The following is a 72,089-nucleotide window of genomic DNA, read 5'->3' as shown; positions in this document are numbered from 1 at the left end:
AATCACATTTTCTCGTTGCAGCGCAGGAAGCTCCATCTTCTACAATCCGCTCGCGACCACTGATGATGTGTACGTAGATGAAAATGCCTCTGTCAGCCCTGGGAGTTCCCAAAACCAACAGAAAGATCGACCTTGTGTCAGACCCCTGCAAATTCAAACTAGGCACACAGCCACGACCCTACGGCTACCCAGACGGCAAGGCAATTTTAAAAACAATAAACAATAGCAAACTTCCTGGCTGAAAAGCAAAAGTTCAATATATATATATATATCAAAATTACAATATGCAGTTGCCTGCTTTATTTGTCTTTTTTATGGCTTCTAAGGTTGTATCTCTTCTTCGCTGGTACTGTCTGATCGGAAAATAATGTATCACTAGCAGCTGTTGCAGAGTTTAAGTTCGCAGATAACAAAGTTTCTTCTGATGTTGGAGACAAATGTTCAATGTTCGAAGGAGTTTTCTCAGGAGGAGAGTCAGGTTTCAAAGTGTCAGTAATCAAATCGGCATCCCTGAAAGGGATAAATTTCGGGGTGATTTCAGATTCGGAGGCACCAATTCCCTTCTTCACCCAGTCGTCGTAAGGCAGTGGCAACGGAACACGCTTTACGTGAGAAGCGTGAATCCAGTGCTTGCGGCCAGCAACACGTACGGCTGTCCTCGTTGCCAGCAGGACCTGGAAGGGGCCGATGTAGCGAGGCTGAAGATTCTTTGTCCTCGCGAAGTTTCTGACCACCACTTGGTCGCCGGGTTTCAGTTGATGCCCTGGACTCTCCGGAGGCTTTGGTAGTGCATCGAAAACCTGTTGATGAATAAGACTCAATTTAGCAGTCAAGTCGTAAAGGTAGTCTATCAACATAGGATATTCCAGCTGTCTGAACTCCCTTGGTCTTGGCACCCCCCAAATATTGGCAGGACGACCAAATACAATCTCGTAAGGGCTAAGCCCCACTCGAGAATGTACAGTCGCTCTTGTGGATAACAGAGCCAAGGGAAGTGCGTCTGGCCAAGCCAAACCTGTGGATGCTTGTATCTTAGCTATCTTCAGCTTGAGGGTGCCATTATAACCCTCCACTAGACCAGCTGACTGGGGATGGTTCGCACTATGAAATTTTTGTTTCAAACCTAGGCCTGCACATACACTCTGCATAACTTTCCCTATAAACTCACTTCCGTTATCTGACCATACAATCCGTGGCATTCCAAATCTAGGGAAATATTCTTTGAGAAGAATTTTGGCAGTTGATAAGGCGGTATTGTCCTTCAGTGGGTATGCTTCTATCCACCTGGAAAAAGCGCAAACCACCACCAAGACGTATTTCAAATTATTACAGCGTTCCATGTGAATGAAATCTAACTGAATCACTTCAAAGGGACAGGAAGGAGGAGCGAAATGACCAGCTGGAGTTGGAGTTCCCTTGCCAGGGTTATGCATCAAGCACACCATACAATTTTTCACCATTCTCTCTGCACACTTACTGATCCCATCATTCTTCCAGACCGGAGCCAACATCTTACAGATGCCTTTAGAACTTATATGCGCTACTCCGTGCGCCATTGTCACTACTGCAAGCACATACGCATCCGGCAACATCCAACGTTGCTGCTCTGTCAAATCAATCCAACATCCATTCGAGTCCAACTTGCCCAAACCCTCTCTCCATACACGTTTCTCTTCCTCAGTTGCTTCTTTCTGAATCTCCTTCACACTTTCCATTGTATCTTCACACATCCCAGACTCAGCGATCCATCTTGCAGACGTTGCAACATACATTCTACTCATCACATCTCTAGCTGTCTGTTTAGCAATTTCATCAGCAAAAGCATTCCCACGTCCAACATCATCCGTGATTGCTTTATGAGCACTGCACTTTACAATTGCAACTTCAGTTGGCAAGATTAGAGATTCCAACAAGTCGTTAACTAGCTGACCATGTTGAATCTTAGTCCCATGGGACGTAATGAAACCTCTTTCTCTCCACAACCGGCCAAAACTATGGGCCACGCCAAATGCGTACTGACTATCTGTGAACACATTCACTCTCTTTCCCTCAGCTAAAACACATGCTCTCGTTAGAGCTATTAATTCTGCAGCTTGGGCAGAATTCTGACTCACTCTTGCAGTCTCCACAATCGTCTTCAAAGTCGTTACTGCGTAAGCAGCAGTCACATCACCATTCTCCAATTTAAAACATGACCCGTCCACATATAGCGTACCATCCGGATCGGGTAACGGAGTATCTTTCAGGTCAATGCGTCCTTTTGTCTCTTCCTCCGTTTTAAAATAGCAGTCATGTGGCTCAGAATCACTCGACTCTTGATCAGTCGGCAACAGCGTTGCTGGATTCAATACATTACACCTTTTGATCTGAATATGACTCGCTAGTAGTGTCAGTTCGTAACCAGATAATCTCGCACTGGTAAGGTGTTGTGTCTTCGTTCGGTTCATGAGTGTATCCACTGCATGAGGAACCATGACCACTAGCATGTTGTTCATCACCAAACCAGCAGATTGCCGAATGGAAGCCGCAGCTGCCGCTGTAGCCCTCAAACAACTAGGCAACGCTCTAGCTACCGGATCTAATGTTGATGAGAAATACGCACAAGGGCGTTGTTTATCACCAAACTTCTGTGTCAGGACACTCAACGCGCAACCTTCTCTCTCGTGAACGTAGAGCGTGAATGGTTTACTGTAATCAGGTGTACCCAATACAGGAGCTGAACACAAGGCTTTTCGTAATTCGGTAAAGCTCTCTTGACATTCATCAGACCATGGCACCGGACTCGGAACATTTTTCCCAGTCAAAGCTACCAATGGTTTCGCTAAAAGAGAAAAATTTGGAATCCACTGCCTACAGTAGGAGGTAATACCTAAAAAGGCACGTACTTCTCTCTGTGTGCGTGGAACACTCATTTGCGTAATTGCTTTTATTCTTTCTGGGGTCAACTTCCTTCCCTCCTTTGACAAGAGATGACCTAGGTAGGTCACTTCTTGGCAGCAGTATTGCATCTTGGAAGGTGATACTTTGTGATTCAAATCAGACAAATGATGTAACAACGATACTGTAGCTGCTTTGCAAGTTTCCTTGTCATCGGCAGCCACTAAAAGATCATCTACGTACTGTACTAGGGCAGAACCTGGAGGAAGGACAAAAGAATCTAGCTGACTTTTTAATGCTTGACTGTAAATAGATGGACTCTCACAGTAGCCTTGTGGAGCGCGTTTAAATCTGAAGCTTCGACCTCCTAGACAGAAGCCAAAAATATCCCTGCTTTCCTCGGCTATCGGAATGCTGAAAAAGGCATTCTTCAAGTCGATGACTGAGAACCAATTGGCTGTAGCAGGAATCAATGTTAACAAGGCAGTAATGTCTGGAACCACAGGAAACTGCGGAACCACAATCTTATTAACTTCTCTAAGATCTATGACAAACCTATATACTGGAGGTTTCGTAGGATCAGTTCGTTTCAGAATTGGCAATACAGGACTATTACAAACATTTCCTCGAGTTTCTTCAACCACACCTTTCTTAATCAAATCTTGCACAATCAATAAAAGTGCACGTTCTCCTTCACTCGATATTTTATATTGGGGAATTCTAGGAAATTTTACATTTGCTTTCAAAGTTACTACATACGGTGGTATTTCTAAAAGGCCTACATCATTAGGACCAGTCGCCCAAAGAGAATTAGGGAGTGAGCGCAGCTCTGGCGGGAGTGCGTCCATTGACAAGTACATCGGAGAAGTGAGTCTTTTACCCAAAGTAAGCTGTACTCCATCCGGAGAACAGTACAATGTCGCATATAGTCGTTTTAACAAATCTAAACCAAGCAGATTTTCATTACAACCTGTCGTCAAAATCAAGGGTGCTTTCAATTGGCATGGTCCAACAGAAATAGACAAAGGATTAGATATCGGGTTGTAAACAGGGGCGCCTGAAAAACCTACGGAAACATTTGTTGAGCCAGACAAAGGTGCGCCAGGGAGTTTCGCATGAATGATAGAACTTTTTGCGGCACCAGTATCCAACAGAAACGGTTCGACTACACCTGATGTTGCTACTGCGACATAAGGCCCACTCTGATCCACTGGAACTGATACTACTCCCTCTCTCTGTCCATGGCTGTCCTAGTACCCATTTTGCTGGAATCCCTCATCAACTTCACAATAATTCTCAACAAGATATTGCTGAGATCTATTCTGTTGAGCTGACTGTACGTTTCGTTGATCAAAGTGATTAGAGGGACGATCATTCGTTTGCGGAGGCATAGCACCTCGCCCTCGACCTCTAGAATTCTGCGCAAAACCACCACGACCTCTCTGAGCTGCTGCATTATTTTGCGCTAAAATCGGACATTCATTCTTGTAGTGACCCTCTTTCTTACAGTACGCACACTGATTCCACTGATATTGAGGCCTGGTTGAACTATAATCTGTCCTTTGATACGAATTCTGTTGCATATTAGTCTGGTTCGTGCGAGGCGGATACGCCTGCTGTAAAAGAACTTTAGTCTTTAAATCTTTCGTTTTCTTCTCTGATTTCTCCTTTTCCTCTTTATCCCTATTTTCGTAGTACTGCGCAGTCGCAAGTATTTGCGCAGTCGTGGAAACAGCCCACGCACTCTCTGAATCCTTTAATTTATTGCATAATTCAGGTAACAAATTATGCACAAATTTATCGACAAACAATCTCTGTCCTCCTTCAGTGCTCATATCCTGACCACTATGGTCTACAAAAGTCTCTTCGAACCTCGTGAAGAAGTCGGAGACACTTTCGTCTTTCTTTTGCTTGCATGCGGATAATTTATCCCAATTAACACGCAATGCAGGCATCAGAGTCTTCATTAAATCAATTATTCTACCTGGAAGATTAGCAATCAGGGGTTCGGGTTTTGCACCACCCGTTTGCTGACCATCCGCTGCAGTGATAGCTGCCCAATCACCACCTAAGGCTGCTTGATGATCCTCTCTACGAATTTTAGCCCACACTGGTTGTGGAACTACATTGCCAAATAGCATGTCAATGTCTGCCAAATTCATTATACAAGCTTCAACTGTCTGTGTCAATTCCTTGTAATATCCAGCCGGATTCTTACGCGGATCTGGTAAGGCCTGTTTCACTGCTAGTACTTCAGCTCGCTTCCATGGAATGTGTATCCACACTCGTTGGAACTGTGCTGGAGCGGCCGCAATACCAGCAACCGCATCAGCTTGCACAGCTTCGCGCCAAATTGGAGGAACCTCCCTCATAGGATATTGGCGACTTAGCTTCATTTTACCTTTCTCTAAATCTCTCGGTGAACGAAGAGATGGATCATTCCTAAAACTCAAAATAAGTTCCATCGCTTCTTTTATATTATCACCCACTATCATTCCTGCAGCAAACTCTTCTTGCACCTTAATTAAATCCTCCAAGTCTGATTCAACATCATCTTCCTCTATTTCCTCACGTAACAACGAGCACATCTCATCAAAGACGTATCGTTGCGTTGGTTCCTTCCACTGCATAAACGTATCTAATACATCTCTCGTATTATATCTTCTAACTTTCGTAATCCATCTGAGAGCCGTGGAATCTAAAACTCCCCGTTCTTCAGTACTTGGTAGCTGACTACGTCTCTGAACTGAATCAGAAGTAGGAGTCTTAATTAAGGATTTATATAAAGGAGACAGAATATTAGCAACAGAATCAGTTATTTTTCGACGTACAGAAAGTGGAGTTAATACACTTGCAGACGTAGAGAACACAGTAGAGGTAGGAACAGATTGCGAAGCAGTAGGAGTATCGATGAAAATAGTTTGTGAAGTAGTAGGTGTAAGCGAGACAGATACAGGTATAGAAGTCGGCAACCCAGGAAGAGGAGGAGCCGTAGGAACATTCACATTAACCACAGAAGGTACAGGAACTAGATTCTGGGGAACAAGAACACCAGGTTGTCCAGCAACCGGCAATTGAACATTCGGTACAAGTTGAGCCGCAGCACCTTGTGCGTACGGTGGAGGTGAACGTAACAGATAGGACAACAGAGGATCGTTTTCGGGATCCTCCAGTATCTTAGCTGTTTTCGATGGCAAGGCAGGGTAGCACTTGTCAATCGCTAAATTATGCTCTCTAATTGCTACATCTATAGCCTTTTCGCACTCATTATCTTGCAGTTGTTTAGTTGCTTGCTCTAGAGTTAACTCTTCTTGCTCTTTTTGTTCTTTCTTCAACCTTTTCATTTCTCTCTGTTTAGATTCTTTTCGCCAATAACGGAAAGAATCAAACATTGCCGGCCGGGCTTTCTTCTTAAACAATTTCGCTTCTAAATTATCAAGGATCTCGGGTTCAAAACTACCATGTAGTGGCCAACTAAGGACACCATCCTTCTTACAGTAACGGACCCACACCTCGTTATAGGATATAGGACCCACTCCAAATTTGCAATATAGGTCATAAAGGGGAGTCCCAATTGGAGGAACCAAACAAGAATCCTCCAATCGTGAGTCATGGTTGCAACCGAAACAAGACAACATTTTCCGACTTACCATTTTCTGTCTGGAACACAAAACAAACAAAACACGAAAACAGATATGTGCACTTGAACCAAGAACTTAGGCCTACCAAAACCAAACTAATGTATCGATACCCAAACTGAACCAAATAGATTATCGTAACCAGAACAACTAGTGATAATCTTACGAAACCAAACCAAACCAAGAACCGATCAAGGATTTAACAATCCTCACAAAGTAACCAGCTAGCTATCACTAAATACTTAACTGAGGCACTGAAGACGTCACCAAGGAGAAACCCGTCACGTTTCGCTGTACTAAGGCTGCACCTCGGGTCCAAGACAGGGCGACGGTCAAGGCAACGGCCCACTGCAGCCGTCCTGAACGGGAACCCTCGTGGAAGAGAACTTCAGGGCCACTTTTGCGATATGCCGGGATCGATGAAGTGGGGCGCCTCCCTCAGGAATCTTCACACGAAGCTTCTCGAACTCTTCGGGCTTTTGGACCGGTACCGAATGACGTCGCCCCACGTTGGGCGCCAATTGGAGTTCTGGACTTTTTGGTTCCGTCCAGAGGTGTCAGGGAACAACACCCAAAGACCCCGGAGTTCCACCTGCCTTGGTGCGCAAATGAACAGAAACACGGGCTTCTCGATGGTGGCGTCAAAGACCAAAGGTTTATTACTGCAGGGACACAGAAATCACAGAATCTACACACAGGCAGAGACTAGGAGACTGTTCGATTTGTACATTGAGGGTTGCTCCTTATATACTAAAAATTGTGCTTCAGGCAAATATTTCACATGTCAGTACATTCCCAAACCTTTGTGTCTTAAACAATAAATATTTGGCGTTACACAGGAACTGTTGATAATATCTGATGCCAAACATCACGAAGAGGGGTTCCCACTAGTCCATCACAATCCCTTGTCAATATTGCATTCAAGAGCCGGACCGCCTCATCGTAAAGTTTGTTACCTCCCCCTAATAAAGGCCCAGAAGGAAAGGAGCAGAGCCAGGTGCAGAAGATAGAAAAACGGGATAAGAGATGTTTGTGGGTTGTAAATGGGCAAGGCTACCAGCTTCGGCCGCCTAATCATGATCAGGACAATGGACAGGAAAACCAGTTCAGGTGGGCTGGCCTCGGGCAGAGGAGGCAGCCTTTGTCGAGTCATGCAGCTTCAGCGTGATTTGGTTTAAGGTGTACGTGTCATGAAAGAGGTGAATCTCCGGCTAAGGCTACGTGTCCTTAATCAAAGTGGAGTGAATGAAGTGATCAGAGGCTATTGCATATGTGAGGGCAAGGAAACACAAAATGGCTGCCATGATCTAAGATGGATGCCATGGGTAGATCAGAAATGTGTTCATAACAGGAGTGCTCTTGCTCGTATCGTAGCGAAAACACCAGGATATGCTAAATGGATCATTTGCGGTTCGCTGATACCAATATTATGTATTCCCGACAAACTTGAAAACACGGGTTCAAATCGTCACGGAACCTCACACCTCTCTTCTCTCTTTCTGCATATCTGTTGCTTCTTTCTGCACCTCATTTGCTTCTTTCTGTACCCCTCTTGCCTCTTTCTGCACCCTTCTTCCCTCTTTCTGCACCTCTTTTGCCTTTTTCTGTATCCCTATATGTAGGCTGTCTAGTTTTAGGTTTAAACCTATAATAACTGTTAAAACCCCACCAGAAGGGAAATAGCCCTCACCAGTGTAAACATATAAAAACTAAAAAAAACACTGCACAACCTCAAACTAAATGCCATTCAAAGAAAAGAAATGGAGAGTGAAAGAGTAATTTTTATTTCTTCCTGAAGGGGCAAATACAATGTGACTTTGTTATATAAGGTAGTAGAAAGAAAGACTGGGCTAACATTATCCTGCTCCAGTTTTGTTGTTTAGGGATGTCACCAAAATATTGTTTCTTCTTCCTTTTTTCAGTTCCTTGGTCTTTGGTCAAAAGAAACAGGAGTTAGTAGCATGTTTTAGGTGTTGTTTAATTATTTTATAAACTGTAGAGAATCAGGAAATATCAAAATCATATTTGATTTTTTGGCTACGTTGGAGTCTTTCACTGATAGGAAAAAATTAGGTTTCATAAGAATCTTTGCCTATATGTACCATCACATTTACCCACAGAAAATGGGTATACACCCTTGATACATCAGCCGCCTTTTTTGCCAAAACCGCAGGCTTTAAACATTCAATGCAAGGTATAGTGACAGGTATATGTGAAATGAGTGCAGTCGCCAAGCATTTGGGATACTGGTGAAAACATGACACCAGAATTTTGGAAAACAAGGAACGCAGTGTCACTTGGAATGCTGCTGCAAAAAGTTCTTACCTACTTAAACAAAGATTGGAGTGATATTGTTTGTATTTGCAGTGATTCAGCTATGTGCATGAAAAAATTGTGTGAAGACCTGTCAAAATAGATATCTGAGCTCAAATGCTTCCCTGTAAGAGATCCTTGCCACTTGTTTGATGGTATGCTGAAACAATCTTTACAATCTTCTGAGTTAATTAAGAATGCTATTGACCTTTAAGTCCATTCTGGCTGCACTGTTTTGTTATGTGCAGAAACTAAAACACAAATATTTCTCATTTTATGCTTTGTGTGGCATCAAAGAAAGAGTCATCCCAACTGTGTCACTTAGCTGATGGTTCTCAGTCCTGGAGGCCATGATTGCTATATTATTCATGTGGCAACCGTTTACAGAACTTTTGCTGAGTAATGATGCCAAAGGCAAGACATGTGAGGATCTTTGGTCACAAATTAATAGTGATTTGAAAAAAAGTACACTCTACTGCATTCTTAGATTTTTACAGGAAAGCATGACTGCTGTAGTGAACATAAAATAAAACTAGAGTCTGAAAACACTCTTGTCTACCAAGTGTTCAGCATAATTGGTGTAGATGTGAAACATTTCCTTGAGAGAAGGCTGGGTGACACTTTTAGTTACTTTGGCACTGCAACATGTTCCATGTTAGAGTGCTTGCCACTTGGTTAGCAAAGAAACGTAAAGGAGCATTTCAGGAACTTTTATTTTACCATGTATGAGAAATAGCCCTTCACCACTCATGGCATTTTAAGTAAATGAACCCTCACTGTGGTACTCTGCAGAATTTATAGATCCCTTCCGTAAAGGGAAATTTTCTCCAGAGTTTCAAAAGTGCTGCTTCATTTTTCACCGCTTCAATAACTCTGGTGCAGAACCTGTCACAGAGAATCACAATCTTCAGGTGCACCAAAATTGGCATGGAAAGCTATGTCAGTGGTCAGAGTTTGCAAATTGGGTACTGGCTATTTTGGTGTTGTCCGTCCCAAGAGCCAATGTTAAGAGGGCTTTTTCACAGATAAAAGTTTACATGGGAAGGGAAGAGTGAGCGTGCTTGACCAAAGACTCACTGAAGAAGTATTGTATGGTGTACTACAATAAGTTTGATTTGTAAAAATGTATTTGGACCTCATATACACTGTCTATATTCCATGCACTATCAGTGCAGAAAGCAAGCAATAATAAAACTAAAAAGTTCCATAAACACTAGATAAACACTGTTTCTGTTGTCTCTAATGGCGCGAAAATGTGAAACCACTGATAACCCCTTTTTTAAGGTATTGAAATCACTTGAAAACACTGAAAAAACCTAACCATAAATTACCAGTAATAGAAACTGAAAACAGGAAAGCCTACTCATATGTCTTTCTGTACCCCTCTCGCCTCTTTCTGCACTCTTCTTCCCTCTTTCTGCACCTCTTTTGCCTTTTTCTGTATCCGTCATATGTCTTTCTGCACCCTTTTGCCTCTTTCTGCACCACTGTTACTTCTTTCTGCTCTTCTCTTCATTCTTTCTTCACCTCACTTGCCTCTTTCAGCACCTCTGTTAATTTTTTCTGCACTGCTCTTGCCTCTTTCTGCACTTCTCTTGCCTCTTTCTGTACCATTTGTGCCTCTTTCAGCATCTCTGTTGCTACTTTCTGCACTTCTCTTCCTTCTTTCTGCGCCCCATGCCTCCTTATGCACCTCTGTTGCTTCTTTCTGCACTTCTCTTGTTTCTTTCTGCACTTCTCTCTCCTCTTTCTGCACCCCTATTGCCTCTTTCTGCACCCCTCTTGCTTCTTTCTGCACCTCACTTGCCTCTTTCAGCACCTCTGTTTCTTTTCTCTGCAGATCTCTTGCCTCTTTCTACACATTACTTTTGTCTCCTTTCTGAAGATCTCTTGCCCTTATCTGCACCCCACCTTTCTCTACCTGCACCTCTCTTGCCTTTTTCTGCACCCCTGTTCCCTGTTTCTGTAACTTTCCTGCCTCTTTCTGTACCTCTTTTACCTCTTTATGCACTTCTCCTGCTCATTCTGCACACTCTGCGCCTCTTTCAGCACCTCTGTTGGTTCTTTCTGCACTGCTCTTGTTTTTTTCTGACGCCACTTGCTTCTTCCTACACCTCTGTTGCTTCTTTCAGCAATTCTCTTCATTCTTTCTGCACCCCTCCGGCCTCTTTCTGTACCTCTCTTGCCTCTTTGTACACTTCTACTACGTCTTTCTGTACACCTCTTGCCTCTTTTTGCACGTCTGTTGGTTCTTTCTGCACTGTTCATGCTTCTTTCTTCACCTCACTTGCTTCTTTCCTTACTGCACTTCGCTTGCTTCTTTCTAAACCTCTGTTTCTTCTTTTAGCAATTCTCTTATCACTTTACGCACATATTTTGCTTGTTTCTGTACCTCTCTTGCATCTTTCTGCACCTCTGTTGCCTGTTTCTGCACTTCACTTGCTTCTTGCTGTACCTCTCTAGCCTCTTTCAGCACCTCTGTTCATGCTTTTTGCAACCCTCCTGCCTCTTTCTGTAGCCCTATTCCCTAATTGTGCAACTCTCTTGCCTCTTTCTACACATTACTTTTGTCAACTTTCTGAAGATCTCTTGCCCATATCTGCACCCCACCTTTCTCTACCTGCACCTCTCTTGCCTTTTTCTGCACCCCTGTTCCCTGTTTCTGTAACTTTCCTGCCTCTTTCTGTACCTCTTTTACCTCTTTATGCACTTCTCCTGCTCATTCTGCACACTCTGCGCCTCTTTCAGCACCTCTGTTGGTTCTTTCTGCACTGCTCTTGTTTTTTTCTGCACGCCACTTGCTTCTTCCTACACCTCTGTTGCTTCTTTCAGCAATTCTCTTCATTCTTTCTGCACCCCTCCGGCCTCTTTCTGTACCTCTCTTGCCTCTTTGTACACTTCTACTACGTCTTTCTGTACACCTCTTGCCTCTTTTTGCACGTCTGTTGGTTCTTTCTGCACTGTTCATGCTTCTTTCTTCACCTCACTTGCTTCTTTCCTTACTGCACTTCGCTTGCTTCTTTCTAAACCTCTGTTTCTTCTTTTAGCAATTCTCTTATCACTTTACGCACATATTTTGCTTGTTTCTGTACCTCTCTTGCATCTTTCTGCACCTCTGTTGCCTGTTTCTGCACTTCACTTGCTTCTTGCTGTACCTCTCTAGCCTCTTTCAGCACCTCTGTTCATGCTTTTTGCAACCCTCCTGCCTCTTTCTGTAGCCCTATTCCCTAATTGTGCAACTCTCTTGCCTCTTTCTACACCTCTCTTCCTTCTTTCTGCACCACTTTTGCCTCTTTCTGCACCTCTTAGTTAGAGATAGTTGTAATCCCCCAGCCCTAATATGTACTAGGGCCTTACAGAGGAGGTCATGCCAATCACAGGGATACCCCTACCAATAGTGTACCATAGTGTATGTAGGTGTTTTCACTGTATTATAAATGTCTTTCAGCATAACACTGGCTCTGGGCCTGGTTAGTCAGGGCCATTTACCACCAGTACCAGCCAGCAAAAAGTTGGGGGCACAGGATGACTTTGCAACAAGGCCTCCTTTTGCATCTTTGTTGGTTCTTTCTACATATCTCTTGCTTCTTTCTGCACCTTTCTTCGTCTTTCTGGACTTCTGTTGCCCCCTACTTAATTTCTCTTGCTTCTTTCTGCTCCTTTCTACCTCTGTAGGCATAGTTAGAAATTAGCATGTAAAAACCTTAGAAATTCACTGAAAAAAACATATGTTTTAGGGATGTAAAGTTAGGAATTAGCATTAAAAAACCTTTGAAATTCACTGAAAAAACCATAGGTTTCAGGGACGTTATAGTTAGTTGGACATTTCACTCGTACAAAACCAGAGAAATTCGGCCATTATAGTTAGTTGAGCTGACTATAACTCGCGCCCCCGCAATGCACTGCTGATGATGTCACATATTACATCATTCATGACATGGTTAGTGACATCACTGATGACATCACTAATGACATCTCAAATCAAATCACTGATGACATTATCCACATGATAATCTGAAAAAGACTCATATTAGGTTAGACCATTCTTTCCTTAAAAACAGGAGCAGCTCATTGTGTATTAAAACCCACATAATCATTTAAACTGTTGAATGTTTAATTGCATTATTTGTACTTTCCACCAGTCACTATATTATTATAATAAAACACAGTGCACATAAAAGTGTATGCATGTTATGTAAACTACTGGTATCAAAGAATTTTAAATGTTCTTTTCCCACTCTAGTTTATGCACCTAAATGGAAAGTGTTGGACATTAGGGGGTCAGATTTGTTACTCCTACCACTGGATTCATCCTGATGCAAATCATTCAATAGCATGAAAAAGGCACTGACAGCTAATCCTTTATTAACCATCTATCTTCACATAATCTACGAAAACTAGACAATGTAATGTGATTACTTCACCTCATTCAAATACCTACCTTCCTGATGGAAAACAAATTAAAAATATCATATCTATTTTTCACATCTATTGCGTTTGTCACCCTCTCGTTGAATTGGACCGGACCTACCGGACGTACCATTTCCCCCTGCAATTTTGATACTCATTGGTGAACCTCATACCCAAGACACCTTCCAACTCCAAAATCTGGGTATGAAATGACAAATGTTTCTCAGCAGAGACCTTAAATAAATGCCTTCTACCAATACTCAATTAGATCTAATAGAATAACCACATCAATCTAATCTTCACCCACTATACAAAATCATTTGACAATATAGACCTATCAAAAGTAAATACTCCAACAAACCATGGGGCATATTACCAAGCAATAGCGATAATTATCGCTATTGCTTGGTTAGAGACAAAAATTTACCGCTGAGCTGCGGCGCTTTTTACCGCAAATAAACCTTGGTATTACTAAGGTTTACCGCAAATGCGATAAAAATCGCCGCTATGCATGAATATCGCTGAAAAGTCAGCGATATTCATGCATTACCGAGCTAATGCTCTTAGCCATGTTATCCACCTCCCATTGGATAACATGGCTAAGAACTGCTCAGGGCAGGTGTTAGCTTTTGGAGATATTCGCGCTTAGCGCGAATATCTCCAAAAGTTGGTAATAGGAGATAGCGATGTTAGCGACTGTTTTCAGTCGCTAACATCTTGGCACGCCCACTTTGCATGTCATTAGTGATAAATATCACTGACATGCAAAGTGGGGCCCAAGATGGTCGCTATCTCCTACTATCTGTCGCTAACTGGTGTTAGCGACAGCTAGGTAATAGGGAGATAATTTTATCTCCACTTTCTTGGCTTTTAAAGCCAAAAAAGCGGAGATAAACCCCCTTGATAATATGCCCCCATGGTTCATCCAAGTGGTACACAAACGCAAAAAGTAAATCAAACCATCTGAAACCATTAGCAAAACAATAAATCAGACACATTTAAATCTAAACTGAGGAAGGCTAGAAAGATTTTCAAATTATAAACCCACAAAGAGAACCATCTTTCATGATCTGTACTCCCATTCATGGAAACCCTTCTGCACCTTATTTTCAAATTCAATAGAGAAAACTCAAAACTATTAACAGCAAAATTCCCTCTTGCTCTACTTTGAAGTGGAGCAATTTTGTTTCTAACAAACTTGCAAAACTGAGATCTGGCTTCTGCGGTAAATCTTCCCTTCCACTAGTCTTTACCATGAAAATAGCTGACATATGGGACTGATTTAATAAATTCAATTCTGAAAACCTATTAAAAATAATCGGTTGAATATGATGCACCCCATATTTCAGAGTTGCAATCCCAGCTAAGATAATCAAAGAGAACTTCAGTATATTTGCACCCATCCGGGTCACAATATTTAATGTGTCACTAACTCCTGAAATTGGGCAAAATGTCATCTGTACTTATGAAACCAAAAGCCACCCTTAAATCTTAGAAAACCTCAAGCCCATCAGCAACTTCCTATGGCGAGGAAAAGTAATTGAAAAATGCATCACACTCCAGCTAAATAAACACATAAGCAACAATGACCTTCTCCAATATCTAATTGGAATTCAGATAAGGCTACCGCACTGAAACAGCAACATTGAAGATACTATGAGGCATATTTACTAGAAACTGGCTCAACGCATTGTTACATCAAAATAGGTAACACAGTGCACCATCATGCAGATGGGGGGTACCTATGGTACCCCCCTGCATTTGCATGCAGAAAGCGGCAGGCACCGCGCGGTGCCTGCCTCTTACTGCATGCAAATGCAATGTGTGCATTTTTAACATTGCCCCGGGTGCAGCTTGAAGCCGCACCCGCCGCAGTGTTAAAAATAGAGGATGTGACCGCCAGGGTGGTGGTCACATCCTAATTGCACAGGAGGGAACTCCGCATGTCATCCGGAGGTTCCCTCCTGCTCTGGGGTCGCCTAATGAGGCCCTTAGTGCTGCATGAATAGGGGCATTATTACAGGTGACATTAAGCCACTTTAAGTGGCTTAACACTGCCTTGTAAATAAGGCAAAGGACTTAACGCCACCAGAGCATCGGAAAAAGTGACCTTCTGGTGGCGTTAACTCTTTGTAAATATGCCCCCAAGTGTCATGTACTGTTTCTTTAATGAAGGTGAAGTCTTCCTACTCATCCTTTTAGATCCATCAGTAGCATTACAAACAGTGCACCACAATCCCCTACTCAAGACCATGTAACTTAGGATTGGCCTCCTGGGAGCAGAATTAAGCTGGTTCAACTCCTTCCTAAATGGCTGGGCCCAGCTTGTGAAATTGGAAAACTTCACATTGGCTACAGAAAGAATGCCATGCAGAGTTCTGCAAGGTTCCATACTCTTCCCAATCCTATTCAATCTTCATATGAAACTACTGGAATTGCACCTGAACAAAAGAGCTATTCAACGACACCAGAAATCTGATGACACCCAGGTTTACATTAAACTATCTTAGGTGCAACGCATGCACACTTTACATAAGGACCTGAAATCAGTTTTTGTCTGAATGGACTTTCACAAAGTTTCTCAAAATTTCTTACCAATCCTCTGCCAAAATTGACCCAACAATGCTGACAGAACTATCCTTGATCCATCACAGAGCAACTCATTAAAACCCTCGGTTTCACACTGGACTCCTTTCTCAAGTTATCATGACAAATTAACAAAAATGACACAATCTACCAACTTCCACCTCTACCAACTTAAGAATATCAAACACCTACTCTCCTCCTATCAAATAAGACCTGCAGCCCATGTCATTCATTTTAAGAATTGACTCAGGCACACCGTCCTATCGGACAGTCCCTCATCTAAAATGGCCCGTCTTAAAGCCATTTTCAGCTTCACGACAAGACTAATATCAATGGAAAAATTCTGAGATACCTTCACTGACTCCCTCTTGAGCCACGGTTGAAGATCACTAACAAAACTTTAAACCACCACAGGTCCTCCTATTTTATGCAATCTCCTCACACTGTCACGAGGTGTTAGACCATCAAGAAGCAAATCCTCCTTAAAAAAAAATGTTTTATTGATTTTCAAATGCATGAAGATATAGTAATTGACATTGCATAGTGAATTGGTGATACTCCCATTAATCTTGTGTTGGGAGGTGGTTTATTATTAGGTGTAAGTAGGGATTTACCACTCATAACAAGGGGACAATCACAATAAAAAGTCCAGTTACGGTCTCAATAAATTATTCCTATGCTTAACCCTTGGTAGCCGGCTGCGAGCAGGAAGGCTTAACTTAGGAGACAGGTGTGTAAAGCATTTCAAAACACAAATACACTAAATAGGTAATACACAAGATGCATTAATAATCCAACACCAATTTATAATAAAAGGATATATTACTGTGATTAAAATGATACCAAAATAACAAAACTCCAATGTAGGGAACTGGAGATATGAATTTTTAAAGATTAAATACTTTCTACTGCCTAAAAACAAAAGGCACCAACTTGGAGCATCTGGTCATGCCTGACCAGGCCAAAGTCAAAGTTTGAGGCCAGATGTGGTGCAACGTGGGTCGGATACACTGAGCGGGAGGCCTCGTCAATTTTTTACCTTCTCACTTAGTAATTTGTCTGGAGCTTTTTCTCTATAGTTGCGCGAGGCTCCCAGTCAGGCCAGGTTTCGAGTCGATGTTGGTTAAAAGCGAGACCTCGTGAAATTTGGGAAATCCTGAACTCTGGAGCTTTCAGTGGGATTAACCTGATAGCTGTGCTGGGTCGCGGTTCGATGTCGATGGTTTGACTCTCGTCAACGGATCGATCACCTTATAAAACTTTTTACAAAAATGTCTCCAATCTTCTACAAACCTCTGGATTTCCTTCCTGAAGGTTTCCTTTGGGTCTCCAAATGTCCACAATACAAATCCATGGATCTAGAAGCTTGGAGATGGTCCTTGGTATGTTGGGACTATGTTTCCCAGAATGCAGGTGGCCAAATCCTTAATAGTCCCCTGGACATTTTCCAGCTAGATTCTTCTTGGTGGAGATGATGCTGGTGAAGCTCTATTAACCTGTTTTTTTCAGGGAGTCTGCTCCTTTAATTTAATTAATTAAAAAACCTATAAACTGCCCTAATCACCCCCAAAGGGGTATCTCCACTCTAGAGCAGTGCAAGAGCAGAGCCAGCAGACAGTTATACAGCAAAAAGTTCAGTTTTAAGGAGTTTCCTAAAGATCAAAATATCATTTCATCTTTGCAGTGTAAGAGGGAGTTGATTCCATGACAAAGAGGCCATATAGGAAAAGGCTTTGCCTCCTTTACGGATTTCTTAAAAATGAGGAGTGGTGAGGAGACATTTCTTTCCAGAATGTAAGACCCAGCTCAACTGGTAGGGGATACATTTCTTGACTAAGTAACCACAGTTAGGAACCATGTTGATTCTAAGCCAACCTTCCAAAATATATTTCTTCAATAACTCCCAATGTTTATCTCCTACACTAAAACTCTTCCAAACATCTTCAGAGATAGCAGAGAATTCACTAGCAAAAAATTTTCCTAAAGAGGCCACAACTTCCACATCATCCCCTTCATCCTTCACTTTTTCTGGATTGAAAGGTAACCTGGAAAGGCCAGTCAGCAGTTACATTCCTTCTCCCTGGAACATACTCTATAGAAAAAATGTGTACTCTTGTAATCTGGACATGAGCCTACCAATACTTGTAGTGGCAATATGACCGCCACCTGGGGAAGGTTTTGAGACCAACGGTTTATGATCTGTCCTCAAAAGAAACCGACTACCCCACAAGAAATAACGAAAGGGTTCGATACCACAAACACATCCTAAACGTTCTTTCTCAATAACTGAGTTCTTTCTCTCTGTCTAACTAACAGTCCTAGAGGCAAAAGCCACACACTATTCATCTTTTCCACATTTTTCAGATGGGACCCCTCCAAGCCCATACTCACTAGCATCAACTGTAACTATGCACAATTTATTGACCCAAAACTGTTTCAAAGTGGGAGCATGAGCAATCTCATTTTTGAAAAGCTGAAAAGCAGATTCTTTCTTTTCCCCCCAACAAAACTCAACATTTTGTCTAGTAAGCTCCCTCAAAGGCTCCATTTCAGTCGCAAATCCCTTAATAAACTTACTATAATATTCACATAATCCAGTGAAGGATAGGAGTTTTTCCTTGTTATCTGGATGTGGAGCTTTCACAATGGCTACAACAAGAGTTTTTTTAGGAACAACTCCATCTCCAGAAAGAGTGTGCCTTAAATACATGTTCCTTGTGAACATCATCATGTCATCTTGAAAACATTTAACATACCCTTCTAGATCCTTAAAAATATGATGCATGGCACGTTGGAAGATAGACGTCGCAGAGGCTAGCCCAAATGTCATTCTTTTATATTGAAACAGACCCTCAGGTGTGAGAAAGCAGTCAAATGTCTGGAATCTTCAGTTAAAACAACCTGGTGGTAAGCTGAATGTAAGTCAAAGGTGGAGAAAACTTTTGCTTCTTCCAGCATACACACAACTTCATTAATTTCGGCAAGGGATGACAGTCTATGATCAGATTAGCATTAAGTGCTCTCAAATCAACACATAATCTCAAACTTTGGTCAGCCTTGCAAGCCAAAACAATTGGTGAAACCCACTCAGAAGATTCAATTTCCTCAATAAGGTCATCGTCAATCAGATCTTTTAACAAAAGTTTAAGTTTAAGTTAAAGATCCCCTCTGATATTAATCAGTACATTTTTTAATAGTTGTCTGACAGGAACAGTTCCTTCCTTAAGCTTAACCTTGGATAGGAAATTAATTAATTTTCCTAGGTCTCTAGAGAACACTTTTGGGACTGATGCAACAATATTGTTAATGAGGCCACCAGCATTGACTACACCTTTGATAATAATAGATCCTTCATGGTCATCATCCATGACCATCACAGGGTCACAGTTTCTAGGATTTAGAACAATTCCTAGACTTCCTTGATCTCTCCAACCAAGTACATTCACACCCTTTATAGCTACGTATAGTTTTACAAAGGCAACATGTCCCTTGAATTGCATATCCACACCAACATACCCCATCCATCCATCAAACGCTCTAGCAATGATGTCTAATTTTTTAAGATCTTGGAACCCAATTATACCTTTAAACACATCAACAAAATACTCTTTAGTTATTATAGTCCAAGGTGAACCTAAGTCTGCCATCAATTTAAGGGAAACACAAAGAACTTCAACAAAACAATCAGGTTGTTTAAGAGAGGTGTATGAACTACATTGTTCACCACAATCAGTGATGATACCACAATTCCTCTTTCATACTCTGTTTCATCACCTTCTTCATTATTTAAAAAATAAACTCTACCTCTATTATTATTCCCTGAGGAAATATTCCCCGAGGAATAATTTCTGCACACACTGGCAAAATGTCCTCGCCTACCACATTTTTAACAATCTTTTCCTAGAGCAGGACATTTTGGGAAAGAAGCAGTATGATTAGTACTCCCACATCTAAAACAATGACATTCCTTGGTTTTGTTCCTAAACATTCGTTGAGGATTACTAAAGTTCCGTTGAGAATTGCTGACATTCGAGGAATTTGGTACAGGTTCTGTCTTGACAGCACAAACGTCATCAGATTTCTCCTTTGAATTTTTATCTAAAGATTTCATCCATTTGTCGGATTGTTCCATAACCTTTGCATTTAAGGCGTTATATACAATGCAGCAAACCTTGAATTTAATTCTCTGTTGAATGGGTAGCCAATGTAGTTGTTGCAGGAGGGGTAGGGAGGCCCTTCTAGGAGGCATATTCGTAACATGGCTTGCCGCCGTATTCTGTACTACCTGTAGTCTATTCAACAATGATTCATTAGCAGCAACCAAAAGAGCATTGCAATAGTCCAGGCAACTGTTGACCTGTGCCTGTACCAAGGTTTTACATATAGCTAATGGAAGGAGGGGGAATACTCTATGCAAAAGACGCATCATATGGAAGCAGGTTCCAGAGGTAGCCCCAACTTGGTCCTTCATAGACAGGGTCTTACCTAAATACACACGTAAGTTTTTAATCACCGTCTTAGGGAGTGCCCAAATCCGCCAGCCATCAATCTGGGGCCCAGAGCATTACCATAGATCATAATCTCAGTCTTTCTAGCACTTAGCTGGAGGTAGTTATCCATCATCCTTGAAGAAATAGCTTTCATGCCCTCTGAAAAGCGAGATTTTGTGGTTAAGGAACTTTTGTTCAAAGATAAGACCAGTTGGGTATAAAACCAAATTCTCTCACAATCTTTGCAAGGGGGGCCACGTATATGTTGAACAGCGTAGTGCTCCAACAAGAACGATGTGGCACTTCCTTGGTAAGGTCCATAACACGGGACCAGAAGGGGCCTAAATTGATGACATGCATGCAGTCAGTTAGGAGGCTTGTAAATCATTGAAAGGCACATCCACAATTTCCAATCTCCTCCAGTCTTCGTAACAGGATTCAGTGAGACACTGTAGCAAAAGCTGCAGATAGATCCAACAGCACTATCAATACAGCTTAATTGTTTTCCAGAGAGCATCTGATATGTTCTGATACCGCTATCAGTGCATCTAAAACCCGACTTTGAAGGGTCTTAACAACCAGTAGACTCTATGTGTTCTGTAAATGATTTATTGAGAAGCCCTTCCAATAATTTGCTCATTAGAGGGAGAAGGGAAATGGAGTGGTAGTTTGACAGAACCAATGCAGATAGAATGGCCTTTTCGCAAATTGGGATTACCTGAGCTGCCTTCCACTCAAGGGGAAGTTGACCCTCGCTCATCAAGAGATTTAATGTAGTGCAGATAGATGGAGCAAGCTGAGCAGATAGTAATACAGCAATCTTGGCTGGTATGATATCAAGGGGCGACCAAGACTTAGAGATTTCAACATTTCCCCCACTGCATCTACTTGTAAAGGGGCAAAACTTTGTATGGGAAGAGAATTTTTACCGTTTATAAGGGGGAGGGAGGAAGACTGTTTTGGGCTAACATTGGTTCCAGGTAGCTTGGCAAAATTATATTTATTGTGCCATCCAGTGGTTAGCAATATCATTGCATAGTGTTTGAGTGGGAGGAGTGATATCATCAGCTGCAAGGGGATTAGTGAAGTATTTGAGAATTTTGAACATCCCTTCACTTCACTTCACTTCTTGAAGCAAGGTAAAGTCCTTAGGGCTGTAGTTAAACAGTGTGCAGCAGTTGCAGTCATTCAGAGTGCAATCCTTTGGGGTGAAGACCTAGGTTCCAGCAGGGCAGTTCGTCTTCTCCTTGTAGTTTCAGATAGGGATCTCAGTTGCTGGGCAGCTCTCCCATATTTATTTAGTGTTCTTGGGTGACAAGCAGGAGGCACCCCTGACCACTGGGATGCAGGGTGCCACCTTCAGTTATGACCACTTCCTCCAAAGTGTGGCACATTCTTGACCCAAAAGCACTATTCTTCTGAAATGGAGAAACTCTCCCTGGAGGTTAAGATCTGGCTAAGCCTTCCCACTGGCATGGCTATGTTTCCCTAACATTTCTTTTCCCGCCCCTCTGCCAGTCTAATTACTGGGGCTCCTGCCTGACTGGGGTGGCAGGATATGAGGATGAGCCTGTGTCCTGTTCTAACTGTTATTCCCTCTTCGAAGACCAGTTTTGACTGATACACCCCCATCCTGCCTTTTTCTCGGCAGCTGCAGTTCTTCTCCCATCAGAGGCTTGCTTTGTCTCAGCTCAGATCATTTCACACCTCATTGAGGCAGCTAGACTAAGCCTGGAAGCTAAAGCTACCCAATCAGAGAAGGGCTGCTGGAAGGCTGGATTTTGGCTAATCAGAATAGCATTTAACTTATTTTCTGTGATAGTTATAAAAAATCTAACAGTGGATAGTTGTTGAATTTATTAAGACTATCATTTTGATACTTTGAAGTACATTTTTAGTTCACTTCTAACAAGAGTTATACTTTCTTAAAGTATTCTCTTGTTAGCCTATGGTGCCATTGAGCTACATAAATGAAGGCAGCTCCCAATCCAGAGGTAGCAAGGGTAGTTGGTCAGACTACTCATGTGCACATTGCCTCAAGTGGATTTGGCACAGTTAATGTGGAGTCTAGTAAGTGCACCAAACATCTGCAGGGTTTGTAAGGCATCCAGCAGGAAGGCCATTGTGTCCCGTAAATGAAGTTAGATATCATCTACGTATAATGACATAGCAGGAAGCAAGCCTCTACTCTGAACACCCCATCTGTCCTTAGTGTGAAAGCCTTGGCAAGGGGGTCTACTGAGAAAACAATGGGGGAGAGCAAACATTCCTGTCTTGTACTGTGTTCCGCTGTAAATTGGCTAAAACACAGCATCCAATTCCTAACCTGGAAAGGGGGTTCAAAGAAGCAATTCCTCCTTAATGCTAAAGACTCAGAACTTCTCATTCTCCTTAGCTCTAATGCAATTCTTCTCAGGTGCAGCTCCCAAACTCTGGAACTCCTTGTGATGAGACTGAAAACGAAGCCACAACATTCTGTCATTCAGGAAAGTCCTCAATGTTTCCTTTCCAAAACATACCTCACAGTACTCTCTCCTGGGGACTCCCACAGAAAGTCTCCACCTTGGACTCCCACACATCCCTGCTGGACATCCCTGACCACATTCTTGATTACCACTCTTTCAGATGTTTTACTGCCTTGTCCCCCGTGTCTACCCTCTCCTGAAACCTGCTCTCATCCCTCCCCATCTACCTTGCCCTCTGAAATCTCCTCCATGTTTGTGCTCATCTAAAATTGTTTCATTCTCAGTAAATCCCTTTTTAACACCTGCCAAGGTACAATAAATAAATAAATAACCAAGCAGTATTACAAGCTGGATGTCAGAAAAACTCTCTACTACTCAACCAAGATAAGACTGAATTACACTTCTTCTCACCCACACTCTAAAGCAAGTTGAGCGCCACCCTTCTTGAATCTGTGAAGATGGATGGCTTCACCCCACATGCGGACCTACTGTAAATTTCCTTGTTTAACCCTAGACTCTTCATTTACTCTAACCCAATACAGAAATGGCATTGCCAAGACAGAAAATGATTTCCTCTGTTCTCTTGAAAAAGTCAGAGACATCCTATCCAAAGATCAACTGAACACAACAGTGCATGCCCTATTGATCTTTGGACCTCATTTCTGCAACCCTGTCTTAGCCGGTTGCCCTTAATTGCACCTAGTCCCTTAGAAGGCCATTTCACATTCTGTTGCCAGACTGGTGACTTGGGAAAATATGACCACATTTCAGCATTACCATGTGAAGTCTTTTAGCTGCCATTGAAAATAAGGATTATTTTCAAATGATTATTTCTAAGTTACTTACTCATACTGCCCTTACCCTTTGTCCACACTACAAAACATCTGTATTGTTGTACGACATGGCTACAAAACATTGCTGAAGCCTACTTTGCATCTCGAGGGGATGAAGAAACCTCCAAAGATGGAATGACCAAGGATCAAAGTCCCAAAATTTTCAATATTTTTTGCGCATGACAGATCATTCTCAAAGCGATTACATCAGCTGGGATCTCTCTTCCTGGAACTCCAAGAACCCAACACAACCTCCTCTTATTCAGAAAAAGCTTAACACGCATCTATTCTTTCAATAAACCTCTTTCATACTTTCCCTCCTGTCTCGTCTCCCCAGTTTTACATCTCCACACACCTGTTTGAACTCAGCTTTTATACTACCAACATATTTCGACCTCCATTTTTTATGCACAAAGGAGCATATTCTCAAGGATGTATCGCTGAGTTATCAACACTTTATCGCAGCCAAAGTCGTGATAGATGTATCTCTCCATTCACAAGATGGTGCTAACAGCCCATATCACCAGCCTACCTGCGATAGCAGCCGCAAAAAACATCACCACAGATGACTCTGGCAACTAACACTAATGATATGCAGAGTAGGCCTTCCCCTGCAAAACGCTGCGACAATACCACGTCACAACATTCTCAACAACCAGCTAGATCTGCGATAAGATCTCAAAACAGGCGATAAGGCGTGTTAGCAGCAATAATTTAACACCTGCTCTTCCCTGGTGTAAAGTCGGGCTACAAACCTGCACCACAAAACGGAGCCACACCTGAAGAACAACTAATGCCATGGAGCCAATGATCATGCAACTCGGATACCCAAGAGGGCCACAACTCCCACCCCCACTCCCCCAGGACCACACCCATCTTGGCCTAACCCAGGCAGCGCTCACCTCCCCTGGACCAAAATATTGCACATCAACGTCACAAAATCATGAACAAAATCATTCGCCTGATGTCACACTTTTACAACAATTAACATTCATGTGAGTAGAGAAAAGCAGAATCATTCATTTCCCATTGAAAGTCCAAACAAAATATCACAGTCAAATTTATCTCCAAACAACTAATATGGAAGAGTCATGGCGGGGCATCTCTGGACAATCTGTAAGTCACAGCCTGCCAGACAATATCCAAGCTAAGAAGGTGTGTCAGGCACTCATCAAAGGACAGAGAGAGAGAGAAAGAGAGAGAGAGAGAGAAAGAAAGAGAGAGAAAGAGAGAGACCAAGAAAGGAGCGCAAGGCCAATTATGCCCTTGGCTCATTCAAACATGCCAACTGCTGTTTGTGTTTCACAATTAGTGCACCCCAAATCTAAGGCCTGGCATCAATGTCAGCGCAAAGGCCAGATCACATGTAAGAAATGCAAGCAGTAGTCAGACTAAAATTAGGTGTGAAATCTCCTTAATCTCAATACACAAGCCGGAAGGACACCTGAAACGCCGACCATGTTCTTGAATGCAGCTGGCACCCCCTGAGTGAGATACTATACCAGACTCCAATGACTTCCATACCATGAACTGCGCTAATAAAAGACCAACGCGCCACCACCCCATACACACTTGTCCCTGCTCGAGGTACACCTGCATGGGATGCCATTGACACATTGGTTAAAAACAATCCATACGTCCAAACGTTGCACACACATAAGACTCATTGCCCAGAGCTGTGGCATATCGTCCACAGAACTGCTGCCGGTCTGAGGATTGACAGTGCTACGAGACCAACAAACGCAATGGCAGGCAACCCGGGCACATGGACAACCCCTGTCACATGGAAATGTACCGCGCACTAATGCTGCATCTGTTGGGATCACTGCCAATGGTAGTGTTGTGAATCAGTTACCGTCTGAGTAAGTAAATTGGAAGAGGAAGAGTTCAGTCCGCAGCCAGATTGCTGTTTCATTGGCAACCAAAGCTGATATGGAAGTCTATGTAGGGGTCCAGGTGAATGTCGCAGAGTGTTTCGGGGGACAGTGGGAGGTGTTTCTCCAGGGCATGATGCAGAGGGCTCAACCAGGCAGGGACAGGCCATATGGCGGGAATGGATGCTAATACCTCCTTCCTCACACAGTCATTGCCATCCACATCTTACTCTTCTGATACGTCTTCTGTGTCCGGTGTGTCAGGTGTGTGTGGTGATGTTATGGCGGCATCACTGTGGGCCACTGACACATCAGGGGGCGAAGGTGGTAGGGTGCATCACTCCGGGCCAGTGACACATCAGGGGGCAGAGATGTGTGTGTCAAAGTTCCTTCAGCAGGTATCTGGTACTGGATCTGTGGCAGCAATGGCAAGATGAGGAACTGCTTGACTAAGAAGGGCGTGCTATCTACACTGCAGCGCTGCTCGAAACTGCGCTATTTAGGAAATAATTGTTGAGGAAATTGTTTTGGCACAGAAGTGATTTTAAATATACCAGTTTGTATTTGATTTTGTTTTGTTTACTTTTCCCTCGTTTTTATAAGACAATTCCACTTACTTTCACACTGAATGCTTGAAAGCACCGCATTTCGCGGGTCCTTTTCCAATCCTCCTCATTGACGGCCATCTAAGGGGAAGTACGAGACGCTCGGCGGCGCCATCTTTGTTGCCGCGCTAGTGTCTGTCAGGCAGGTATTTAGGGCGGGCAAATCAAGGGCTCTGACTTGACTAAGAAGGGCGTGCTATCTACACTGCAGCGCTGCTCGAAACTGCGCTATTTAGGAAATAATTGTTGAGGAAATTGTTTTGGCACAGAAGTGATTTTAGATATACCAGTTTGTATTTGATTTTGTTTTGTTTACTTTTCCCTCGTTTTTATAAGACAATTCCACTTACTTGCACACTAAATGCTTGAAAGCACCGCATTTCGCGGGTCCTTTTCCAATCCTCCTCATTGACGGCCATCTAAGGGGAAGTACGAGACGCTCGGCGGCGCCATCTTTGTTGCCGCGCTAGTGTCTGTCAGGCAGGTATTTAGGGCGGGCAAATCAAGGGCTCTGACTTGACTAAGAAGGGCGTGCTATCTACACTGCAGCGCTGCTCGAAACTGCGCTATTTAGGAAATAATTGTTGAGGAAATTGTTTTGGCACAGAAGTGATTTTAGATATACCAGTTTGTATTTGATTTTGTTTTGTTTACTTTTCCCTCGTTTTTATAAGACAATTCCACTTACTTTCACACTGAATGCTTGAAAGCACCGCATTTCGCGGGTCCTTTTCCAATCCTCCTCATTGACGGCCATCTAAGGGGAAGTACGAGACGCTCGGCGGCGCCATCTTTGTTGTCGCGCTAGTGTCTGTCAGGCAGGTATTTAGGGCGGCCATGCTGACGCGCAGCGTGAGCACGCCGGAGTCACGCCAGAGTCCAGCCCGTCTGCGCCCGTCCGCGCACGAATGGGTGCAGGGGCTGGGGCTTCTGGCTGCAGGCTTTCGTACACACGGGATGCTTTATACCACCTACAGAGGGGAACCCAGTCACTGGATCCAACCACGCTAGCCTTACTAGAAGAACTCTCCATTCGCCGTTTATGTAGCAGTAAGTCCACCTCCCATTCCCATACCCTGAATCTGGCTAGTCTAAATACCAGATCACTGCAATGCCATAGTCTTGAGATTTTCACCTTACTCCAAGCTGGAGAAATCGATGTCCTAACATTGACTGAGACCTAGCTCGGGGAAAACTCACTACCAGACATTATAGCAGCAGTTCCATCAGGTTATGACATACACAGGCATAATCGCGCAGGGAATGCCCGTGGGGGAGGAGTAGCTATACTCTTTAAGAAAAACCTAGCTGCAACTAAAATCTTGACAGAAACAGTGGACCTGGCCGACATGCTGGCAGTGAAAATTATGTTTGACAATTTGTGTTTAATCATCCTCACTGTCTATCGCCCGCCAAATTCCACCTCGGCCTTTAACGACCTATTTATGGCCAGCATATCGGATATATGCTCACGTTATAAGAACATAGTAGTCACTGGAGATTTTAACCTACACTGGGACAAGGAGAAAAAGGAGCCAGCAGCTAGCTCTTTGGAGACAACAATGTGTTCGCTTGGTTTCAGGCAACTGGTAGACTCTCCTACGCATATAAAGGGCCATATCCTTGACTTGGTCTGGGTGTTGAATCCCAAGATCACCTCAGTAAAAGTTCTCCCTTGTATCTGGTCAGACCACCACCTGATATATTGTGATGTCCCTATTGGCGCAAAACCCCCACTGCCCCCATCAAAAATTAAAAAGACTTGTCAATGGAAAAATGTTGATGCACAAACATTGACTTTGTCGCTCAGGGAATTCACTCAACCCACAGCGCTAGGCGCCAACATAGACCAAGAGTGTAGAGATCTAATGGGTGATCTAACAAGGGCAATTGATCAGATTGCACCAGTGAAGTCCCAGAAAATGAATAGTGGTGAGAAGGGAGCCCCCTGGTTCACACCAGCTCTAAGAGAACATAGGAAAGTTTTGCGAAATGCTGAGAGAAACTGGAGGAGAAAAAAAGACCCTGAATCCTGTGAACAATACAGACAGTTGCTTCGAGCCTATAAAAAACATATACAGGAATCTAAAGCGACATTCTACGAAAATCGCATTAATAAGGCAGATAACGTTCAGAAGGAAACTTTTAAAATCCTCACGGAACTAAGTAAGAGAACTCAACCTATAGAGACCACCCTCAATTGCGACACCTTTCTGAAATACTTCCTAGAAAAGGTTGAGGTTATTTTACAAGAAATAACAAGTACCAGAGTTGCCTCCACTGAACTACATCCTGCTAAAACTCCAGGTGGAATGTACTTGTCTAGCTTTCCCCCGATTGATTCATTGAGCCTAGACACCTTAATGAGGAAAACAAAGTCAGGCTCTCCAGCCGACCCATGTCCCCCTAGTGTGTTTCGCCTAGCCCGCCTCAGCCTAGAAGAACGCATTCTGTCCATGCTAAACAGGTCATTGAACACGGGACAGCTGCCAGCTACCTTTAAAGAGGCCCGAGTGAAGCCCCTAATCAAGAAAGCTGGGGCCGATCCCAAAGTATTAAAAAACTATTGGCCCATCTCCCAGCTTCCATTTCTATCCAAGGTGCTTGATCAGCATGTTTTGAAGTCCCTGGCTGCGTTCCTGGAGTCTAACCATCTGCTCCATGAGATGCAGGCAGGGTTCCGTGCCCACCATAGCACCGAGTTAGTCATGCTCTCGGTGCTGGACGACCTTAGAGGGTTGGCTGACAGAAAGAAACCAAGTGCCCTGATACTCTTAGACCTATCAGCGGCGTTTGATACCGTCAGCCATACCATACTCCTGGATAGGTTGGCCGGGTTTGGTTTTCGGGGCTCTGCTTACCTCTGGCTGGAATCCTTCCTGTCTGGACGAACCCAGAGGATTCAGCTGGGAGAGGAGGTATCAGGAGCAGGAGACCTGACATGTGGGGTACCCCAAGGCTCCGCCTTGCCCCCCTTATTGTTCAATTTATACCTGCAACCACTAATAAGCACCTTGGCTGAGATGGGCTGTCGGGTGTTCAACTATGCAGACGACACCCAGTTGTTGCTGAGCATAGATGACACCGTACGGGCCCAGTCGCTGGCACAGGAGATTCTCAGGTACACAGTCAACTGGATGTCCAGGAACCTCCTGAAGATTAACCCCGAGAAAACGGAGGTGTTATTTGTGACATCCACCTGCTCCCCCTGGTGTGACCTCTACTGGCCCCAGGAACTAGGGCCCACCCCTAAGCCAGCAATCGTGGTCAAAAGTCTTGGCATTAGAATAGACGACGCCCTCTCAATGACCAATCAAATCTCTGCGGTAGTGGGTACCTGTAACGGCATCATAAGACAACTGCGCAAACTTGTTCCACTCCTTTCCCAGTCCATGATCCGCACAATAGTTTCTGCCACCATACTGTCGAGGCCGGACTACGGAAATGCGCTTTACCTGGGCTTACCTAAAGCCTTAACAAAAAGACTGCAGGTAGTCTTAAATGATGTGGCAAGATTAATCTTTAGACTTCCAAGGAGATCACATGCATCCCCGCTGCTGCTGAGTCTTCACTGGCTACCAGTGACGCAAAGGTCGGCTTTTAAGAGCCTCTGCATAGCCCACAAGGCCATCTACGGGCAAGCCCCTTCCTATATTAAGGAAAGACTAGTCATTTACAGGCCCAAGAGAAGCCTAAGGTCCTCCGAGGCTCATTTGCTTGTATGTCCTCGTTTCAGGCTAGCAACAAAAGGAGGGAGAGTAGAATGAGCTGCCGGAAGCTCTTCGCAAGGAAGGAAACCTGTTTCGCTTTAGGAAAGCCCTAATGACAACTCTATTTAGAACAGCGTTGAGCTCAGTATAGATCTAGCTCGCCTCTTGTTGCTGCCCGAGCTGTGATGTCATTGCGGTCAAAAGCACCCTGAGACCTGTCGGTGACTTGGCGCTATATAAGCCGACACAAACATAAACATAAACATAAACGTGGAAAAACCCTGCTACCTCTCGCTGGTGTTCAGCCATGGCAGCCATACTTCCAGCCTGCATCCTGTTCCATGGTCTCCATTGTCCACCACATCTGTGCCACCTCTGTGCTGTCATCGCAGGAGCCTGTCTGACTAGACAGGTCTTGTATCCGAGTAATGGCCCCAGCGATGTCAGCCAAGGATTGTTGGAGAGCATGGAACTCACAGTGGGTGTCCGTTAGGGACTGTATGTGGTCCCTGATGGGACTTAGACACTCACGTATGCATCTGGTTTGGCTGCCATGAGGTCAAACCTCACAGGCAGCTGATCAGCCATCCTCTCCGGGAACGCTAACACACGGCATTGGAAAGCCATGTTTGTATAGGGGGACCGGTGAGCCAGCCGTGTGGTGTGTGCTTCCAGCTGTGTGGCCTGTGCATGGGTTGGGGTGACTTCGATGCAGCTGGGCTGCCCCACTCCTGGAGGTGGGGTCCGGAGGCTGTCTACGATACGTTGGAGGGTGTCATTGCAGATGACCAGGGGGTCCTCTTCTTTGTCACTGAAGAGATGTCTGGTCTTCTCTGCAGGAGGTGTTGATTGCCCTCTGCAATGTAAATGAGAGATGCAGGTAGAGAGCATGACAATGTACATTGTAACTGTTTTGGAGCTGCTGGCTATTTGGTGGGAGACAATGGATATTTCGACTACATAACGGATATGTGGTTGTACTTGTACATTATCATCTCACAGTTTCAGGCAATGCCAGATGTGATTGGCCAGTTTCTATGCACAAGCGGCACCAGTTGTGTCCTCTGTCCTGCGGTGTAAGTGTTGCACTTTGTAACACATTGTCAACAATGTTGATGTGCTGTGATTGCTATGTGTGTGTGCTGCATTGTTAGGTTATGTTAATAACTTTTATAAAGCGCAATGATTACCCGAAGGTGTCCCAGCTCTAACATATCGAGCCTGAGGCAGCAAGGCGGAACTAAGCTTATTCCGCATTAAGCCAGGTCTTTAAAGCCTTCCTAAAATCTAACAGGTCAGTGGAGTTTCTTAGACGAAACAGAAGGTCATTCCAGGCTTTTGCCACGCACACTGCAAAGCTTCTGCCCCACGACAAAGCTTTCCTCCTGGACGGTACGGAAACCAGCTTAGCCACTAGCGAGTGGAGTGTTCTTTTCAGAATGTACCACTGGAACAGCTTGTTCAGGTAGTCTGGGCCTTTGCCATGCAGAGCTTTAAAGACCTTGCAAAGTGATTTGAAACTCGGCTCCTTACTGGGAGCCAGTGCAGCTTCCTTATTTCCTTAGAAATGGGGGAAAATGTGGATATACCGAAGTCTTGCTGCTGCATTTTGCAGAAGCTGAAGTTTATTCAAACTTTTTTGTTGGATATTCAGATACAGGCTGTTGCAGTAGTCCAGCCTCAACAGCACCAGAGCTGTGACCACTGTTTGGCGACTACCTAGAAGTAGGAATAACAATACTTTTCTGACCGTTCTGAGCACATGTGCAGTTGATGATGTTACTGCATTCCCCTGATCCCCAAAGGTGAGTCTCTCATCCACGATTACCTCCATATTCTTCACCTTTTTTGAAGGCAGAGGAAGAAAGCCCATAGAGTCTGGCCACCAACTTGGAGTCCAAAAATTAGTGTCCTTTCCAAACAGTAGGACTTATGTTTTGCCTGAATTAAGTTTCAGACAGTTCTCTGCCATCCATTTCCCAACTGATTGCGTACTGGCTTGGAAACATTGATCTATACCCGTTTACTGCCCTGGTTGTAGAGACACCACAATTTTGGTATCATCTGCATATTAAGTAAGACCAAACCCAAATGCACTAATAATGGGGGCCAAGGATGAAACATAAACATTAAATAGAGTGAGGCTAAGGGAAGACCCCTGTGGGACCCCACAGGGCAGAGAAAAGGGCCTAGATTGATATCAACCTAAAGCAACAGACTCTCCTCTGCTGGATAGAAAGGAATTTAGCAAAGCCCAGGCTTTAGATTGGATCCTGCAGTCTTTCACACAGTCCATCAAGATACCATGATGGACCGTATCAAAGGCCGCAGATAGATCCAGCAGGATCAGAGTCGCCTTCCCACCACTATCAACGGCCTCTCTGATCTCTTCTGTGGCCTTAATGATGGCAGACTCGGTGCTATATCCCCCTCTGAAACCATACTGGGAAGGGTCCAGGGCCTGAGTTTCCACCAAGAACGAGCCAAGATGAGTGTTCAAAATGTTGTGGAAGGCGCGAGATCGGGCGCAAATTATTGGGGTCTCTAGGGTCCAAGCTTGTTTTTTTTAACAGGGGAAGGATAGAAGCGGATTTCCAACAGGTGGGAAAGTACCCTGTCTCACACATTCCCTCAAAAATGGAGGCCAGTGATCGAGCAATGGGGCCAGGTGCCAGTTTGGCCACTTCTACTGGGCAAGGATCATGGGGTGATCCTTATTTAGCAGCCATAAGCAGCTTCTTCAGATTGTCTGGGGATACTGGCCTAAACGTATCTAGTACCACAGTGGGACTTTTTGAGGGCTTAAGTTTCTCGCTTGCCGGATCCAACATAGCACTATTTAGACCACAAAAGGCTGAGAAAATGGCTTCTACCTTGGTCAAGAAGAACTTGGCTATATCCTCACACAGCTTGACTTGATTCCTCTATAGCTGGGCGTGGGGAAGCCAGGCTGGAGACAGTTCTGAATAGTTCTTTAGCCGAATTTTTCGCTTGGTCTATACGTGCTACATAGAACTCTTGTTTGGCTAGGTGGAGCAATTATTTATACTTAAGTAACCCCATTTTGTAGAGTTTTTTATCTGTTTCTTTATTACCCTTTCTCCAACTTCACTCAAGCCGTTTGCATGAGACTTAGTGGTTTTTAAAGTCTTCAGTATACCACGGGGCAGATGGGTGTAGTCTTTCAGGGAAGAAAGATTTTTTCAGGGGTAGTTCATCACAAGCCTTCTCAAGCCATGTTGCATATACTATGGCGGCTTCTTCCACACTCACCCGCAACTGGTTGGCCGTGGAGGTGAGATATGCTTGTAAAGCAGTTGGCTCTATATTCTTCCAGGCTCTAGTTATTATATGGCCTTTCGGGTGAGGCCTGGTTGTGGGTTGAGTCTTAAATGTCAGCTATATCCCCTTAAGTGCTGCCTCGGTGCATTGGCCGACGGCAGCACTACCTCCCCAGTGCTGCGCACGACCATTGAACGTCCATTCAGCACTAGTTCTAATGGACAGCGCAGCACTGGGGAGGAATGTTTAATAGCAGCTATGAGGTTAATCAGAGGGCAGCGTGATCTGACTACACAAGAGGCAGAAGGCCAGTAAACTGAAGGCCAGGATGATTAAAGAACATACCATCCATGGTGTGGCCTGCCAAGTGTGTAGGGCCAGAAACCAGTTGCTTCAAGTCTGCACTATTCATTGTATCTATCAGAGTCCCTGTATCGGGGTCAGTTAGACTCTCAAGATAGAAGTTAAAATCTCCCATGATTGTATATGCGTCAGTGCAAAGGCCTTCTTCCAGAATGTTATCCAATGAGGCTAGAAAGGTATTCCTGAAAGGATAGTGCCTCACATGTTTGAGATGGGACCGACTGAAAAGATGCCCTGATAGAATTGTGATATATCACAGCCACTCCCCCCTTTCCTGTGGGGTCTATTTTGCATATAGCAAAAGAACTCTGGTGGGGTGGCCTTTAATATATCAGGACCAGAGGAGTCGTTCATCCATGCCTTCATAATAAAGGCTAACTTTATTTCCCATTCTTCAATAGGCCCTGCGCATTCTAGGCTGTGCTTTACTAGAGATCTTGCATTAACCAAACAACATTTGATTACTTTGGTATTGTCCCGACCCGGATCCTTGATCCTTCGAGCAAGCAGAAGGCAGATACAGGATTTTAGGAAGGATAGTTTGACAATTAAGACAAACCTGCACCCGTGTTGTAGGTGGGGAGTCGAAAAAAAGGCATATGCACTCTCGACCCCTGCCCGCTCCCCTCAGTTCTAACAGTGTCTTTGAGGTATAAGTGAGAGAGAGGAGCTTCTCTGCCCTACAATTTCCAGGGGTCCTGGCCCGGAGCCTGGTCCAAGTGCGGACGGGCACAGACGGGCTTGCCTTTGGCGCGCCCGCTACGTGCGTGCACCTGCATCAGGCTTTAACTCCTGGTCCGGGAATAGCCTGGTCCACTGACCTATCTACCCCCATGATGGCCGCCCCGCCTGGCTTCACCATCCATGTCCGTGAGAGCCCCAACCCTGCCATAACATAATCGAGATCAGCACAATGCTGGTAGCAGCAGTTTAAAAACGCTGGTAGAAAGCAGTTTAAAAAACGAAGCACATAGAAAAACGATTGAAACAGGTATGTTTTAAAACGAGTAGGAGCTCTAATAAAATTCTATCAGGTTCAATACAGAGACAAATTAAAATTTAAGTTTCTACAGTTTGTACAAAATATCTCTGGTACCTCCCAGCTCAAACCTCAGGACACATAATTGTCAGTGAATCGCCCCTGCAGCTCTAATTTAGCGGCCCCTTATCCCTTTGAGGTGGTGTGCTGAGGTGTGGACGACTTGGGTCATTTGTGCTCTTGGACGTTTTTTGTACTACTGTGCATTGTTTGTCTGCAGATGTGTTGTTGACGTCAGGGGTTGTATGTGCATGTGGATGTGTCGGAGTGTGACCGGCCACTTTGAGGATGTGGTCCACACTGGGCCACCTCAGTGTCGTGTCATGCACCATGTCCTGTATTTTAGCTGCAGCAATGCTTTTGGTCATGCAGTGTCACTTGCATTGTCAGTGTGGCTCACAGAGCCGCAGCTTTGCTGCATTCAGCACAAATGCATGGGTAGGATGTGTGATTGGTGATAGGGAGGGGGGCCCCTTTGTGCACATTGGGGACGGGGGCCTACTTGGTGTTTATATGTGCGCTGCATTGTGCCAAGGGTATCAGGGACATGTTCCACATTCATTGTGGGTGTGCAGTGTGCTACACTTGATTGTGCATGTGTGCCATTGTGCCCATCTCCCTCCGTCCCCACAGTCCCTGATCGTTACTCACCCTTTTGCTGTTGGGTCAGGTCATGTCGAGCTGTTTCTGGGCTCCCGACTCCTTACACCGCCTCCACAATGATGACTGTGGCCACCATTTACTCCAGCTCATCCAGCTCCTCCTGTGACGCAGGACTCCCACCTCCAGGCTCCTTTGCTGCCTTCCTGTTGGCAGCAAGTTTCTGTTTGGTTTGGCTTTGCACAACATGCCAGCGCTTCTTGACCTCCTCCATTGACCTCCTCAACACTTCGACTGCATTCACGTTGTTGATGATGGATTGCCATATTTCTGTTTGTGTTGCCAATGTCGCAGTGGAGGTGACGAACAGTTGTTGGTAGTGTCGTATCACCTCCGTGGCGATGATCCGGTCTTCCTGTGGACTGAACCCTGTCTTCCTCTTCTCCTTGCCCTTCCCTGAACACGGGGTTCCTGGCTGGTCCTCCGTGGGGATTGTGGGGTATCCTCTGCACTCGGTCCGTGTGCATCCATGGTGCTACGCAGTTTGATTTGGTTTTGGTGTGGTTTTTTTTGTTGCTTTTATAGTGAATTTTCCCACATGACGCGTGGGAATTGCAGGCTTGTCGCTGTTTGTTGCTGATTTTTAAATCACGATTTGGACCATTGCAACTTTTCTCGTGTTTTTTTCCCCACATTTCTTTGGCGTTGCGTTGATTTTAACGCGGTCATTTGGCGGGTTGTACTGCTACTATCGCATGGAGCAGCAGGCTTGGGAATTACAACTTTAAAACTGTGTTATTTTGTCACGATAGACTGTGAAGTGCAAAGTTGTGATGTTTATCACACGTTCTAGAGAATATCCCCCTAAATTGTGATTCCCATGCATGGCTCACAGAGCTTTGCATGGGAAAGGCCCTGTGTTAATATGATAACTGACCTCTCAGTACTTACCCCGTTGACATCTCAGATCAGGATAACATTTTCTGATGAACGCACCAGAATTAAAAGATCGAGATGGGGTGGGAGGTCATTCAAACACCTGATACCCAAGCTATGGAGCAGCATGGACCAGGAGCTGGGAATGATTGAGAATGAAATGACCTTTAAAAAAAGACTGAAAACATGGATGTTTCCCTAAGCTTATCTGCTAGAATTTCCCCCTGTTGTGTTTCATACAGCCCTGGGATGCCTACGGGTAGCCATGTGCTCTATAAATCCCTAAACCTAAACCTAAGAGTTAAATGTATGGTTTACTGTCGAATTTAAAGCGCATAAATGCCTCTCTGATCCTAGTTTGCTACTTAAAAACATGAAATAAAGAAATAAAAATGCTTATTGCTGCAGCAATAAACACAGTGGTCGCGATCAGAAAGGTGAAGAAACACTTAATAAGAAAACTCCCTGCCTTCTAGAGACATTTATTTTATGTTTCTGAGAAACAAACCCCCGAAAAACAGAAATAACACTGGGAGGGCGGACATGACATAGTGGCACTCTCGGTGCTACATTTTAGGTGAAAGTGTTCCTTCCACATTGGCAGGAGTAATTTTCTTGAAACATCTTCACCAAATCAGGCTAGAACTTTCAATTTGATGAGCCTCTGCCGTCAGATTGGTTTGGACTCACCACATTAGTGTTAGTTGGGAAAACAATAACATTTGTGACCAGTGGTGGATAGCCCTTGTTCATACATGGATTCCTATTGTAGGCCAACCCCAATTCATTTATCATGTTTTTAAGACATCAGATATCATCCTTCCTTAGTGTGAATGGTTTTCCAACGATGGGTTGAGACCCTTCTGCTTCCAGGTCAGAGGCCTCAAGCACATTGGGGATCTAAGGGTACCTCAACCATTTAAACATTTGTGTCTATGAAACCCTTAAAGTCAACGTACATGGCAAAATTTGCAATATTTGAAATATTTACTGCATCCTTTGTTTCCTGCATCCTTTGTTGTTGGGAAAAAAGTGTTCAATTTCATGTAATGGATTTATAGCTGCAAAAAATACAGCTAAATAATTTTGGACATATTTTGGACAGCTGTGGTTGGCTCAGCTAACAGATAACACCTGCTTTAAGGTCTCGCCTGTGAAAGCACATGAGCTGCATGCTCTCTTGCGAGATATTGGTTACAACAAGAAGCTGGCAGCCCGCCCATTGCTTCACATTTGCTGGCTTTATTGTCACTCTAGTTTGCTGGCTTCTAATTGGCCAGTGCCTGCTGGCTTCACTTACTCTTATTTTAGCTGGAGCATGTACCAAGTACTGATTTCATCAGCTTTATTGCTGTCCTTCCGCTGATCACGCTGTGATTGAGGTTCTATTTTTATATTTTCTTCCCTATCATCCTTGTTGAACCTCTTGCCATTTGTAACTATGTTTTACTATGCCACACTCACATCAAAGAAGCCCTTTTCTCCTTTGAAATGGATCTTTATTGTGACAAGAGATGTTATCTGCTTTTTTTGTGACGCTGATTGCAAGCGCCCAAGACCTGACAGCACTGAGCTCCTGAGGCGAAAAGCCGGGAGTGCCAATTTGTTTTAACTTGTATTTTAAATATTGATTTGAGAGTCACTGTATTCCTGTGTCACTACCTACCTACCTCTTACCTGCACCTTAAATCGTGACCAGCACCGCTATTTCAGCGGGTCCGGTTCCTGGGGTGGGAGCCCATTTCCGGCGCCATCTTGGAGTGGTGTGGGGTCAGTTACAGGCGCCAGTACTCACGTGCGCTCTACTGCGCAGGAGCCAGCTAGGTTCTCCTACTTAAAGCTCCTCCCCCAGCGCAGCGGGATCGCGCAGCGGGGTCGCCTTTCGCTTAGCCTGAGTCGTGCCAGAGTCCTGCCCGTCTGCGCCCGTCAGCGCTAAGGCCGTGCGGGGCGCTGCGGGTAGGTGGACCGTGCCAGGCAAGACATTTCTTTGTGAGTCGTGATGCTCACTTACTCCAGAGAGAGTTTATGGTCTATTAATCAGGCTGTTCAAAGATGTGAGTTTCCACCTGTCTATCCTCTCTGTGGTCCTTATCATTGTCCCTGCAATAGGTGGATGCTTGACCCCCCGGTGTCTATCCACCAGAAGGGCACTTCATCCGCCCCCTGGGCTAATGGCTCTGTGCCCACCCTGCGGGTGCTGAATCTGAATGCCAGATCGGTGGCTAAACATCATCAAGCCATTTATGACCTATTTGAGGATGAGTCCCCTGACGTCTTTGCTATTACAGAAACCTGGCTTCAGGATGCGGACGCGGCCATCATCAACTTGGCCTGTCCCCCTGAGTACTCTATGTACACTTTGAATCGACCCACGAGAGGTGGTGGCATAGCCCTCATAGTCAGATCCTGTTTTACCTGTAAGTGGAGTGGCCTTAACATCGCTGGCTGTGAAAGCGCCTCTTTTAAGATCTTAATCAGCCCTCAGTTTACGCTCTCTGGGATGGTAGTCTACCGTCCTCCTGGTAGCGATGTAGTGTTCAGAAACACATTTCCAGATGCTGTTAGTACACTAGTCATGGGATGTGCTAACTTTTCCATCTTGGGTGATCTGAACCTGCATTTTGATATTCTGACCAACCCGACGGTGAGCAGTATTCTAGCTGACTTAGAGGCTCTTCAGCTCTCCCAGCAGGTATCTCAACCCACCCATGTAGGGGGCCACATTCTGGACCCCTTCTTTACCAACTTGGACGAGGCTAGGGTTATGTCCATCTCCCCTTTAGGGTGGACGGATCATTTTTTGGTGACCATTCGGTACCCTCTGCCTGAGACCCCTGCCACTCCATCGGTCAGAAGGGTCTCCAGGCAGCACTGGAATAAACTTAGGCTGGGCGACCTGCACCGTCTCCTAGCGGAAGAGCCGCTAGGTCCACTGAATAATGTGGAAACGGGCTATGACCAGTTCTGCACTTGGATCTCCAAGGCACTGGACTCTCTGATTCCCATTGTTTCTAGTAAAGTAAGTGTTAGAGAATCGAGTCCCTGGTATGACAGTGCGCTACGTGCCTTGAAGGGTATGTGTAGACGGGCGGAAAGAGCGTGGCAGAAGTCTTAGGAGGCTGATTTGAAAGCTGCATATGTTGCTTCCGTCAAAATAACTTACCATCGTGCCATTTGTAGAGCTCGTGCGGCATTCTATGCCTCGGAATTCCGCAACAGCTCGAACCCGTCCAAGACCATATTCAAGGCCGTTAAAGATCTTTTGGCGAAAAGGACTTCCTCTGTGGCAGTGGGGTCCATTTCCCACTGTGAATCCTTGGCTTCCTTTTTCTTGGAGAAGGTCCAGGCTACCTACCGGGCCTTCCCAAGTACGGGGATTGTCTTGGGAGTCCTAGAGGGGGCTCAAGGCCACTCTACCCTGCACTCTTTTCCCCCACTACTCTTGGAGGGGTTTAATAAATTTGCTTTGCAGATTAAATCTGGCTCTCCGTCGGATCCTGTAAGACCCGCTCTTTTCAGAGAACAGTCCTTTCTGGGGCGCTCTGCAGTGTGTTCCCTAGTTAATCTTTCACTGGACTCAGGTGTGGTTCCAACTAAATGGAAGCAGGCGTGGTTTCTCCAATCATTAAGAAGCCTTTGTTGGACCCCTCGAAACCTGAAAGCTATCGCCCCATTTCATTGCTACCCTGGCCGGCGAAGATTGCGGAGGCTCATGTCAACCTGGCCTTGGCAGAACATCTTGCCCGGACCAATGCCCTGGACCCCACGCAGAATGGCTTTCGTGCTGGGTACAGCACGGAAACGGCCCTTCTTGCGATGGTAGAGCACCTACGAACGGTGCTGGATGCTGGTCAAACGGCGGCGCTAGTATTATTAGACCTCAGCGCCGCCTTTGACACTGTCTCCCACAGCATCCTGATGCACCGGCTAGAGGAGATTGGTGTTGGGGGACAGGCTCTACAGTGGTTCCGCTCCTTCCTCGACAATCGTTCTTTCTGTGTGGCTATCCCTCCCTTCAAGTCCAAATTCCAGCCTCTGGCCATGGGGGTTCCGCAGGGATCCTCGCTGAGCCCCACGTTATTCAATCTGTACGTGAGACCGCTGGCTGAGGTCGCTAGGCAGTGGGGCCTGACTTTGGTCTCATATGTCGATGACACTCAGCTGGCGGTTACTCTCAGCGGGGATGCGGAACAAGATGCCCCCAGGTTTCAGAATGGACTGAAGGCAGTGGCCAACTGGCTGACGGCAAACTGTCTCCAGCTTAATGCCACCAAGACAGAGATTATGATTGTCGGTAAGAGAGTAGAGCTCTGGGGTGACAGGTGGTGGCCTTCAGAACTGGGACCAACTCCGACTCCGGTTTCGGAATTAAGAAACCTGGGAGTCTGGCTGGATGCTGGCCTCACCTTCGTCGGCCATACCAAGAAAACGGCAGCCTGCTGTTTTGGCGTTCTTCGGGGTTTAAGACCCGTTCTTAAATTTTTTGATGCCCCAACTAGGCAGCTGGTGATTCAGGCTACAGTTATTTCTCGCCTGGATTACGCCAGCTCTCTCCTGGTGGGGGCCAATCAGCCAGAAATTACCCGCCTACAGCGGGTACAAAATGCCGCAGCCAGAGCGATAGTCGGCCTGCCTAGATTCTGTCCTGTTTCCAATGTCCTTCGCTCCTTGCATTGGTTACCAGTGAGGAAGAGAATCCATTTTAAGGTCCTTTGTCTGACTTTTAAAATTTTGAAGGGCATAGGTCCCCAGATTTTGTCCAACTTTCTAATAATTATACAAAAAGGGATATGATGTATCCAGGATGAATGCACTTAAACCAAAACAGCGCATTTGCCTTGGCTGTGTACTAGAGTTGTTTAAATTAGCTTACCACACTACCAACCATCTGCATGGGCACAAAACAGTGTCAAAACCAATAGCTCATAGGCGAGACCTATTAGCTTTACCAATGCTTGTTTTTTTGTTTGTTCTGTGTAAAGCACATACATTTAACTAATTACTCCCTGTTAGTGCATGTACTGCAGATAGCACAGCTTGGAAACAGTAACAAGTGAATGCCTTTCTCTGCGTCCGAGCTTTGCGGTCTTTAGCTCATGCATTAACTCAGAGAAATTCTGAGTTAAATAAATGCTCTTGTGACACTGCAAATGAAACAAGCATTGGTAAATGCATTAGGTTTTGCCTAAGTGATTAATAATAAGCTGTTTTTTGTTGTAAGTTGTAGCTTACTGAGTAATTGTACAATATAAGTTACAGAAAGTCTGTTGAAGTGTTATGACTTGTTTATGTACAAAAGGCAATATATGGTGCTCTTAGTAGAGATATAGTGCAGGTAAGTAATAGCGAATTTTTGAAAAATTAAATGAAAGAGGAAAATAATGAAAATAATTGATATAATAACAAAATTCTGTGTTTAGAGGAGTTCTAACAACATTTGGGCCCGATGCCACTGCACCTGTTTCACCATTCAAATTATGCCCCTAGTGCCTGCTAAATAACTGCATTTGTAACTGCCTGTTTAGTAGTAAAATATAGCAATATTTGGTGTTTAGAGGAGATATGACAACTGTTTACTTTGGTACCACTGCACCTGCTGCACCAGTCGAACCATGACCCTATTGCATGTAAAGTAACTGCACTTGTGACTGCCTGTTTAGAAGTAAAATATTGCAATATTTGGTGTTTAGAGAGGTTGTTAGAGCCCCATTGTCACTGCAACTGCTGCACCATTGACATCATGAGCCTAATGCCTGCAAGGTAATTGCAATTGTGACTGCCTATTTAGTAGTTAGTTGTAGCAATATTTGGGGTTTAGAGGAGTTCTGACAACTTTTGGCACCTGCAGCACCTTTAAAATCATGACCCTAGTGGCTGTTAGATAACTGCACTTGTGACTGCCTCGAGTAGTAAATCTTAGCAATATTCTGCATTTAGTGGTGTCTCTAGAGCTTTTAACCTTGGTGCCACAGCACCTGCTGCACCATTCAAATCAAGCTCTTTTAACTGCAAGATAACTGCAATTGTGGCTGCCTATATAGTAGTAACATTTAACGATATTAGTTGTTTCGAGGAGGTCATGTCAAATTTTTGGCCTGGTGTCGCTGCACCTGCTGCACTTTTCAAATCATGACCCTATTGTCTGCAAGTTAACTGCACTTGTTACTTCCTGTTTAGTAGTAACATATAGCAATATTAAGTGTTTATTGGGGTGCCTAATGCTTTTGTTCCAGGTGCTACTGCACCTGCTGCACCATTCAAATAATGACCCTATAGCCTGGTAGAAAAATGCACTTGTGACTGTCTTGCTTAGTAGTACATATTAGCTATAATCTGTGTTTAGTGGGGTCCCTAAAGCTTTTGGCCCCAGGACCACTGCACCTGCTGCACCATCCAAAACAAGTCCCTTTTCACTTAAAGGTAACAGCAATTGTGACTGCCTGTTTAGTAGTCAAATATAGCAATATTATGTGGTTAGAGGAGTTCTGACAACTTTTGGGCCCAGTGCTACTGCATCGGCTGCACCAGTCAGTTCAACACTTGACTCGGAGATCTTTCCATCGGCAGCTGAGACCTAGACATTTTGACTGACGCTGGGTGGAGCTACCTCGCTAGCTAAAAGGGAGATGGGCTATGGATTTCCCTCCTTGACCATCACCTACCCAGTTGGTCTTTGGGCAAACTCTCCTGCGTCTCTCTACTGGACTTTTGTCCCTTCTCCTCTTCACAATACCCCTTACCCCCTCCTCTTCTCCTCTTTCCAGCTATTGACCTTTGCCCTCACCCGTCCTTGCTCATAATTCCCACTCTGTCTATCCACTGGACTTTCTTCTGGTAACATTCCCTCGTCAGTTGAGACCTAGCAATCTGATTGATACCCGATGGAGCTACCTGTTTAGCCATTGGGGTGATGGGCTGTGGATTCCCTTCTCGGACGTCACCTACCCCGTCGGTCTTTGGGCAGACTTCCTTTCGTCTCTCCTACCATCTTTTCCTACATCCTCCCCCTCCACACTTCCCCCCTCCTCTCTATTTGTCTCATCTTTCTTTCCTCTCCCAATGTGTTGCTTAATTTTTGATGTAATTTGTATTTGTTTTCATTCTCTGTGTAGCCTAATGTAAAGTGCTCTGATACATACGGGTCTAGCCAGCACTATATATAACTCATAAATAACATTCCTCTGAACTTCTGATGTACCTTTGATGACGTCACATGGGCTTCAAAACTGTTTGTACTCACCTTGATACACGAGCAACCTTGGCTGATGCCCGTGGAGCTGTCATATGCAGCTAAAGAGGTGTCTTGCCTTGGTTTCACCCCCTCGGCCGTCACCTACCCAGCCAGACATCTGACATTGTTTTCCTCATTTTTCCCGTTGTGTATTCCCTCCCTCCTCCTCCTCCTCCTCCCCCTGTGACTCTTTGATTATGTTATGTAACTATGTAACCTGTAACTCGCTGTAATTCATGTAAAGCACTCTGTAAAACTTTTCAAATGAAAATAAAGAGTAACTGCATTTATGATTGCCCGAACAGGAATACATTTAGCAATATTAGTTGTTTAGTCATGTGTCTGGAGCTTTTGGTACTGGTGCTGCTGCAGTATTAAAATCATGACTCTAGTACTTGTTAAATAACTGCACTATTGTTTAGTTGAAACATATAGCAATATTGGGTGTTTAGAGGAATTCTGACAACTTTTGGGCCCAGTGCCACTGCACCTTCTGCACCCTTCAAATAATGACCCTTTAGCTTGCAAGATAACTGCACTTATGACTGCCTGTTTAGTAGTAAAATATAGCAATATTTGGTGTTTAGTGAAGGAATGACAACATTTGGGCCCCGGTGCCACTGTACCTGCTGTGCCATTTAAATCAAGCCCCTTTCAACAGCAAGGTAACTGCAATTGTAACAGCCTGTATAGTAGTAAAATATAGCAATATTAAGTGTTCAGAGGAGTTTTTACAATTTTTGGACCCCGTGCCACTGCACCTGCTACACCATTCAAATCATGACCCTTTTGTCTGCAAGACAAGTACACTTGTGACTGCCTGTCTAGTATTAAAATATAGCAATTTTAGGTGTTTAGTGGGGTACTGATCCTGGTGTCACTGCACCAGCTGCAACATTTAAATCATGACCCTGTTATCAGCAAGGTAAGTGCACTTATGACTGCCTGTTTAGCTTTAAATTTTAGCAGCAATTTGGGTTTAGTGGGGTCCTTAGAGCTATTGGCCCCGGTGCCACTGCACCCGCTGTACTATTCAAATAAAGTCCCATATAGCTGAAAGTTAACTGCACTTGTGGCTGCCTGTTTAGTGGTAAAATATAGCATAGCTCTTGTATATTAACTGTATTTTTAATGTTCAGTGTTTATTACAACATTTAGAATTTGATCACAATAACCAACTAGGGTAAGTTGAAATAAATCAATCGGAAAATGCCTACAAAGTCCAAAATAAGGTACTGAGGCATGAATAGGAAATACCACAAACATTCCAAGCCTAGAACATCTGCTTTACACAACTAAGTAATAAAAAGCAAGCATTCCAGCATGCAGTTAGAAGCTGTCTGCCTTTTCCGTGGGAAGAGATCTTATCCTGACAGTGAATGGGGCTTAAACAATGTGAACAACTTTAGCTGAAGTATTGTAATTGCATGCAGCCAGGGAAAGTTAACAAAAAAAAATGGTTCCACACAAAAGTGAATGAACACAGTAATTAGGCCTGGGAACTGATGAGAGCCCCATAAGATATATTACATACAAGAGATTTCAAAAGGCCCAGCACAAGTGCTGTGCAGGCTAAACCTAAAAAAAGTCTCTCACCTCTATGCTGAGCCTTAATGGCATGACCCTAGGACTTTTCTTCTACTGTATTTTCCTGATGCACATTTGAAACGTTTGGCTCGATCACTGTACTTTACGTTGCGTATATGTGCGATGAGAAGTAAAAAACACTGTTGGATATTTAATTCAGTCCAAATCAAATAATTTAAATTCAATTCCATGTTTAATTTAATTTATGATTTTATTCACAGCTTTCGAAAACCAACATATACTATAAAACATTTACCGTCCATATCTAAAAAAGTATTTAAAATGTATTCAATTCATTACAATACATTATTGCGCAGTAAAAGCCCTGTCAATCTTACTTTAAATGCTGACCAACAAACATTTTCTGTGCAAAAAAAACTCAGGCTATGCCTTAAAACGGGCATAAAAAAAGAACATGAAATACATTCCTGGGCATCTATGGAGCACAGTGGGCACATTCTTTCTTCTTGACGTAGACCTGGCCAGCATTCGGTGTTACAAAGAATGGCGCTGCCCCTGGTCCTAAAATCAATAAACAATACAAGAAACTTCTCCTTCTAGAAATTATTTTTAAATAATGTTGCATCTGAGTTATGCTCGAGAAAGGATATATCCTCAACATTTTCTGACACTCGCTGAATTCCCACTCTGAAACTCTTCTTCCTTAATGCATATTCAATCATGTTCCTCATTTCTAGTTTGTTCATCATATTATCCCAGTAGATCCTCGAGGTGGCTGGTGCTGTGGAAACATGTGTTTTTAAAAGAGTTTAGGTCATTCCTATGAGTAATTAATTCTTTGAATGGAAGGCCTACTGATGACACTGCAGAGGAATGCTTTAAGGTACACCACATTCTATTTAAGTGGCACTGTAACTGCAAGTGCTTTGGGAGTTTGATAGCTTGAATTAAGATACTTTGCATGAGACATAGGTTTTTCCACAGTTGCATTCCATTTTTCCAAAAATAGGACATAAGGAGGACATTTTTGCATTTTGTTGCAGTTCCTGTGTGTCTTAGTTTCTGCTTCCAAAAGATCATCGTGTCCTCAAAAGCTCACTTCTTGAAAAAATATTGCCACTGACCAGAACTTTCGCTAGATTATTAGCTAATCTCCTGTTAGCAGCCGAGTAACTAGTTTCTAGATGCATAATTTTGGTTAGTTTCATATTAAACTAAGCAGTTTTCGGCTTATTTGTATACTTGAAGTGCGTGTAAAATTCTCTTTCATCTTTGTTTTGACTATTTATCTGGCCCATATCTTGTGTATTGAATAAGCCTTTTATTATACAATGTACAAGATTTCTTATGTGATCACTGCTTGCAAAGACATATTTATAAAATATTATTTTGCAATGAATGCAGAATATCAGATATTGGCTTAAACCACACAAATTGATGATTTGATTCATAAAGTAATTTGCACAAAAACCTTTAACAAATGGCATATATAGTTACAATTCACATACGTAATTTACCCAAAAAATAATTTGCACTCATAAATTGGTTTTTGTGAACACGCTCCCAAGTGTTTCACAGAAAACTGAACAAGAGAAGAGAAGAAAATGTAATCATTAACACTAGAAAGATGTGTCAATAGAAAAATGATGCTCTCAAGAAAAGAGCAATTAGAAAGACCAAGAGACACAGTATATGGGTGCTTCTTGAGGGTCACGGAAATGTCTGCTGAAGTGCATTCGACAGGTAAAGAAAACTACCTCTCCTTTGCTTGTATATGGTTAATTTGAGAACATAGCTTGTCTGGGGCTCGACTTTTGCAATTAGCCTTTAAAAGTGTGATGCTGACAAGCATCTTCCTGATTTCCGAGATGAGTCTTATTGATGAAACAAAATTACCTTTGGCTGTTATAAATCATGACTGGGTGGATTAAAGCAGACCCCTGCATCTGGTTAGTGGTGCATGGTGCAGCAATCGATAGCTCAATTAAGCCAGAAGAGAAGTGGAGGGATTAACTGGAGTCTTAGATCAGTGTTTAATTGAACAAGATGGGATGACTCAGTCGTAAAAGCATTCTTACACATGAAGGTAGACAGTATTGTCAACACAGTATGAGAGGAAAAAAAACATCATCAGATGCTTAACAACCGCGGGTAAACAATGGCTGAATAAAACTATACTGCACTTAGAGCATCTTTGTGCCTTTCTTTGTTTCACCTCTCTTACTGGACCCATTGACACACTTTTGAATTACAGTGAGAGGCATCCAGAGTTTTAAACTCTAGTGCATTATTTGCTGACATGTTGGAGAAGCACTTTCAGTGCTGATATGTGGCTGATGCACCACTTCTGCCCGCACGGAGCACGGTGAGAAGGGGCTCCTGACGAACAAGTGGGCAATATTACAGTAGGAGCGCAGGAAGTATGTAAAGACACACTGCCACCACATGACACTGAATTCTCTTCTTGACAGACACAGTATGTACCAAAACAGGAGGAATATAACAAGAGCTACTTTATACAATTGCTAGTGTCAACCCATGGAGCTTTGAGTAGTGCCGAAGGAGGCTGAGTGTGAGGACACCACTACATAGCTAAGACCCCATTGAGTGTTTAAAGGATGCTCCCTGTTCTGCAGGCAAGGCATCACCTGACCCTCCTCTGAATGACAGGATTGCTATATCGGTCAGCACAACAACACAACAGCAAGGCAAGGGACAGTTAATGGCTAGCCGCCCCTGAATATAAACACTTTAGGGCAGATTTCCAAGCCCCTTGCATCATTTTTGTTCTGGTGTTGCGTCACTTTTTGTGACACAGTGGTGGCATCAAAATGCTGCCCATTTACAACGTGACACGTCTAGGGAGATGCGTCCCGTTGTAAAGCCGTGCGTCACATTATACCTGCGTAAGGTATAATGTATTCAGCGTTCCAAGCAAAAAAGCCTCCTAGAAGTGACGTAGTGAAATCTAAAAGATTTCACTGCGCCATTTCTAGGAAGCCACTGCATCAAAACCTTACGCCTGCTTGGAGCAGGCATAAGGAGTGAGAAAGAACAATGAAGATAGGCCTCCTCATGCATTGTTGGAGTTGCGTCATGGTTGTGACACAACTCCAGCAATGCGTGACTTTTGCGCCAACAGATTTGTCAGAATTTCTGCATCTATTAATCCTTGCGCCATGGTGTCCACGTATAGTAAAGAAGGCGCATCCATGGTGGCGCAAGAGTTTCTCAGGGTGGCACAGAGAAAGTGACGCATCTTTACAGATGCATCACTTTCTTTTAAATCTGCACAAATGTATGCATTCATTGTAGTCGTTAAAAACAAGAGAGTTTCCCTGGTAAACTCGAAAGGACCGGGACTGAGGAAGTAACAACAAAAATATTTTCCTTTTGAAGTTCTGCTATCAATACGTGACAGTTGTCCTCACATTTATATTGAACCCTAGGGAGTCTATTTGGAAAATCTAGCAACAAGTAAATTCATAATGATCATTTATTATTCATTTGGTGGCAACAGTTCTTAAAACCATTTAAATCTTTATGTAAATAATAACAATTAAAACCGCATAATTACAAATTAATACAAATCAATACATATCAGTATAAATCAATACAGATCAATTCAAAATAGATTGCATTAAGGAATTTTTTTACAATCATGGATAGACCTTTCAGTCTAGACAATTTGTACACAACTACTTACATCACTCATAAAATAATACATCATCTGCTGATATCCTTATGTCGACGCATTTCGGTGTATCCGGTAATTTGAGAACACCTTCCTCAGGACAAATACATTTAAACCGAATATTCTTGACTGTGCCAGACAATCATATCTAAAAATAAATACATACAATTAAACATTTATTGTGCTTGTGCTAGATTTACAATTATTACTTATATTCCCTGGTTCAATATACGCAGCTATGTAATTGTGATCCTCTACGTTCTATATTACAAATCAGACCTTACTTTATGAAATATGTTCATTGAACATCTCGAAGATAACACTGATTTCATTGTATTCTTTGAAAATCAACTACCTTTGACCAATTTAAAGATTAACAAATGAGTTTTTAAAACAATACTTTCTAGTGACTAGGATTACCTCACATTTTTGTAAAGAAATGAAACGTCCTTATCAAGTTAAAAAGTTAAAGGTTAGTCATTTTGGGGACTGGGTATCTATTCTTGTTTCAGAACCCCTGCTTACCTATCAGCCGGCCCTTTCTTATTGATCTTTTGTAGCTACATCACATCTAATAATGACTTTATATCAAGATGGTTTAACAAAGTGCTTACCCTATTACACTGAAACGTGCTACCATTCAATCTTTCTGTGTGGGGAATTTATATAATGGTTCCTCCTTTCACAAAACCCACAGTTAGAATGGTAGCACGTGCCAGTGTAATAGGGTAAGCACTTTGGTAAACCATCTTGATATAAAGTCATTATACCTGCCATTTCTATGGGCCACTTGGAATAGGTGCACACCTGGTCTCATTGACAGATTATCCTAGGATTTATCTGCAGGACGCAGAGTCCAGAGTGAGAGAGAAAGTAGGAAGAGTAATTCTGATAGGAACCAAGCCAGGGTTAGGTCATGGTCGGAACTAAGATGCCCTGTCAGGAGAAGTATATATCCTCCCTCCTCAGCTTCTTCATCTTTCTCCAACAAACATCTGATATGACATACCACAGTAGTGATGCGTGCTGGATTTGTTTTATTACATTAGTAGTTTCATATAATAACATTTAGGCTTGAGCAGGAACACCACCATCTTACACGCTCGCGTTTAGGTTTGACATCTTTTTCTTGAACGTTGACACTTGTCAAACTTTTTGCTTGCATGCTTGTATGGAAAATGTTCCATGAAATAACTTTGCTTACATTTACACATTTTCGTAGGCACATTATTAGAGCCTTGAACTTCCCATACGAAATCTAAAGTTCACTGCCCAAAATGATGTTATTTAATATTGTCCACTCTGCAACAACTTTGTCAGGGTAGAATCAATAATAGCAGCCTGACTAGGACTTAGGCATGGCAATATCGGTGATGTGTATTATATAACACTATCACCTCTTTGTTTAGTCAAAGGAGCATTTCGCTGGCACTGTGAGGTCGCCCCATTCTGTATTTCCAGCCCAGCTGATTCCTGATTTCCTCCTGTGAGTAATGATTCACAACTCTCCACCAAGATCAATCAATCAATCATAAAATGGGTCCATCTTGCAAAGAAGGTGAAAAGAGACTCAAAGTTGCTGTTATATATATATATCCATCCCACAGGAACGCCCCAACCGAGTAAAGCCACAAGAAGCTGAATATCACCGTAATTTATTACACCACTTGCCAGCAGACGAACTAGCAGGTGCAGTCCTCAATAAAGTTCATTTAACAGCCAGATGCGTTTCAGGATAACCAACATCCTTTCTTCAGTAGCTAAAAGCAGAGGAGTGAAAGCGCTGTTTTTTCGCGCACATTTATAATATATATATATATGTGTATATATATATATATATTTCTATATATATTTTTATAAATATAAAATATTGTACAACATATAAATATATATTTTCTTTTAAATACCCCTAAAAACCCAAAATTACCCTGTGTACCCCAATAACCATACCCCCTAAAATACTAAAATTACCCTTAGTATCTCAAAACCCATACCCATAAACCCTAAAATTGCCCTTTGCACCCCAAACCCCACCCTGAAACCCAAAATTACCCTTAGCACCTCAAAAACCAAACGCACCGGAACCCAAAATTACCCTTAGCACTCCAAAACCTAAACCCACCCTGAACCCTAAAATTACCATGTGCATCACAAACCCCAAACCCACCCTGAACCCTAAAATGACCCCTACAACCCAAAACCCAAACCCATCCTGAATCCTAAAATTACTCTGGGCACCCCAAAACCCAAACCCTCCATGAACCCTAAAATTACCATCAGCCTTCCAAAACCAAAACCAACCCTGAACCCTAAAATTACGCTGGTCATCCCAAAGCCCAAACCCACCCTGAACCCTAACATTTCCCCTGCACCCCAAAACCCAAACCCACCCTTAACCCTAAAATTAGACTGATTTGCATATGGCCATGTCTGAACTGGGGTGGTTAAGGGAGCTAAAGAATGATGATGAATTAAACCCAGATCAGATGACTGGCTGATGAGGGTTATGAAACTGAAACCGGTCCCAGGATGCTTGTTTCTGGTCTAGGGAAGACATGGCTTGGCAGTTCGGGCTGAACTGTTATCATGAGGCACAGGGTCAGACTGATTTGCAAATGGCCATGTCTATATTGGGGAGGTGGAGTGAGCTAAAGAATGATGATGGATTAAACCCAGATCAGTTGACTGGGGATGAGTGTTTGATTTGCTCAAACGCTCCATCCATCATCCTCTTTGGTATCGCTTTGTTCGCCCTAAGTTGGCAGGGTATGCCTAGTCGTGGGTCCCTTGCTCACTTTGCCACTGGATTCAAGATAGCCTGGCTGATGAGGGTTATGAACCCGAAACCGGTCCCAGGATGCTAGTTTCCGGTCCAGGGAAGACATGGCTTGGCAGTTTGGGCTGGACTGTTCCTATGAGGCACAGGGTCAGACTGATTTGCATATGTCCATTTCTGAACTGGGGTGGTGGAATAAGCTAAAGAATGATGATGGATTAAACCCAGATCAGTTGACTGGGGGTGAGTGTTTGATTTGCTCCGTCCATCATCTCCTTTGGTATCGCTAAAATTGGCTTTGGCACTCAAAAGCTCAAACAAACCCTGAACCCTAAAATTACCCTTAGCACCCAAAATCAAACCAACTCTAAAATCACCCTTGGCACCCCAAAACCCAGAACCACCCAGAACCTGAAAATTACTCTTTGTACCCCAAACCCCAAACACACCCTGAACCCTAAAATTACCCTTAGCACTCCAAACCCCAAATCCACCCTGAACCCTAAAATTACCCCTAAACCCCAAACCCTAAATCCACCCTGAACCCTAAAATTACCCCTAAACCCCAAAACCCAAACCCACCCTGAACCCTAAAATTACCCCTAGCACCCCAAAAACCAAACTCATCCTTAACCCTTAAATTACCCTGGGCACCCCAAAACCCAAACTCACCCTGAACCCTAAAAATATACTTAGTACTCCAAAATCCAACCCCACCCTTAACCCTAAAATTACTCTTAGCACCCAAAAACACCATACCCACTCTGAACCCTAAAATTACCCTCACCACCCCAAAACAGAAACCCATCCTGAACCCTAAAATTACCCTAGGCACCCCAAAACTCATACCCACCCTGGTCCCTAAACTTACTCTTTGCACCCCAAAACCCAAACCACCCCAGAACCATAACATTACCCTGGGCACCCCAAAACCCAAACCCACCCTTAAAATTACCCTTAGCACCACAAAGCCAAAACCCACCCAGAACCCTAAAATTACCCTGGGCACCCCAAAACCCAAACCCACCCTGAACCCTAAAAATAACCTTGGTACCCCAAACCCAAACCAACCCTAAACCCTAAAATTACCATGAGCCTCCCAAAACCCATACCCACCCTGAACCCTAAAATGTGTCTTTGCACCCAACAATCCATATACACCCAAAACCCTAAAATGACACTTGGCACCCCAAACCCCATACCCACCCTGAACCCTAAAATTACTTTTAACACACCAAAACCCAAACTCATCCTGAACCCTAAAAATTCCCTTGCTACCCGAAAACCCATACCACAATAAAATGTAAAATTACCCTTGGCACCCCAAAACCCAAACCTACCCTGAACCCTAAAATTACCCTGGGCACCCCAAAACCCAAACCAACCCTGCAACCCTAAAATGATCCTTTCTTCCCCAAAACCCATACCGACCCAAAAACTTAAAATTACCCTTGGCACCCGAAAAAAAAATCCACCCTAAAATTAACCTTGGCACTCTAAAACCTATATCCCTACACCCCAAAACCCAAACCCACCCTTAACCCTATGCTTACCTTATACTTACATGTAAAACACATATGTCTTTACCATTCATTCCTTTACAATGAAATTCGTTGTAAAGGCATGCGTGGTAAAGGCATATGCATTGTAATGCCATGCCCTGTAATGATTATTGCAGCATACGTTTTTTACACAAGAATCATAATGCTTATTCAATAAATATTGAAATGCCATGTTGTGTCTTTGTTGAGTATCTCTTTGGGTATGCATGAGTTACCAAACAAAAAGGTTCTAGATCTGTTTCCATGATTTCCATGGGGAGTCAGGGTTGTCATGTTCTGAGGTTGCACATTTCTCCTGTTACCTTGTCAGGTTAGGGTACAGATTGTGCACTGTGAGCTAGCACTACTAAGGCTAACATATCCTGATGGTGTGCATAGAATCAGTCTTGCACAGTTTGACGTTTATATTTTCCAACAAATTCACAGTGTTACTGAGAAAGTATAAGCCATACGACAGTGGTAGGAATCGAAAAACAACAGGAATTCTTCTCTTCCTGAAGTCCATCAGAATGTTGTAGTCCCATGCTATAGTGTTGGGATTTGCAGCCTGGTACTTTATGATATGGGACTGTTTAGATGATCAGCACTAATTAAAGGAGTAGCAAAAGTCTACCATCCATTTCCCTTATCCAGAGTACCCTGCAAACGTAAAACTTTGGTTCAAAAACAGCCGGCCATATTATCAAGAAAGGGCGATACATTATCGCCGCTTTTATCGGCAGGAAACTGCTGTTAAAGCGGCGATAATAGGCTTGATAATATGCCTCTGTGAATTCCCATTGAAGCCCAGGTTCTGGTGTTAACCTGGGCTTCTATGAGAATTCACAAGCGCATATTATGAAGCCCATTATCGCCGCTTTAGCGGCAGGTTTTTGCCGATAAAAGCAGCAATAATGTATCGCCCTTTCTTGATAATATGGCCCAGAATTCTTATCGTTTTGGGTTGGAGAGTTCTGGAATTTGTGATGAATAGCAACATTGAACTGTACATTTGTACTGAATTAAACAATTCAAAACAGTGACTATGTGAAGTCAGTGCACTATTAATGTAGTCATCACATAGTTGATATTTTGTCCTATTCCTGTCCTGTGCACTGGGCCCACCCACACATGTAGAGGACTGTTTTTTATCAGGAGGAGTTTGGAAATGTTGGATCAAGGACCTTTTTGCCAGAAATGATGGAGTTATCTGTTCTAGAAAGATGAAGAAATTGTGACTTATTCAACATTTGGAGGGCTTTTTAGTACTCCAACTAATTGGGATTCATTCAAGCTGCATCACACAGGATTGCCATGGGTGACTGCTTTAAAAACTGTCTGGTGTTGGTAGGCATCCTTTTATGTCTTCAATTCATGCCGGGAATGTCACCTGTTACAATGTTCTAGTATTGGTTTCTAGATTGAAGGTTCCATACCTGGCAGTTGTTTCTTGGCTGACTGGCATACATCACAGTTTAGCAGGTTCCCACAATACATCCTATATTTAATCATACCACTATTGTCTGTGGAGTCTATAATTGGCAGCCAGGCGACCTGCAAGGTGATTGATGAATGCAGCAATTAATGTGTTCGCTTTGGATTTGTTACTACTGTTCTGATCATGGATTACCTAGTACTGCTGCCTGCGCAACCAGTTTTGACGGTCTAGACCATAGACCATTTTTTTTTTGTTTGGATTAGCGTTGGTCTCTGTAGGTTTGAAGAGGTCGTTCTTGAATGAGCAATCAGCTCTTAGTGTGAGTGCAGTGCGCTGCCTTTATCTGTTATGTGTGACAATTTCTTGCCCCTTAAGCAAAGCCTCCCTGAGAGCTGAGCATGTTACATTCTTAGTGAGGGACTCTGTAGAGATTAAGCATGGGCGAATTTTGCGATTCTGGCGTTCGCGAATTTGTGTATTTGCGAACTCGCAATCTGCAAAATCCGCTAATTTTTGTGTTCGCAAGGGTATCTGCCAGTTCGCGAGGGTTTTGTACCAGTTCGGAATTGCGAACTTACTTGTCGGCTCGCAACGGTCACAACTATGTTGTTTCTACGTCTGGTTCATCACCACAGGTTCCCAGCACCCTCTGTTTCACCCATGCCACCCTCTGGTACATCAATGCCACCCTCTGGTTCATCACTGTAGATTATGGGGGGGGAAAGCAAGCACACCTGCCCTGCTTCAACTGACATGAATTAATTTGGGGTTCATTTTTTAATGTTTCACTGTTTTAAAATTCCAGTCTGGCACCTGCTTCCTTACCTGTAATTTGCTTTCTGTTGAAGTGCAATTTTTTTTCCAGGACCTTTGTGGCCTACTTGTAGCTATTCTATGAGCCTGCTGTGAGGGTCAGAGCAGGGTCATAGAATTGTTGCAACTAGCAAATGAACTCTGGAGGGGCCCCAGTCAGGAAGCACTACAGGGAATGGTTACTAATGATGAGTTTGAAGTTGAACTTTTGCACCTGCTGAGTGCTTTCAGTTTTGCAAAACTCGTTTTTCTGCAGAACAGCAACTGTAATGCCCCAAACAAACATAGGCAACTGAACTCTGGAGGGGCCCCTCAGGAAGTACTACAGGGAATGGTTACTAATGATGAGTGAACTTTTGCACCTGCTGAGTGCTTGCAGTTTTGCAATTAATAAAAATCATAATTTTCAGAAGGTCTATGCTGCTTGCTAGTGGATTTCTTGTGCAGAATTGCAAATTTTGTAATATCGCGAGTGCGAGATTGTTGCTGCCCGCCGCACCTACATGTTCGCAATTGTGAACTCTCGCGATGCGTCGCCAAACTCCCGCGGGATCCCGCAGCAAGATCCAAAATGGCGCAGTACTTGCAAAATATCGGGAAAAACAACTCGGCAAACGCTGAATGACGGTAAGTGAACGCCGCACGCCGCAATATTGTATCACCAAGAAAAAAAATCCGCTGCGTGCGAATTTGCGGATTTTCGGTAAATTCGCAAGAGTTTGCGGATTGCGAATTTACCGAAAATCCGCAAAATCCGCGAGCAGAACGGATTTTCCGCCCATGCTTAGTAGAGATTCACATATGCCTTAATGGTGTAACATTTCCTGGGCGCTGGCAGACACCAGGCACAAATACTTCAGACATCCCCTATTGAAGCTCCACATTCAAAACATTGTCTAGTGTGTAGTGTGTGGCTCCCTGCTCAAGGATATTGAAATGTATATGCATGGTACATACCTCCCCAATCAGGAGAACAAGGAAAACACAGAGTGGGGTCAAGCCTTAGTAGGGACATATTTCTGTACATTGGAAACTGGAGAAAATGACCAGGTTTTTAAAAAGTGCTAAAAATCAGGCAAACATCATGTTCAGTGCATTGAACCAGCTAACCAGTTAGGGCGAGAGAGATCTGGCATCAAGCCATTTAAACCTCAGGATGAATACATTTAAAAAACATATCATAGTGGCATGTTTCTATATAGCCCAGGGGTCATACATGCAACAAAAAGACAGGTACCCTAAACTGGCATTTTGCTTTCAGTTGCTTTCCAAATTCCCAAAATGCACTGCACCCAGTTTATCGCCTCTGGGCACCCTGAACCAATAGAACATTCTTATATATCTTGTACCCTATACTGTTATAATGTAATCTAAAAATACCATATATTTTAATTCATAATTAGAATGAAATTAAATTACAATTTTATAAAATACCCATCCCTAACCCTTATATTATGAACTATTATCCCTATACACTGCCCACTCACTACCTCTATAGACTACTGTTAGAATTGAGATTCCTGGTTGGCTGAGTTGTGCACCGAGGACAAGCAGGAAGTCTGTTAAGTCTGTTAAGTCTATTAACTCATTCTGCTCGCACTGATTTTTAGCAGCAGAAGTTTGTCCTGCGCTGTAAAATCAGCATTAATGTCACTTCGCATCGTGCCAGAGGGTGCTGCTGCTTTCTGCTGCTTGAGTAGACATTCTATTCGAGCGGCAGCACGAATGGCAGATTTCTCATTTCGAGCAGTCGTGACCTGCCATGACTGCCAACAATGGGAAATCTTGCCAGTAGGAGGTCTAGTGTGTTATTTTTTCATGCAAGCACTCGCCAACTCGCAGTTGGTGAGACACTCGTAAAAAAACACTCCGCTCAGCGGCACTTCGCTGAGTTTTTCGTAACTCTGTACGGAGCAGGAACTGGGCAAAACTCTGCAAACTATGCTGGAAGATCAGAATTCTTCACCCACCTTTATTCAAATTCCCTTTCTACCCCTAAACAAGATGTATTCTTACTATTTACTACTCATCTCTAACCCATTAAAATAAGCCATACTCCATTTTGTATTTAACAACATTATTATCATTAAACTATATTTTATTTTTTAAATCACTTATTATGTAATACTTATTTGCCTTAAGTAACTTAAATTAAATTATTTTTTCTTAATAATTACTCAGATATAAACATTGTAATGCGTTTTAAAAAATAATTCTTTATTTTTTTCACCTAATTACTTACTAAATACTTTTTCTTGACAATTACTTAAATTAGTTCAAATTACTATACAATCTGTGAACAGGTTTTTAAGTGTTCAGAAATGTGGCGCTCAACTTATCACGGTAAGTATTAAGGTGTCGTGGTATAGAATTAGGTGCTTCTTGGCAGAGGAAAACCTTAACCTCTGTAAGAGAAGAGGATCAGGGACCTCTCTCTAATGCAATTGGACAAGAATCCAGAGCACACTTAGTGTATCAAATCAAATCACATCAAGTTTCAATCTTCAAATGGCCAAACCAATGGGATAGATCAAACCAGACATAGGTTTTCAAAAGTTTTATTGTTCAACAGTGTTCTTTCCTCAGAATCACTGTGCCTATCACTCTAGCCTACACGTGTTTCATCACAGCATGTGGCTGTGAATCTTCAGGGCTGATCTAAAAGATCGAGGCAGCTCCAGTTTCCAAGTGCTGTTCCCGCACTTGGAAACTGGAGCTGCACCAAGCTCAACCCACGGGCAACTAACGGCCCGAAATACCGACGCTGTGTAACCTCACACGCTAAACCCATTCTGACGAATACGGAAACCGATTATCCTCGGTACCGTTCTCTTGTTTACTAAAACATCCCGATTAGGACCGGGACGGAATTATCACCGGTCTCCCGATAACGCGCCTCGATCTTTTAGATCAGCCCTGAAGATTCACAGCCACATGCTGTGATGAAACACGTGTAGGCTAGAGTGATAGGCACAGTGATTCTGAGGAAAGAACACTGTTGAACAATAAAACTTTTGAAAACCTATGTCTGGTTTGATCTATCCCATTGGTTTGGCCATTTGAAGATTGAAACTTGATGTGATTTGATTTGATACACTAAGTGTGCTCTGGATTCTTGTCCAGTTCAAATTACTATTACCATGTTGGTACACAAAATATATATGTTCGGAAAACCCACATTGGAAACACCATCACCCAAGTGGGTATATATAGATATATATAAATATATTCCCTCAAAAAAAAGCAAAGGTTAGGGGGACATTATAGTAGGTCAAAATGTCAGTAAACGCATATCATTTTAAATAAGCAACAACACTTAAATTCACTTAGTATAGTAGTTATCTGAAGTAACTGTAACTTGCGTCCTAAAGTAACTGTAAATCGTGACCCTGACATGCAAAGTCGCCCTTGGGGGCCAACTACCCCTCCTGTTAACTCCAGTAGTCCTCCTGGTACCTCCTGTTAGTCCTACACAGTGGGATTCCTGAGAGCTAGTTAGAGGCCTGCACCCTTTCTCCAAGTATCTTAAAAAAAGCTTAGAAATGCACTGAAAAAAACTAAGGTTACAGGGACATTATAGTTAGGAAATGGAATTTTTTTTTTTAGAAATGCACTGAAAAAAACAAAGGTTAGAGGGATGTTACAGTTAGGCGGACTCTTAAAAACAAGAGAAATTCAGCCTCTATAGTTCGTGAACTAACTCTAAATCGCATCCCCGCAGTGCACTGCTTATGACCTCACATATTACATCCCTCATGACATTGTTAGTGACATCACTGATGACATCTCAAATGATATCTCTGATGACATTCCTGATGACATCATCACTCACACCCTGATATAACCTTTCATACACCCACTCCAACTTTCACACTGCCATTCTCAAACCCATTCACACACCCATTACTGTACTTCCACAGCCACTCACTGATTCATAGATCAACACACACATCCACCTACTCACCTATACAGTGACTCATACACCCACTCACTCACTAATATAGCCACTGACATTTCCACTCATACACCCATACAGCCACTCACACACTGAGTCAGTCACCCATGGAGAAACTCACAAACATACTCACTCACTTATACAGTCTATCACACAGCCACTTACTCACCCAAACAGTTACACACAGTCATTCATTCATACAGATACTAACACAACCTCACTCACCTATACAGTCACTGACACAAACACCAACTCACCCATACATTAACTTTCACATTCACACACTCACCCATACAGTCACTCACATACTCCATCAATCACTTATACTGCCTTTCACATACCCAGTTACTCACCCATATACCACTGACACATGCACATACTCACCGACACTGCCATACACACACTCAGTCACACTAACCCGTACAGTGACTGACACACCCACTCACTCATCCATACAGGCTGTCCATCGACAAATGAAATCCATGTATTGGTGAATAGTCAAACAGCGAATCGCATCCAGCACCAGTTAGAACTACCTGGGTGTTTGGTTCAAAGAAAGGGATAAACCAAGTGGCCCACCTCAAACACCTTAGGTCTAAGGGAGCAGGGATCATACATAGCCTGAGATTCTTAAATTGCCAACTTTACAATCCAACAGCTGAGCCAATAATCCACCTCCTATGAGCCAAACTGCGGCCAGCACTGTCCTATGGTCACCTAGCCCTTCCAGGAACAACTGGCTCCGGCCTTATGAACTACCAAACAACAGCATGTAAAAAAATATTTTCCTTCCCCCAGCATGCAAGGAGGACTAGGATGAGGCTGTAGCTTGGCCTGCTAAGCACAGGTATCCACTGTCTATGAAATCTAGTGAAACATTTCATCAACATCCTGCACGCCCAATCCCAATCCCTGAAAGCACAATTAAAATCTAAGGGACCGTTTACGATGGCGGGCGGACAAAGTATGCCCGCCATGTAGGTGCAAAAGGGACCATCCACCATAGGTGCGGCGGTCCCGCAGAACGAATTAGGATGCACCCGCCACAATGGCGGGCGCATCCTGTATGTTTACATTGTGGCGGGTGGCAGCACCCACCACAATGTAAAAATACATGTTTCACATTTGCCTGTACAAGGTGGCAGGCACTGTGCAGTGCCTTCCACCTTGTACATGCAAATGTAGGGCGGTACCATAGGTACCCCCCACATGCAGCTCCCCACCCCCCACCCACCCGGGCGCAACTGGCCCGAAGGCATTTTCTGCCTGTCTTTTTGTGGCAGAAACTCTGCTGCAAAACACAGGCATCCTATACCCACAGCGGTGCCTGCATGGCACCGCCTACATTGCCCCATTGTACCTTGTCCCGCAAGGCAGGCGTAAAAGGCCCGCCTTGCGGGACCACAGTGGACAGTCTTTCCGTCAACGAGGTACCTTTCCCCTTCCCACCCCCATCCTAATTTGGTGGTGGGAATTTTAAGGGTGATGGCAGAAAATCTGCGTCCGCCGGACCAGCGGTCGGAGATTTCCCACCATCGTAATCGCCCCCTATATTTGCTGATGAGCATTCCTCATGGCACTAATGGCTCAACTTAACCACCAGCACACTAAAGATCAAAATAACAAACATGTCTAATCCAAGTATCCCTCTGTCAGTGTAGAAAAGAACAATAAATGAACTAACCACCCAAGTATCATTTGAAAGAGATGGTTCAGTGACTTAATAACAAGGAACATAATATAGAATGGCCAAAATATCGACTCCAAAATATCGAAGTACAGAATATAGAATCGCTATCTACAAACAGGTAAGTACTAAAATATAGAATCCAAAATATAGATAGTTAAAATATGGCTTACTAAAATATCCAATTTTTTAAATGTATTAAAAATAATATAAAAGTAATTAAATATTAAAAGCAATTAAATAAAACATACTTAAAATAATGTTAAAAACTGACAAAATGTAAACATAATAAATGTAATGTAAAAAAAAGATAGAGATTTTGTTGGATAGTGAGAGGGTAAGAATTACTATTCCCACTCCAGTGAGTGCAACAGTAGGGAAGGTGTTGGATAGCGTAGGGGTAAAAATTACTATTCCCACTCCAGTGAGTGCAACAGTAGGGAAAGCGTCGGATAGCGGGAGGGTAAAAATTACTATTCCTACTCCAGTGAGTGCAACAGTAAGGAAAAAGCGTTGGATAGCGTAGGGGTAAAAATTACTATTCCCACTCTAGTGAGTGCAACAGTAAGGAACGCGTTGGATAGTGTAGGGGTAAAAATTACTATTCCCACTCCAGTGAGTGCAACAGTAGGGAAAGCGTTGGATAGCGGGAGGGTAAAAATTATTATTCCCAATCCAGTGAGTGCAACAGTAGGGAAAGCGTTGGATAGCGGGAGGGTAAAAATTACTATTCCCACTCCAGTGAATGCAACAGTAGGGAAAGCGTTGGATAGCGGGAGGGTAAAAATTACTGTTCCCACTCCAGAGAGTGCAACAGTAGGGAAAGTGTTGGATAGCGGGAGGGTAAAAATTACTATTCCCACTCCAGTGAGTGCAACAGTAGGGAAGGCATTGGATAGCGTAGGGCTAAAAATTACTATTCCCACTCCAGTGAGTGCAACAGTAGGGAAAGCGTTGGATAGCAGGAGGGTAAAAATGACTATTCCCACTCCAGAGAGTGCAACAGTAGGGAAAGCGTTGGATAGCGGGAGGGTAAAAATTATTATTCCCACTCCAGTGAGTGCAACAGTAGGGAAAGCGTTGGATAGCGGGAGGGTAGAAATTACTGTTCCCACTACAGAGAGTGCAACAGTAGGGAAAGTGATGGATAGCGGGAGGGTAAAAATTACTATTCCCACTCGACAGAGTGCAACAGTAGGGAAGGCGTTGGATAGCGTAGGGGTAAATAGTACTATTACCACCACAGTGAGTGCAACAGTAGGGAAAGCGTTGGATAGCGTACGGGTAAAAATTACTATTCCCACTCCAGCGAGTGCAACTAAAGGGAAAGCGTTGGATAGCGTAGGGGTAAAAATTACTATTCACACTCCAGAGAGTGCAACAGTAGGGAAAGTAATGATTTAATATTAAAATAAGATTAAATTAATTATCAATACCAATAAAAAAATTCATTAAAAATAATTACCAAATAATAAAAATTAATTACTAGCAAAAATAAATTAATTACCAATTAATAAAAATGTATTACCAATTAATAATTAATTATCAATCAATTATCAATACATATAATAAAAATAAATATTTACTTTGTTACAATTAAATTACTTTCCACCCTATTCCCCAATAAACCCAGAACACGCTCCCAATTATAAATAATACAATTAACATAATGATCAATTAATCAATTAATAACAATTCATTACCAATTAATAAAAAATATTTACCAATGAATTAAAATTTATTACCAATTAATAATGAATAATCAGTCAATTAATTATCAATACGTATACATAAAAATGTTTATTTAATTTACTATAATTAAATTCCTTCCCACCCTATTCCCCTATAAACCTACAACCCGCTACGGAATTAAATTAGCAAAAATTAAATTACATAACATTCATTACTTTGAAAAAATTAAACATACATTACAAAATTAATACATACATTTAACACATATACTACCATACATAACACTAAAAAAAAATCGATATTATGGAAATCGATATTTTCAATTCGATATTATGGAAATCGATATTTCCTACCTCAATTCGATATTCTGACTAACCATATTTTGGTGATTCGATATTCTGGCCTATCTATATTTTGAGCCGATATTCTGTCCTGTCTATATTTTGGATTCTATACTTTGGCCGTTCACCGAAAGAGACATTGAAAGGCTTAGCACAAGTCCCTTCTCACAGCTTTGGACGACTCATACATCAAGGAGAAAGACTAACTATGCTTCAAGTACCCCTCCAACCCCATTCACATCATAAAATCACTGAAATGAGGCTGATAGTTCTTTCAATTCACAATTGCAACCCTCTCTGTGCACGGAGGTAAGGGCATTTATCATGCAGACTGCAGTTACCATCTCGAGTCTTGGCCTCATCTTCTGTGCTGCTGCCCTCACCTTGCCAATGATCAACGTCGCCCTTTAGTTCCATTCTGCAGGAGCAACACCTACAGACGCTGCAGGGAAGCATCAGATCTGTGTTTCACTAATAACACTGCCCAAACCCTCGCAAGGTTAGGGAAATTCACTAATATCACTCAAGCTGCACTGCACACAGCCCAGCTCTACGAACACTGACAAATATCCGAGGATTTCTACCCTTTGGGAGGGCAATCCAAGTACTTATCAGTACCAGACGAGATACATATCCTGATGTTCCAGCTACTAAACCCAACAAGCCTTACCACCGTACATAGATTGTCCAAATGATGCTTATATATCTTGTCTCATTCTTTTAGAGAAGAAAAACCTCTAGATTTTAATGATTTTTTGTAACGGTTTCTAATGATTGACTAGCAATTGGTACTTATGGGTAACGGTGTCATCCTGTTTGCCAACATGTGATGATTGTTTTTCAATCGAACATGAATAAACAAATTAAATTAAATGAAACATACAGGCTGTCACACACCCCCTTACCCACACACACAGTGGCACCCATAGATATATTCAGAGAACCAATCACTCACCCATACAGAGGCTCAGGTACCCACTCACACACCCAAACAGCCACTTAGACACCAACTGACAGACAGATACAGACATTCACACAACCAGTCACTCACCTATACATTCACTGAGACACCTAATCACTCACTTATACAGTTAGTTACACACCCACTGAATCATCCAATCGGGTACTCATACTCCCACTAATTCACCAATACGCCTCGGTATATATTTTTAACTCATAAACCTTTTAAAAACACGCACAGTCACAGAGTAAGTAAGTAAGTAAAATTCTTTATTGTATAATTAGTTAAAACCATTACAATATTCCAATACATAAAATCAATTTCCTCCACCTGTTAAAATAAAGCAAGGAAGAATAAATAAAGACAATTAGTATCACATTTAAAATTTGATTTAAATTTACAAACTGTGTGACTTTTGAAAGGAGGGGCAGGAGCAGCTGAATAATGTTTATAACCTGTATCATTGTTTCGTTAAATTCTCAAAATAGGTTAAAATGTTATTAGTTGACAAATTAATTGCGGGTCCTTTGAGTCCAGACTTTTTAGTATTGCGGAACTACAGGTTCGGATACCTCTTTCATTAAACTGCCTCCTCAGCAAATCACGGCGGTGGCATCCTAACACCGGGCAGATGCATATTAGATGTATGAAGTCCTGTACTGGTGTTCCACATAGGTTGCAATCTTTTGAGTCAAGGTGACTTCCAATTAGGTTGATCAGCATTGGAAGTTCCTCATGCGCAGCTCCAAGAACTTATTTTTTAGGTAAGTGGAGAAAGCAAGGCCCAGGTATGGACGCTGACTCAAGCTTTGTGTAGAATTGTAATAGCATCCATGCGTGCGCACACCGACTTTACTTTACTTTGTCTTCCATTAGTGAATGCGATTTTGTCGCTTTTTTCACAGTCAGCTGAAATGAGGTAAAATGTAGTTTCCGATGACAGAGGTCTGCCATCTTGGTCATTTTCAAAGAGGCATTTAGGTACTTCGCGTAGTGTGATTTTGGATCGTTTTGCAAGGCTTCCCAGAGTGCTGAGATGATTTCACAGTCACTGGATGATATCGCCAGTGATGTCATGAGTGATGTCATTTTAGATGTCATCAGTGATGTCACTGAACCCTGGTCCCGGGCTGACCTCTGCTTCCAGGTCTGCCTCCTCTAACCAGTGAGCCACACTTCTCCACAAGGAAATGTCAGCCTAACTATAACGTCCCTGTAACCTTCATTTTTTTCAGTGAATATATATATCCTTTCTTTCACCACTCACTCTTTTTTCAGCAACATCACAGAGGCACCAATCTCCAGGAATCAAAATTCACTTTTCAAGACACAGATTTAATTCATTTTATTTAAATGAAATTTGCCAGACATTAATTGTGACGCGTTTCAGCATGATGCTTTCCACTGTCTGTAGATATTCACATGGGAGCCACCTCTTTACATGATTATTCCTTTAATCAGAGTGGCTCTTCCCTTTTCTCAGCCCACTATGATCTGGACCGTCAACTTCTTACGTAAATTGGCACATATCCTCCTCCATTTGTATACATTGGGTCTCATTAGGATGTCGGTGGGACCGACACCGACAGCATGTCAGTGTCGGTCCCACTGACATCTGAAGCATCGGTCAGACTGCTGCATTACAATGAGGTCAGTCTGACTGCATGAGTGAGGGACCGACCTCTGCGGGTCCGACGGGCTCCTTGGCGTCAGAATGCAATCCCTACAATGAGGGCAGTGCCTGCTCAGACATCGCTGTAGGGATTACCATGGGTCTTTCCGACAGACTGTCAGTGGCGCTCCTACCGCCATTGAAAGGCCGTCAGAAACGGACTTTGGGGGCCTGTAGCAGGACCCTTGTCCCTCTGTGGCCTCCACTATGAGACCATCCATGCCCCATGTGGCAGGCACCATGTGGTGCCTTCAACAGGGTGCAGGGATGTTAAAAAATATGCTATTGACATTGGGACTGGTGCTGCAGCCATTTTCTGGGCTACAGCACAAGCCTCAATGCCAAAAGGCATGTTTCCAACCCACTCCATGGCAGGCGGTTCCTAATCAGGTGATCAGGACAGCTGACTACCAGTTGGCCAGTACCTTTACCACAACAATGTTGGTTGGTCGTAATTAGGGGCATTGTACAAAGTGTCAACATATCAGAAATGTGATCCATAATGCAAAGCGAGAAATTTCATTTTAATACATTCTTTTGGCATTACCGTTAGTCTTCTGAACATCCACATAATTCATTTCTTTAATTTTATTCGTCAAATACCTCATTTCATTGTACCTTATTCGTTTTTCTACAGGAATTTCTTTGCATATGGCATATCAAGGATGTACCAACCAAGTCTCATTTCAATTTATGAGGCACTCTATTCTTCTGCTCATCACATGTCACAGTATTCTATCTGTGTTTTACTTCAATTTACAACGTACCCTATGTATTCCTGAGAAACTTTGACTACCTCACTTCATTACATTTAGGTGCATTACATCCACAAAATAGGTAATGTCAATTAATCATTACTTATAAGTGCTAATGTTTCTTTGAAATTTCCTTTTAATGGAATGTTCACGCAGGTTCTAAGGTCCTCCATGCATTTGTGCAAAATCAGCAGACATGTCTTTCGATAATTTTTAAAGTGCTATTGTAGTCATGAGGAATTTCACAAGTAATTCTCAAAAAGTCTATAAAGTGCTTCCTATGACTGTGCAATATCCACCTATTCAATTTCGTAAAGTGGTTATGCATATGTATATACAATGCTGCAAACCAAACAATCTATCGAGCACAACATGGTCAATGATTGCCACATACTGTTCTAAAGTACAAATGTGAAATTATAAAATGTTACATGCACCTACAATATAAACCTGAATTGTGCTATACGTTACTTTTCCGATGCTGAATTCATGATGGTATAAAACGCTAATGTGCAATTATAACATCCCTATAATGCAGGTCACAATCGTTTCATTATGGTACAAATAAATATAATGAAACACAATATTCCAGGTGTCCTCCATCAATTCATATTCTGAAATGTACTGTCTCAATCCTGGATACTCCTTTATCAGCATCAAGTATTTTACAGATACACATGCACTGATGCATCTTTATAGATATAGTCAGTGAAAATTGTGGCTCAACCATAACAATACAGTGCTAACCCCCACTAAAAAAATATATATATATATATATTTATATACACACACACACACACACATATATATATATATATATATATATATATATATATATATATATATATATATTTATATTTATTTATTTGTATATATGTATTCACACACATACTCAGTAGCAGTTGCGCCGTTGTAGTTATAGTTAGGTCTGCATTTCCATAGGAAATTTCTTTTTTTGTGTTGCTAATAACTTTAATACTGTTTGATGAATTTCCACAAAACTTTCCTGAAAAGTGCTTTTTTACCCTGGTTTGTGCATGCAAAGTTTTGGGGTGAACCGTCAGCCGTGGGCTAAGAAAAAAGGGGGGTACCATAACACAAAATCTCAATGCACTTTTCCTAGACTTCTTTAAAAAGAGCTACTGCAAACATATCGGAACGGAATAACACCAATTTTGGCAGGAATCTAGATCTTGGTCCACAGATTTTGATCTTTTTTGTGATTTGTTATAAAACTGCTCTGTAGTTTTTAAGATATGAAGGTTAAAAAATGTTTGTATATCTGGACCATTGGCTTCGAGGGACTGCACTGACATGGAGAGAAACTTGTGTTTGCTACCTCCTGACGGAAGCATTTTAAAACTCCAGCCAAACTCCAGCCATACCTCAGTTCGCAACCTCGGGGTTCTTTTTGATAACCAGCTGTCATTCAAACAACACGTTGTAAAAGTCTCTGCCACCTGTATTACCATCATTAGGTGGCTGAGAAAAATCACGTGGATGCTTCCAGCTGATACCCTGAGGACTGTAGTCCAGGCTCTTGTCACCTCACGCCTAGATTACGGGAACATTCTGCTTCTGGGTGCTTGTAAGGAGGTGTTACGGAAACTCCAGGTGGTCCAGAACATGGCGGTCCGCCTTCTCTGCAATTTGCCTGCCAGGTCATCGGCCTCTATCCATTTACGCAAACTGCATTGGTTGCGCATTGAGAGCAGAGTAAAATTTAAAGCCCTCTGCATAATGCACCACATTAAAATGGGCAAGGCCCCAAGATACCTTTCCTCTTTAGTTCAGCACTACGTTCCCTCCCGTACGTTGAGATCCTCCACACAACATAAGTTTCTGATCCCCCGGGTCAACAGAGTTAAAATGGGCGGCCGCTCGTTTGCTTTGCTGGCACCTTCCTTATGGAATTCTATGCCCCAATCCTTACGATCTGAAATTTGTTACTGTACTTTCCGTAAAGGCATCAAGACATGGCTTTTTAATGCTTAATTTGTGTACGGATCCCCTCTAAACATATCTCACTCACTGTTTTTCTTTAGCGCCGGGAAACCTCCGGGTAGCTGTGCGCTCAAAAAATGCAATTATAATAATAATAATAATAATAATAAACTGGAGAAACTGCATAGCTTCTACCAATGAGCAGGAGCTTTAAAGATGGTTTTGCTGGCTGGGAGCAGACTTGAGATCTGTTTTGGGGCAGGGAAACAGATCAATATATTACTCCCGCTTGGTGGGAGCAGCATAATAGCTGCTACCTGCGGGCAAGAGCTATGGCAAGTCATGCATGTGGGAAGCTGGCGGGGGCCACAGGCTTATGTTGCTTATGGTGGGTGACCGGGGTGGGCATGCTCAACTAGGGGTTGGCTTTTACGTTTGGTAATAAAATATTACTTTATGTTTAAAAAAAACTAGAAATTCACTGAGAAAACCAAAGGCTACAGTAACGTTATAGTTAGGTGTGATTAAAAGATCTGTGTTTATTTTTCTAAAAAACCCTTAAAAACATACAGAAAAAACAATGGTTAAAGTATAGTTAGGTGAATATGTCAGTCACAACAAAATAATATTGTTATAGTTAAGGTGAATATGTCAGTGACATTAATATTTTTAACTAAAAAAACACATAAATTCACCCATTTTAACTTGCGCCCTTGCCGTGCACTGCTTATGACCTAACATGTTACATCACTCAAGACATGTTCTCTGACATCATTTATAACATCACTGATGACATCTCAAATGATCTTGCAGATGTCCAGTGCCCAGTTGATGTGTCCTAGTTGCCTTGAGACAGGCCAGTATAGTCCTGTATGAGCTCTTTGTGTGTGTAGCCTTGAATTGCATTGTTGTTGTTGTTTAGGCTGCTGTTGTGCCCACCCCCCATTATCATCATCAATGTGTGTCCTCCCTGAGTGAGTGAGAAGCAGTTGACTGGGAACATTCAGGATGCCACAGCTGTGAAATATCCCCACGTTAAGGGGCCAGCACCCTCCTATCAAGTAATCATCCTGTTCCTTGTTCCACTTCCGAAACTTTGAGACACTTCACATGGTAGCTACAAGAACATTGTTGTCTAAATATCATCTGGCAAAAATAAGTGTCCTAAATGTTTTTCACAAGAATGACTCCCATTGGAGATATTAATAGTAAAATCAACATCCAATGAAATGTTATTTTTGTAAATAATAGTTAGGTCATAATATTTAATCCAGACAATATGTTTGTTGTTGATATTGTGGCGTATTACCCATTTTTCTCACAGGTTATTTTTGGGCTGAATTGTGAATGTGAGTAGGGATGGGAGTGGTATATGTTTTCAAAGCATCACAAAGTAACGTGACTGTGATAGAAAGATTGTGATCCTGCATTTTACAGTGTTGTTCTTATGATCATGCAGAGTTTCTGAACCGTACATTCTTGCAAACATTGCTTGAACAATTTTGTCATTTCTATAATTGCACAGGAATTGTGCTGTGTTTCCTCATTTAAATAACACTTTGGGTGATCGCGATCAGTTACAGATCACAAACAGCGGCAGATATTGTTCATAGACAGAAGCCCTATTCTAATTTTCTGTTGAATTGTGTATTGAGTGCATTTTTACTATTTGCCCTCCAAACCTACTGTAAATTTATTTTCATATATAAGTATAGATGTAGAGTTGTGTATTGATAGAAACTGGCAGCTCCAATTGGACAGTTCCAGATTGTGACACCTGGAGCTTGTCCTGTACAGTGAAATCAATGTGAACTGCACCACGCGGTGCATCAGAGGGTGCTGCTTCTTTCTGCAACTCTAGTAGCTATTCACACCGCGAGCGACAGCTTTCTCAACATGAGCAGTAGCAACCTACCGCGACAACCTGCATTGAGAAATCTCTCCGGGAGGTGGTCTTCAGCCATTTTCTCACTTGCGTTCCCCAAATTACCACTGGCGAGCTGCATGCAAAGAAAAACCCCTCTTTTCAGAAACTCCACTCTCCAAGTAAAGCGGGCAAAACACCATGAACTCAGCCGGAGGAGTGAAGTTTACCGCTGACCCCTACTCTGAGACTCAGGGCTCTGGGTGGCATACTACCTTGTACCCACTGGCTTGCTTTGTCGGCAGCAGTGGCCATTGCAGGTAAGACTGGTGGTTCCGGGTTAGTGGGAATTCGACAGACGACCACGACGGGAAATTTAATAAATAATTACATTTCCCTCGTAGTCGTCTGTCGACCCCATCCCCACCGCCCGGCCCCACCGCACTTACCTCCATGGGCCGCGGCTGTTGGTCAGGATCGTCAGCACTCTTGTCTTTGTCAGAGCAGAGCTATCTGTGCCAGACATCAGGGCAATTTCTTCAGTGTGTAGTTATAATACTTATTTTCTAGTATAATCCATTTATCTTCATATGCATAAACCTTTCAACATACATTCTTACTGGAGGAACCAGAAAAGGAAAAATAGGCCCAGAAAGGGAGAGTTAGAGCAAAACTCCGCTAGTTTCTGTTGCTTGGAGCTACTGCCCCGCCTGCGAGCTCTGCATTCGTCCTTAAGTATTTATCTAGAAGAAAATCTGAGTCAAGGCCCTATGAGATTTCTCTTGACTCCTTTTAATAAATGTAAATGCATTAACCTCCCTTTTCAGACTTCGCGTATTTAGTTTCTGCGCATTTGTAATGCTCGGCAGCCCAAGGTGCAGTGCACAGATTAAGGAAAGAAGAGCGTCATTACAGTAATTAGCAAATGGAAAGGGGCGACCACTCGGTCCCCCCGAACGTATGGATGAGTGCCTCGATCCCCCCGGGAAGCCATTTTTGGGCGGGAGGCGCGTCTCGGCTGGTATGCCCGAAGCGGCGTAGCCGGGGCGCGCCTTTTCCCGCCCTAGAGTGGGCTGGCCTAGACACCGACGCAGCCAGCCACGCCCCCGGGGCAGGCAGGGGCGGGTTCTCGCCCGCCCTGAAGACGGATAAAAGAAGGCGCAAGACCAGAAGACGTCCTCTTGTTCTTGTGCTCCGAAGCTGCACCTCCTCGCTACACGTGAGCTCGGGACGGAACGAAGAGCCAATTTTGAGCGTTTTGATCTTTTTCTTTGTCTTCTAGATACTTCCTCGGAGAGATGCCCAAGAAAGGCGCAAAAAGAATGACGACCGAACAGATGGTGCGGGCCCTTTGCAAAGAAGTGTCCGACATAAAGAAACGGTTGGCGGAGCGAGATGGGGAGGAGGGTTCGGGCACCCCGCCGGCTGGAGGGAGACCTAAGAGGCCGAGAAAGGTTCCAGCCGGTGGGGCCGTCCCGGTTCCCTCTGCCCCGCTCGAGGCGCCGACCCCAGTACCGATGGAGGGGAATCCAATCCCCGTTGTCGTCACCCCGACATCCAAGGAAGACATGCCCCCCGAGCTGGCAGCACAGCTAGCAGCATGGTTGGGGGATAGTAGTGATGGCGCCACGGCTGCCGAAGCACAGGCGCTGATAAAAGGGCTTCGTGAGAAGAAAGAGGCAGCTAGAGTGGCTACGCCGTTGGCGGGGATAGACAAATCGCAATCGGCAGAAGCTGCGTCCGGTGCAGGTAAGCGGCCATTGCCGATTGCAAGGGACGAGTCAGCACCCTCTCGTAGAGAGAGATTAGGACAACATGTGCCTTTAGCTATAAAGGAAAAGATCTGGGCGGGGGAGTACGTGAATATTTTTTCCCTGCTTGTTGATCATTATGATGTGGAGCATGTAAAAAGTCAGAAGGACTTAATGCATCCGAGTGTTTGGCGCGCAAAGATGGCCGCCTTTAAGGTCAATGAGAACATTGGCAACTGGGGCAATGCATGGGGTATTTTCACATCAATTTTGGGGGAACGTAGGCCCGAGTTGCTTCCTGAGTTTCCCGTTTATCAATCACGAATTATGGGTTACTCGACAGCGTATCAAGGTAACCATTGGTTTTGTTATGACAATTTGTTCAGGAAAGAAAAGGAACATAAC

Source organism: Lissotriton vulgaris, chromosome 2_1 (assembly GCF_964263255.1).
Source record: "Lissotriton vulgaris chromosome 2_1, aLisVul1.2, whole genome shotgun sequence".
Classification (NCBI taxonomy): domain Eukaryota; kingdom Metazoa; phylum Chordata; class Amphibia; order Caudata; family Salamandridae; genus Lissotriton; species Lissotriton vulgaris.
Note: the sequence above shows the minus strand (reverse complement) of the source record.